This window comes from Lepisosteus oculatus, chromosome 14, assembly GCF_040954835.1.
Source record: "Lepisosteus oculatus isolate fLepOcu1 chromosome 14, fLepOcu1.hap2, whole genome shotgun sequence".
In the NCBI taxonomy this organism is placed as follows: Eukaryota; Metazoa; Chordata; class Actinopteri; order Semionotiformes; family Lepisosteidae; genus Lepisosteus; species Lepisosteus oculatus.
Genome location: NC_090709.1, coordinates 26,741,545 through 26,798,733, shown reverse-complemented (window position 1 = coordinate 26,798,733; position 57,189 = coordinate 26,741,545). Strand labels below are relative to the sequence as shown.

Here is a 57,189-nt window from a genome sequence, read left to right as displayed (position 1 = left end):
CGTCGGTGTGCTGATGGACTCTGAGGGAGGATGGGAAGAGAGAGACTGTCAGGAGAGAAACTACTTCATGTGTCTCAACAACACAGGTAAGAGGACAGTCCATCACTCCAGTGTCTCACTGACGTCTCTCTGCTCTGAATCAGAGAAACGCTTCACCACTGTCACTCGACACAGGTAAGAGGACAGTCCATCACACCAGTATCTCACTGACATTTTGACTCACTGATACATTTTCTTGTCTGCTCAGAGCGCAGTGACGTCACCCTGATTGAACTCAACCAGACCTGGACTGAAGCCCAGAGTCTCTGCAGACAGAAGCACACAGAGCTGGTCAGTGTGAGGAGCCAGAGTGAGAATGAGGAGGTTTGGAGGTCAGCGCGGGGTCACAGGGTGTGGATCGGCCTGTACAACGAGCCCTGGAAGTGTTCAGACCAGGGGGCGTCCAGCTTCAGGAACTGGGCAGGAGGGCAGCCTGGGTCAGCAGGTGGACAGAGATGTGCGCAGGTGGACCTGCAGGGCAGCCCGAGAGGCAGATGGACAGAGACAGACTGCAGTGAGATCAGACCCTTCTTCTGTCACTGGGGTGAGGACGGCTCCGTTTTCCACTTGGGTTCGTGTCCGGAAGGGGCGTCTGGGGACCCTACAGAGACACAGATTCAGAATTTGTATCTCTCTCTTCCAGACAGCAGAGAGCTCGTCCTGGTGAGAGAGGAGAAGTCCTGGGCTGAGGCCCTGGATCACTGTCAGACTCACCACACTGGCCTGGCGTATATCCAGTCACACCAGGAGCAGAGCTACGCTGCTGAAGAGGCCCAGTCTGCTGAGTCCACTCTGGTCTTGCTGGGCCTGAGGCAGAACCGAGTCTCGGGGTCCTGGTTCTGGGCGAACGAGGCTCCCCTGGTCTATCAGAATTGGGGCGCAGGGGGAGCCCCGGGCCGGCCTGCTTCCATCCCCTGTGGAGCCCTGGACAGAGACAGAGGGGGCTCTGGACTAACCGCAGCTGTGAGGAGCAGCTGAGTTTCCTCTGCTCCAGAGGTACTGAGGGCGACTCCCTGTTCTGCACATGTTTGACCAGCAGGTGGCGACAGCAGAGCCGTCTGCTCTCAGACCAGGCCTCTCGCTTGACCGCTGAGCGAGGAGAGATCTGCGCTCGATCTCACACTCCAGTGTAGAACCAGGAGACTGTCGGCCTTGTTAGTGACCCCACACCCCCCGACTGCAGGCCGGCCCCCCTCCTCTCCCCCTCTCACACCTGCATCAGGGGTGAACCAGTGGGCACGGCTGGTGAATACCAGTGTTGAGGGACTGCTCTGGACTGCAAGTCAAATGTGGTGGCAAACGTTGATTCAATTTTCAAACTGGGGCAACAGCGCTCATTCTCTGTCTCCCTCTCTCTCGGGTGTCTCTCTGTCCTGCAACGCCTGTCGCCCCAGATCCACAGAGGAGGACGGGGAAGAGGACCATCCTGAGGCTGAAGATCGCCGGGAGCAGACAGCAGATTCAGAACGACGCCGAGACGAAACACAGACTCCTGGAGCAGGTAGGCGGGAGCCCCTTCTGGGAGCTGAGTGTGTCTGGTGTGTGACTGGGGTTCCCCCAGGAAGGGAGCGTTTCAGACTCCGAGGAGGGCGTCCGCGACGAGCCAGACTGTTCCAGATGTCGACAGGTGGGCTATAAAGGGAACCTTCCTGTCCCTGATCCTCAGGGATTCAGATCAAGGGCTCAGCAGGAGAGACGGAGCAGATCTGCTCTGCGACACGATGTTTCACAGCTCGAACCCGTGTTGCTCGAATCCAGGGGTGTTAGCGCTGTGTCTGAGGCGCACGCTGCCGCTGTGTGAGCTGTCCTACAGTGCCGCATGCCTGAGTGTTGAGTCACTGCACACAGCTCAGTCCGTCTGTGTCTGCAGATGGATGACCTGTTGGCCCAGCAGGGTCTCCTGGGGAACCACACCCTGCGCTGGAGGGAGCAGCCGGACGGACGGGTTTTCTGCCCGGCAGAAGTGGGAGGAGGTGAGTCTGAGACCCTCCCGCCCGAGACAGGACCCTCCCGCCCGAGACAGGACCCGCTGCCCGAGACAGGACCCTCCTGCCCAAGACAGGACTCGCTGCCTGAGACGTGATCTGCTGCTTCTGACAGGACCTGTTGTCGCTGCCATGAGCTCCTGCACAGACCCCTGTGGCCTATATAGTGTGTGTGGTGTCCAGCTCCGTCAGTACAGTGTGCGTGTGGTGTCAGTACAGTGTATGTGTGTGTGTGTGTGTGTGGTGTCCAGCTCTGTCAGTCCAGTGTGTGTGTGTGTGTGGGTGTGGGTGTGTGTGGGTGTGGGTGATGTCCAGCTCTATCTCTGCTCTGAGTGTCTAACTCTGCTGTCGTGTGTTTTGTCCACAGACCAGTGTGTGTCCAGTTTAGACTCGGAGCCAGTCTGACAGCAGAGTGTCCAGTCCAGGCAGTGTGGGACTGCTCGGAGACTCTAGCCTTCTTCACACAACTCTGTGGGCTTCGAGTGATACTGCACCTGTCAAACATGGTCTTTCTTTTAGATCTCATTTGCTTTCATTATACTGCATTTAGAGAAACTACAGAAGTTCAGCAGCATGAACATGTTATTTCATCAACATCCTGATAAAACTGCTGTTGAACTGACTCACATTCTGTACTTCTGTACGGCACAGAATTCACTGCGCTTATAAAAAGATGTCAAGTTAAAAAGACGTCAAGTTAAAAAGATGTCAGGTTCCCTTCTTTCTAATAAAAGCGCCTGTCACACTGAGCGAGAGGACGTTCTGGGTGGTTTTCTGACTTGAAGCTTGTTAAAAGTCCAGCAGTGAAGTGTCTGGATGCCATTCCACTCGAGTTTGCATCTGTGGAAACGTGAGTGTTGGGGTGTGTTCAGCTGCAGGTTGTTCTCCAGCAGGGTTAATGGCTCTGCGGTGTTGTGAACTGACACGCAGCCCAGTGTCTCCCCCAGAGATGAATCCTGCAGCAGCACCAAGCGCCCTGGGAGAGTCACTCAGGTCAGAGGTCACAACCTCTGTTTGCCCTCTGCATTTCCTCCACAGACTGGGGGGACAGTGTGACACCTCCTGATGTGTTTTTTGTGCATTGTGTGTATTCTACAGTGTGATCTGGGTGTTTGTGGTGTGTTGCTGGTGCAGAACAATCACTATGAGTCTCCCAGGTGGGGTAACTGGTGCAGAATGATCACTGTGTGTCTCCCAGGTGGGGTTACTGGTGCAGAATGATCACTGTGCGTCTCCCAGGTGGGGCTGCTGGTGCAGAATGATCTCTGTGCGTCTCCCAGGGGGGGTTACTGGTGCAGACTCCACAGCGCCAGCAGTACCGCCTGCAGCCACCAGAGGGAGACATTCCTGTCCGCTCTCACAGCGGATCAGCTGTCACACTGCTCACAGTGTGTGTGTCCTGTGATGGACTGGTGTCCTGTCCAGGGTGTGTGTGTGTCCTGTGATGGACTGGTGTTCTGTCCAGGGTGTGTGAGTGTGTGTCTGTGTCTACACCTGTAGCGGCTGCACTGAAGCCACACCCACAGAAAACAAAAGCAGAGCAGCACCGAGCAGATTTTCACAACTGTAGGACCTGTTCAAGCGGATGAGCTGGTCTGAAGAGGCCGGATTCTCATTTCCGGAGAAACACGACACGGAAAGAACACGCCTGAGGACCTGTTGAAGTGCATAACACATTTCTTAAGAAAAAAACAGAGAAAGTACATAAGTAGTGATTTGCAAATAATAATAATTGCTTACACTTATATAGCGCTTTTCTGGACACTCCACTCAAAGCGCTGCACAGGGAATGGGGAATCCCACTACCGCCACCAATGTACAGCCCCCACCTGGATGATGCGACGGCAGCCATAGTGCGCCAGAACACTCCCCACACACCAGCTCTCAGTGGGGAGGAGAGCAGAGGGATGAAGCCAGTTCAGAGAGGGGGTTTATTAGGAGGCCATGATTGGTAAGGGCCAATGGGAAATTTGGCTAGGACGCCGGGGTAACACCCCTACTCTTTTCGAGAAACACCCCGGGATTGTTAATGACCACAGAGAGTCAGGACCTCGGTTTTACGTCTCATCCGAAGGACGGCGCCTCTTTACAGTCCAGTGTCCCCTGTCACTATACTGGGGCATCAGGACCCACACAGACTGCCCCCTGCTGGCCCCACTAACACCTCTTCCAGCAGCAGCCTTAGTTTTTCCCAGGAGTCTCCCCTCCAGGTACTGGCCAGGCTCACTCCTGCTGAGCTCTAGTGGGGGGGCTGCCAGCTGGGAGCTGCAGGGTGAGATGGCTGCCGGCTGTACATACAGGGAGCCGTCGTCAGCGTTGGGCCAGTGAGGCCAGTGTTGTCGTCGCTGTCCCCTCGAAGCAATTCAGACTTGAGATGAAAGCAGTGCAGAAAGAAGCACGTAGCGGTCAGTGTGTGTGTGTGCAGAGGGACAAACAGTTCTCTCCCAGTGAGACTCGGAGATAAACTCAGGAAACCGCAGTCACCGCTGTCGCAGCAGCCTGAGTGATGAAAAGGCCTCAGAGCTGAAGAGAGGACTTCGAACCCGCTGCAAGGCCGCAGGCCCTCCATCAGTTCCACTGGTGACTCTGGACGGCCATCCCTGTGGTAGGACGCAGGGAGCGCCGGGAGTCCGCAAAGGAAACTGCATTGCAAACAATACTTTACGCAGAGGGGGGTGGGGGTGGGGAACAAGCCGCCCAGTCCGTGTGGTTGAAGCCGATACCCTGGCTCCTCTCCAGACACAGCTGGGTGAGCTCCTCCAGTCAGGACAGGAGGCTCTACTGTACACAGAGGGGGGTGGGGGTGGGGAACAAGCTGCCCAGCCCTGTGGTTGAAGCCGATACCCCGGCTTCTCTCCAGACACAGCTGGGTGAGCTCCTCCAGTCAGGACAGGAGGCTCTACTGTACACAGAGGATGGCGGGGGTGTGGAACAACTCCTTTGTTCGGGGCCTTGGGGCATTCTTGTTGTGAAAGGCGCTTTATAAAAAAACTGAATTGAAATTGAATCATACAGGTTTGGGTTTTTCGGAGATCTTGTCAGAGATCTTGTCTGACGTGCCCGTTTCAAAAACGTAGCGACACTCCTCACGTCCGAGCGCCGACGGTCTGTGACGTAACGTATGCTTACACAACCATGACGGTTTCATCATGGACAACACGAAAGCCCGAAAAGTGGTTGACGTTTTAATTTGGCAACGCCACGATGGATCCCAGTTTTTTTTTTATTTTGGAGGCCAAAGAGGACAAAAAAGGAAATGTCCGGAGGTGGATCGATGGTCATCTCTGCGGTTGTTCTGATGTTCTGGAAAAAAACAAAACAAAAAAAAACGGCTCGCTTGCCCGGTCGTGTAGTGTTTCCACACCCCACGCAAATCAACTTCTCTTCGCCCCCTGGGGCTCGTCGCCCGCCGCACCCCTCTCACGTGATAGGGGCTTCCCCCGGCTGTGACGTACTTACCCCACCCCCTTCGGCCAACGTCATACCGAAGGTCGCGCTTCGGGCCGCGGCGATGTTGACGGACTGTCTTGTAGCGTGAGAAGGATTTAAATTTCGACTTAAGGAGTTGGCCATCGTTATATTTCGCGAGGTATAATACGGGGGGGGGGGGAAAGAACATTTATATTTATCAACCTATTAGTAATACTGGGTGGATGTCATGTTCCCCAAAGTTCAGTGCCTCTCTCTAATAAAGTAGAAACGCGACATTAAACTCCGTTCGAAACGGGAGAAATCACCAGGACACGATCCAACTGACGTCCGGAAAAGAAAAAAAGAACTCCTATTCCCATTTGTGATGACCCCGTCGTGTTTTTCCCGGTGTGCGCTTATCTTTCGGAGACCGTTTCTCTCTGGTGTTGTTTTGCTGTTGGAATAAATGCCGAGGTGACCCTTCTGTGTGGAGTCTGCGTGTTCTCTCCAGCGGGTCGTTTCCTCCACCGCAGGGGCTGGTCAAACCGGGGTCTTCCAGTCGTCACAGAAGTGTGTGTCGTTTTGGGTGGTGGGGGGGGTGCATCGGGGATACTGCGCCCCGAGAGGGTGGCCTCTCACCTTCCCGGACGATGGGAGAAGACCTGTACCTTCACGAGTCCGGGTTGTGAAAACTTCTTCTGGCAGTTCAAAACGTTTCTAAGAGACTACAGCGCTACCCTGTTTTCCATTTCTATCGTGTATTATTATACAGTCATAAGTATATGTACTGATCACAGAGTCCCCCTCTCACTGCCAGAACTGAAGCCCAGTGCAGCACGAATAATAATAATAATTAATAAGTCTGGACCCTCCCCTCAGAGCTCTTCCCAGGTCAGGGTGATCCCCTCCAGCCCCCCCAGTGTGCAGCCCCCACCTGGATGATGCTCCAGTCCGCTCAGCACACAGCAGCTCTCAGTGGGGAGGAGAGCAGAGGGATGGAGCCAGTTCAGAGAGGGGGGGTGATAAGGAGGCCATGATGGGTAAAGACCAGGGGGGGAATCAGGCCAGGACACTGGGGTAACACCCCTACTCTTCTCCAGAGACACCCCGGGATTGTTAATGAGCACAGAGAATCAGGACCTCGGTTTGACGTCTCATCCGAAGGACAGCGCCTGTTTACAGTCCAGTGTCCCCCTTCACTATACTGGGGCATCAGGACCCACACAGACCGCAGGGTGAGAGCACCCCCTGCTGGCCCCACTCACACCTCTCCCAGCAGCAACCCTGGGGGGGGGGGGGGGGAGGGAAAAAACCAAACGCTAAACAGATTTTTTTTTTTTTAATTTATTGATGCTTTACAAAAGTCCAGTCCAGTCTGGTGTCCCTCAGCTCCAGTCCAATCCAGTTTGGTGTCCCTCAGCTCCAGTCCAGTCCAGTCTGGGGCCCCTCAGCTCCAGTCCAGTCCAGTCTGGTGTCCCTCAGCTCCAGTCCAGTCCAGTCTGGGGCCCCTCAGCTCCAGTCCAGTCTGGTGTCCCTCAGCTCCAGTCCAATCCAGTCTGGTGTCCCTCAGCTCCAGTCCAGTCCAGTCTGGGGCCCCTCAGCTCCAGTACAGTCCAGACTGGGGTCCCTCAGCTTCGGTCCAGCACAGTCTCGGGTCCCTCAGGTTCGGTCCAGCACAGACTGGGGTCCCTCAGCTTCGGTCCAGTCCAGACTGGGGCCCCTCAGCTCCAGTCCAGTCCAGTCTGGGGCACCTTAGCTCCAGTCCAGTCCAGTCTGGTGTCCCTCAGCTTCGGTCCAGTCCAGTCTGGGGTCCCTCAGTTTCGGTCCAGCACAGTCTGGGGTCCCTCAGCTTCGGTCCAGCACAGACTGGTGTCCCTCAGCTTTGGTCCAGCACAGTCTGTTGTCCCTCAGCTTCGGTCCAGCACAGACTGGAGTCCCTCAGCTTCGGTCCAGCACAGACTGGGGTCCCTCAGCTTCGGTCCAGCACAGTCTGGGGTCCCTCAGCTTCAGTCCAGACTGGGGTCCCTCAGCTTCGGTCCAGCACAGTCTGGGGTCCCTCAGCTCCGGTCCAGTCCAGCCTATTGTCCCTAGGCTCCAGTCCCGTCGTCTGGTGTCCCTCAGCTCCGGTCCAGTCCAGTGCAGTCCAGTCCAGTCCAGTCCAGATCTTAGCAGGCACAGAACCAGGAAAGGAACCTGGAAAGAATATTGTTATTGCAGGTGTGAGGGACACAGACACAGACGTCACCATGACATCAAACAGCAAGAGGAGACTCTTCCTTGAATCACAGACACGACCGGGCGGCGCCCCCCTGTCTGCTCACCTGCACCTCCTCTTCCTCTTCTTGTCCTTCCCGGCATCCTGCTCCTCCTCTCCCTCGCTCTTCCTCTCCTGAGCTACGGTCTCCGCAGCCTCCATCGGCTCGTCCTGATCTTCTGTCTCCACTGACACGCAGCTCAGGGACTTCAAAAAGACGCAACAGCGCTTCTGAAGCAGAGACAGGAGAGTCACTTTAAGAGTTGGACTGGACACTCCAGGACATGAACACTGCACTGAGAGAGAGAGGGGTTCATACAGACACACTGACTAGACACTCCAGGACATGAACACTGCACTGAGAGAGAGAGGGGTTCATACAGACACCCTGACTGGACACTGACTGGACACTGGACAGGAGTAAAGAGAGGATCAGAGCATTACCCACCTTCTTTTTCTTCTGTCTCACAGGAGATGCTGATTGGACCTCCTCCAGCTGGAGTCCGAGGAGGGAGAGAGGGGGCAGGAGAGGGACAGCACAGGGAGAGAAAGAGAGAGACAGGTGAGTCAAGTGTCCCAAGAGCACAGAGACTCTGCTGAGATCACACTCGCAGTGAGTGAGCCTGGGTGTAGCCCACTAATACTGACCCACTGGACACCACAGGACAGAGAGGAGGAGGAGGAGAGAGACACACTGCCTGGACACCACAGGACAGAGAGGAGGAGGAGAGAGACACACTGAGGACAGAGAGGAGGAGGAGAGAGACACTGACAGACAGGCAGACAGCAGGCCGAGAGAGAGACACTGAGATCGAGGGACAGACAGACTGACAGACAGGGCTGAAAGAGAGAGACAGAGAGGCAGGGACAGACAGACAGCAGGGTGAGAGAGAGACAGAGATCGAGGGACAATAATTTGGTTTCGAAATTTATTCTGAAAATATACAATCATTCACTCCTGAAAAATATCGAGTTCAAATTATACATTATGTACAATATTGTAATCAACATATGGCTAATCATCACAAAAAAAAAACTGTACTGGGGGACACAGCTGGCTGTGCTGTTCTGGACAGAACACACTGAGGTCCAGTTTCCACCTCCTGCAGGATCAAACAGCACCTCCACTGGCTCTCCAGTGAACAGAGGGACAGACAGAGAGGCTTCAGGCTGCAGGGTGACAGTGTCTCTGTGAGCTAAAAGACAATCAGGACAGAGGATGATATAAGAACACACTCTGTCAAGAATATAGAGCCCTCTAGTGACCCTACTGTAGACCTGCTTACCACCCACAGTGACGATCACAGTGCTGATACTGCTTCCCTTAAGGTCCCTCACTGTGTAGTTGCCCTGATCAGCTGGAGTGAGGGAGCGGAGTGTCAGAGAGCTGTTCTGCACTGACACTCACTGTTCGTACCTGGGGCCAGGGAGCCCTGCGCTGCTCAGTAAGACTATACGAGATTGGACAGATCGTGCAGGATCAAACAGCACCTCCACTGGACCAGCAGTGTGGAGGGAGAGAGACAGAGAGGCACCAGGCTGCAGGCTATGGACTTCTGAGTGAGCTGAAAAGGGACAGGTAGAAACATGTTGAATATTTAGTTTTACAACAATACCTTGAGTTTGGACTGCGATCAGCTTCATTTTGTATTTCAGCTGTGAAAATGCAATTTCAAAAATGCACGCCCCAGTCATGTTAGGTTCAAGTTACAGTTGCATCACAACTCAATACATTTCCAATTCACTTCAAATGTTGTTTTTGTTTGATCCAGTCTGTCCTCACCTAAAGGAGATACTTACTTTTAACACCATTTATTTCTTCTGGGAGGTTAACTGGCTTCTGAGATAATTGTTCCTGGTGTTTGTGTTGTGTATGCCTTGCAATGGAGGGGTGAGAAGTAATGGACTTATTACATTATAATGAATAATAATTGCTTACACTTATATAGTGCTTTTCTGGACACTCCACTCAAAGCGCTTTGCAGGACATGGGGACTCCCCTCCACCACCACCAATGTGCAGCATCCACCTGGATGATGCGACGGCAGCCATAGTGCACCAGAACGCTCCCCACACACCAGCTATCAGTGGGGAGGAGAGCAGAGTAATGAAGCCAATTCATAAATGGGGGTTATTAGGAGGCCATGATTGGTAAGGGTCAATGGGAAATTTGGTCAGGACACTGGGGTAAAACCCCTACTCTTTTCGAGAAACACCCTGGGATTTTTAATGACCACAGAGAGTCAGGACCTCGGTTTTACGTCTCATCCGAAGGACGGCGCCAGTTTACAGTCCAGTGTCCCCATCACTAGACTGGGGCATTAGGACCCACACAGACCGCAGGGTGAGCACCCCCTGCTGGCCCCATTAACACCTCTTCCAGCAGCCACCTTAGTTATTATTGTCGAGAAGGAAAGAATATTAGGAACATGAAAAGGCTGAATGTCTTAAATGCATTTTTTATACTGAAACAGAGAGGCACACACACGTCATTACAAACGCACACCCGCACAGAGACGTCCTCAAGCGCCTTGTTCACAATTATGGGCTCCAACAGGAACAAAAAACGCCAGCCTGACAACTCGAGCATTCAAACCAAGAACCCAAACGTTGGCAGCCTGTGCAGAAAAGCATAAAGAACCACAAGCCTTCTCTTTTGGGAGGAAAAGCACACAGTCCCTCTCTCACACTCCTGATTTCCCTAATAGCTCATTCTTCATCTCTGGCTCCTACATACAGTAAAGCAGCGCTCCGTCTGCTTTGAATAAGCCATAAATCCAAGATTTGTTTTATCTGTTCCTCTTGTCTAGGCCTAGAGCTGCTTTTCATAAAAGAGCTGTTTGCATAAATAGCTAGGGTTACAGCTGAAGACACCAGCTTCATCCCCCAGTGTGTTATACGTCGGGAGCAAGAGAAGAGGGCCAGGCCGTGCCTTTTCATAGATTTTTCTTCTGAAAAGTCGGGTTCTCGGAGGCAGATTTAGCCCCTCATGCAGTGTAGAGAGATAGACACGCCCGCGCGCACAGTTAGAGCTGCACCCTCACACAGAGTCAGACCCGCACAGACACGTCCTCTTGTTTAAACAAATACACAAACCTGACGGCGCTCACAATGATCCAGACACACACACACACACACACACACACACACACACACACACGTGACATCAGCAGTCACTCTCGCACACTGGACCCCAGCTCAGTCCTCACCTCCAGCTCCTGCGAACCGCTTCGAACAAACTGTATTAAGAAAATTAGGTTGCGTTCCGGTAGCAGGCCATCCTGGGCACCAGTGTGAGTTACACACTCATTTGTAAAAGCCCTTCCGCATCGTCGGGCATGCTTCACAGTGCTGGACCTGGGGTGTGGGTGCTGTCTGTGTGGAGTTTGCATGTTCTCTCCCTTGTCTGTGGGGGTTTCCTCCAGGTGCTCCAGTTTCCACCCACAGTCCAGGGACAGGCTGCCACTTTCACTGGGCAGTGCACCGTCGCCGTGGCAGCATGGTGGGTCGGATCTGATTTCAGTCTTTATTTCCTTTTTTAGAGATCCTGTAACCAGGACCTGTTCACTGCCACGACGGACAGGGAAGCACGTCATCACTGGACATCCTCTTACCTCCTGTGGCAAAGGGCAGCTGATGAAGCTTTGTGCTCGCCAGATCATGGCAATCGCCACTCCACCCTGATCCTGGCTCAGCACAGGGCACCTGGGTTCACTCCCTTCAGACTAAAGAGACTCAGTTCCTCCGGCCTGTCAGACTAAAGAGACTCAGTTTCTTCAATCTGTCAGTGTGGGACGCCTACACCAGCTTCGAACGCCTGTACACAATACCGCGGACTGCCTGCCAGACCAAATTCTGGGCTTACAGCAAACCACCCATTACATACACTGGTGTCTTCCCCGGGCCAGAGGAATTCAGGAACTCACGTTTACTCCGTCATCTCAGGCGATTCTCGTCCTGGTCTGTCGGCACAGCCCAATTGCAAATGATCGGCTCCGCGTACAGAAGGAACGTGCGTTTGGTACAAGAGTGCATGAAGGCACCGGAAATACATTGGGAACAAATGACCGGTCGCTCAAGACCTCTGTGAAGTACAGGAGCGTGCAAAACGAGGCTGTTTCCGCCCGGTCTTGAACCGGGGACCTTTCGCGTGTTAGGCGAACGTGATAGCCGCTACACTACGGAAACCTGCAGGGACCGCTGCTGGTGTCTCGCTTGCGTTTCGGGCTGAGAAAGGGACGCGTCACTTTAGGCAGGGGGCGCTGGAGAAAGGAACAAAGGGTGCGATGAAACAAAACGCCGAAACCCGGGATCGAACCAGGGACCTTTAGATCTTCAGTCTAACGCTCTCCCAACTGAGCTTTTTCGGCTGTGCGCAAAGCCCGCCGCCACCTGCTCCAGCCTTTCTGTGTTGTGGCATGAGCGCACCAAGAGTAGCGGGAGAGTGTTGCAGGAACGTCACTCAGAAGGAAAGCCACCCAGCTGCGCCCTCTGAGCTCTGTCCAGCGCATCTTCCTCGCATGGACTCCTGCCTGCGACGGGCAGGAAACAATTAGCAAGAACAGAACAACACCCCATGGGTGCCTCATGACCACACCTTAGGTTGTGACACGTGCAGGTGTGAGGGGTTGCCGGGCTACTTTGGAGCAGAGCTTGGGCAGAGGGGGGGTGGGAAAGCAGACAAAGAGGTGACACCTCAAGGTCTGCACGATCACAGCTCTCCGCCGCCCCAGGCTTCCGCTCGATAAGCTACTGGACACACCCGCCCCTCCTCACACAGACCGTGGAAAAGCCCCCGAGTGGGAGGGCTCTCTCTTCCTCCCAGGAGCTCTTGGACACGATGCACAGACAGGGCGCGGGGAGCTGCCGCCTGCAAACACGGCTCCAGGCAGGACTCCACTCCGCAGGAGCCGCAGAGCAGAGGAGATGAGGGCAGCTTAGCTCCTGTGCAGAGACCTGAGCTGTTGTTGCTGCGGACGCTGTCTTTTCTGCACTCGGGGTAGGAGTGAATGTTGAGTTGCCCTTAGAAATGAAGCAGAGCACTTCAACGGCACGGGTGTGTGTGTGTGCGTGTGCCCTGGTGATTCTGGGAGACAGATCGAACCTGGGCTAAAAGAGAGGGGGCTTAGCCCTCTTCCATTTGCTAGTTCAAAGTTGTACAACCCATTTGTATCTGCTTAGCGGCGCAGTCGTCGTGCACAAAGAACGCTTTGAAAAGCGTCCAAAGCAAGTCATTCCGAGTTGGTCGTTTGTGTTTTCCGTTCAGACGCGATATGCTGAAATGATCTCTCGGCTCCTCGGTTGTCATTTCTGCTCCGTAAAGGGATCACAGCACGCGTCGGCTTCCAGCACGCTGGGTCGGGACACGATGCCGGGGGTCGGTGCGTGCGATGTCTTCCTTGTTAGTATAGTGGCAAGTATCCCCGCCTGTCACGCGGGAGACTGGGGTTTGATTCCCCGACAGGGAGTAGCTTTTCTTTCACCTCCTTAAAAAAAGGACTGCCTTTCACTTCTCTGTTTTCTTTCACAGCGTCGTGCACCTTTTCATTGCTCTCGCTTTCAGAGCCTCTGCACGGCACACGACTCGACATCAGGAAGCACATTGAAGTGAAAGCAGGAAGCGCTGCGACATGCACTGTGCAGATCCCGCCACACTAAGAGGTGAGTGGGTCTGTTCGATGCACAAAGAACGCTTTGATAAGCGTCAAAGGCAAGTCATTCCGAGTTGGTCGTTTGTGTTTTCCGTTCAGACGCGAAATGCTGAAATGATCTCTCGGCTCCTCGGTTGTCATTTCTGCTCCGTAAAGGAATCACAGCACGCGTCGGCTTCCAGCACGGTGGGTCGGGACACGATGCCGGGGGTCGGAGAGAGCGATGTCTTCCTCATTAGTATAGAACCTGTCACCTGTCCCCACCTGTCACGCGGGAGACCGGGGTACATCAGGACGCACATTGAAGTGAAAGCAGGATGCGCTGCGACATGCACTGTGCAGATCCCGCCACACTAAGAGGTGAGTGGGTCTGTTCGATCACAACGCTAGGCGAATCCCCAATCCCCTTTTGTGCCTGGCGACAAACGAAGTCTGTTTCCGCCCGCTTTCGAACCGGGGACTTTTCGCGTGTGAGGCGAACGTGATAACCACTACACTTCGGAAACGGTGGTAAGACGTGCCCAGCGGCCCAGCGCTGAGCTTCGCCAATGCGATTCAGCTGCTTCCAGTGCCTTTATTGGAGTGCGCTGATGGACCGTGCTCTCTCTCCAGAGACCAGCACGCCTGTCATGGACGGAGCAGGAAAGGCGGCGCCACATTCTACAGCCCTCTCCACGCAATCGACGAAATCGGGCTACTGAAGTGGAGAAAATCGCCTCTCCAGAAAGTGCAAATATCATCTTGGAGAGTATAAATCCTATTGCTGAAGGTCAGTCCTGTCTACCAGAGTAACCCTCCCACCTCCTGCAGCGATGATCAGCTCGTCTCACACGCGAGAAGTTTCGGCTGGAAAAAGCGCCCCCTCTTCTCGCACGTTTTGCACGTTCGAGTGGTTTTAATGCGGCTCCTTCGTACACGGTGCTGATCTTTTGGAAAGCAGGAGGCAAAACTGACACGTTCCCACACCGGGAGTCGAACCCGGGCCGCCTGGGTGAAAACCAGGAATCCTAACCGCTAGACCATATGGGAGCACACAACCCTGCTGTTCCCGGCATCATGCAAGCAAACTACATAAATATGAGAAAACAAGCAAGAGAGTTGTCACTCAGAGTGTCGAAGAGTCGATGTATACTGGGGCTCAGTTGAAATGCAACGTCAGGACTTTTCCGAATTATATCACACGAAGAGAGCACAGCCCTTTCCGCCCTGCCACGTGTGTATCGGTAGCTCGCCGTGATCGTATAGTGGTTAGTACTTTGCGTTGTGGCCGCAACAACCCCGTTTCGAATCCGGGTCACGGCAGAATAGGGGCGTCTGCTTTTACTACTTTCACGAATGAAGGCAAAAAAAAGCCAATCGGTGTGAACGAACGGCGCTTTACAGAGGAGTACTGCCTGACTGGATCGTTGATGAATGACAGAGGCCACTCCGACCTCTTCTCGGTTTTCTTCAATGACTTACTAAGGATCTTCTTCACATTCGCCCATGCAGATGAAGCCAGTTACACCAAAGCAAACGCAGGAAAGTGCATTTCAAGCAGAGACCAGGAGGGACTTGTTTACACCGAGAGTGGGCGGAGAATGGAACAATGCGCCCAGCCCTGTTGCTGGAGCCGATTCTTGATGAGATCTTGGGCTCACTAAGAAGCCCCCGCTGGATGCTAATCTTTCTGTTGTTCTTGCAGGTCCTGCGCTGCATTTGAGCCGACAGAGCTCGTCCTGGTCTGTCGGCACAGTCCAATTGCAAATGATCGGCTCCGCGTACAGAAGGAACGTGCGTTTGGTACAAGAGTGCATGAAGGCACCGGAAACACATTGGGAACAAATGACCGGTCGCTCAAGACCTCTGTGAAGTACAGGAGCGTGCAAAACGAGGCTGTTTCCACCCGGTCTCAAACCGGGAACATTTCGCGGGTTAGGCGAACGTGATAGCCGCTACACTACGGAAACCTGCAGGGACCGCTGCTGGTGTCTCGCTTGCGTTTCGGGTTGAGAAAGGGAAGCGTCACTTTAGGCAGGGGGCGCTGGAGAGAGGAACAAAGGGCGCGATGAAACAAAATGCCGAAACCCGGGATCGAACCAGGGACCTTTAGATCTTCAGTCTAACGCTCTCCCAACTGAGCTATTTCGGCAGTATGGAGAGCCCACAGCCACCTGCTCCAGCCTTCCTGTGTTGCGGCATGAGCGCACCAAGAGTAGCGGGAGAGTGTTGCAGGAACGTCATTCAGAAGGAAAGCCACCCAGCTGCGCCCTCTGAGCTCTGTCCAGCGCATCTTCCTCGCATGGACTCCTGCCTGCGACGGGCAGGAAACAATTAGCAAGAACAGAACAACACCCCATGGGTGTCTCATGACCGCACCTTAGGTTGTGACACGTGCAGGTGTGAGGGGTTGCCGGGCTACTTTGGAGCAGAGCTTGGGCGGAGGGGGGGCGGGAAAGCAGACAAAGAGGTGACACCTCAAGGTCTGCACGATCACAGCTCTCCGCCGCCCCAGGCTTCCGCTCGATAAGCTACTGGACACACCCGCCCCTCCTCACACAGACCGTGGAAAAGCCCCCGAGTGGGAGGGCTCTCTCTTCCTCCCAAGAGCTCTTGGACACGATGCACAGACAGAGCGCGGGGAGCCGCCGCCTGCAAACACGGCTCCAGGCAGGACTCCACTCCTGCAGAGGAGATGGGGGCAGCTTAGATCCAGTGCAGAGACCTGATCTGTTGTTGCTGTGTACGCTGTCCTTTCTGTTCTCGGGGTAGGACATCAGGAAGCACATTGAAGCGCTGCGACATGCACTGTACAGATCCCGCCACTACTGGGCCCGATTTCCCCGGATCGAAACCGGGCGGAAACAGGCCCGTTTCGTGTGTTGCCACGCACACTGTTTGGGGATTCGCCTAGCGCTGTGATCGAACAGACCCACTCACCTCTTAGTGTGGCGGGATCTGCACAGTGGATGTCACAGCGCATCCTGCTTTCACTTCAATGCATGTCCTGATGTACCCTGGTCTCCCGCGTGACAGGTGGGGATATTTGCCACTATACTAACGAGGAAGACATCGCTCTCTGCTTAGTGTGTAAAACACTTACTTGCAGCATTGTGGGTGCTGTGGTTTAAATGCTATTGGTTTGTGAACAGAATACCCCTATCCAAGTACATTGTGCCACATTAAATAAACACACGAGAAAAAGAGATTCAGAACGCAAAGCTGTGTCAGTGTTCTTTGTAAAAAATCGGTTTGAACATCATGGGAGCTGTTTTTAATAAGCTGCTGAGTAAAGAATATTTTAATCTTCCTGCTGTCAGTAGTATTGTGAATATAGTTGACTCTTACCCGAATGAAAACAGAACGTAAAGGAAGGATTTCAGAATTCAGACAAAGCTTTATTCCCGTGCTTACAGTCTGAGTAATTAGAGACTGCGCTATTCTGTTGCCTATGGTCATATACGGGTTTTTCACATGAAGCCATATTGAACAGTATTTCTCGCGTTGTGAACTTGTGCACACAGCGGTCCCCCGGGTTCCAGTTAGTGCGTAATTACGCATCGATGAAAAACCGGAGGTTTAAAAAAAGATAATTAGCTCACAATACTTTGATGTAGAGGCTGTGGAAATATCCACGTGTCGTGGTCTTTTAAATGCATTTGGTTTGAAGGCGTTCTGTGCTTCCGTTGCGAAGATATGGACAAAAGAATATTCGTGCTTGGTCAAACAAATGTCATATAAACGAAAAAGTAAAGGCTGAGAAAGCATTCACAATGTATTTTATACACAAAGCAAGTATTCTCGCGATTCTAAGAGGTATCGTGTAAACGCTACAGGCGTGCCAAAATCGTTTTCGAACTTCAAGCTAACTTTTCCCCGGTTCTGGAGACCAGACCTCTTCTCTGACGAGAAGAAAAGGTCAGGAGCCGCAGTATTTAATGTAAATAAGAGATTTCATTTTTTTTTCTGTGGCGCAGCTAGTACCAAACACTTAATCTCGGGGTTGTGAATTCGAGCTCCACGCTGGTAAGAAATCATATAGGTTATGATAAATGTACTTTTTTAAATAAAAAGTAATATTATAAAACTTTCTCGATACCAGTTTGCAGGTGACATGTTCTTTATAAAAATAATCTTTAGTATGGGATCAATAACCGCGCCTGAACAAATATCGGAAAGAATCGCCTGTCACTAAGGTATTTAAGTAAAGTAGAGATATAATCAGAAAACCTACATATAGGAAATGTTAGTTACTTTGTATGTGCTTTAGCGTTTTCTTTTATATACCGAAAAAAAGGTTCAAGGCGTTATAGTCGCTGTACTCCTCGTAGATAATCTCAACGAAATCACAATACAGTACAGGACACGCAGTGAGGAGCTCACACAACGAATAGTATTGAACATACCAAGCGTAAAGGCACACTGCACATCTGCGAAACATCACATCCTAGTTTAGTTACAGTGAGATTATAGACTGGAAGCTAGGAAGTCTCAGATCACTTTTTTATTAAATGTTCAAGCAAACCCAAATACCTTTGCAAGAGACATTTCAGAATCCCAGTCAAATCCAGTATGATTGCTGGATCCCTCGAATTCGACAATATCACAGATCTGCAGTCCACGTTGTGCAAGACATACCGCCCAGAGCATTTCTAAGACAGGAAATACATTTTCGTTACGAAAAGAGATATACTGTACGTAGAGTGAAATGGTCTGGTACGAGTCCTAAGTTTGAATAGTTCAAAATAGACGAAAAAGGGTAATTACAGACTCTTTCGAAATGTAAGAACATTAAAGCTGTGCGGACCTTATCTTGATTTACCTAGTTTAATCGTTTTCAGAAAGTGTAATTTTATTATTTTATGTACCCTTGACGATTCTACTGATGTTATAAGTGCTCTTGTTTATATTGAATTTATTTTGTTGTTCAAATAAAAAGTAAAAAAAAAACATTCCGGATGCGTCTGCTGTAGAAATAAAATGACATCAAAGGCGTTGTACTGTACGTAGAGTTCTGAAGCCTGTTCCACAGAAGAACTAGCTGAGATGAAACGTTCGATATTCTACTGACAGGGCTATTCCCATCAACTCAGTTTCTTTCTGAAACAACGTTTTCCAAGAAAAACTTACACTTTGCAAAATTTGAAATAAAATACTTGCTTAAAAGTGCAGATTATTTTTTTCCCAAAAACTGTAAAAGGAGAAAACCGACCCGTTGGAGTCTCTGTCGTACCATTGCTCAGTGCGGTCAGGTCGGGACTAAAACGATAGTAAGGTGCTGGTTCAAGCACATCTAGGCACGCCTTTCTCACTGTTCCATCGTGAACATCATCTAGAGAAAAAGTGGCATGTAATGTTTAATACATTATTGGCCTTATTAATAATTTGAGGGAATATAAATGCTTTGCATGTATCGAATTACAGCACGTAACAACTGAGTACCTGAGTCGATATCACCGGGCAATTTCCAATAACGACCAACATCAGAAAATTCAAGAAAAATAAGATTCCGTAATGTAGGGCGGGAGAATTCATTTATACTCCTGTTGCATCTTGAGCTAAACTTTTTTTTTAAAAATATGACGCAGATTTGCTCAAGATACTTGTAATCGCCTTAAAGAGAGTTTTCATGAAAACGTACATCGGCTAGCTCTCCACTGTTAATTGACAGAACTTTTGAAGAAACTGTTCTTATATAAGCAACATACAAATGACACATCTTAATGAACATGAAGGGAAATCTATGAAGTCCGTTTCCGCCAGGGAGTAAAAAAAAACGCGCTATGGTATCTCATTGTATGTCCTTTTTTACTTAAAAAAAAGGTCTTCTTTAGCTCAGCTGGCAAGACCTGGGTTCGAGCCAATGCAGTGAGGCACGAACTAGGGTGGGAGCGGCGAGGGCACAAGCCCTAGAACGCGAATCCGTTACGATAACAAAAGGGCAGACATTGAAATATGGGCTATTTCGAAGTCGCAAATGTGAGATATAAAGTAGGAATTCTGAGTTACTAAGTCGCAATTCTGAGTTGCTAAGTCGGAATTCTGAGATACCATAGCGGTTTTTTTTTTACTCCCTGGCGGAAACGGGCTTCCATAGAAATCCGGGTTGTGAATAACAACTGTCACTACACACGACTGAGTTCTTGAGGCTGGCACCTAAGACAACTCAGCCATCCTGACAAGCAGTGGAGGATGCCCGTTACTTTGTCAAAGGATTATTAACTACTTTTCTTTTCTTATTATTACAGAGATTTCTACATTGCAAGACAATTGACGATTTAGATAAAGGTATATCGTGGCACGCAAACCAGGCACGGACGGGGTTTGAACCCGCGCTCTTCGGTTTACGAAACCGATGCCTTACCACTTGGCCACCGCGCACACAGTTTAGCTTTTTTTCCCATCAAGGCTAATACATTTTGAAAAAAAAAATCTGTGCGCAAATTGCAATGGCAGGAGAAGTAACGAATATAGTTCTTCTGTGGAGCTGGCTTCAGACTCTGCTTATAGCGCCCGTCAAATAAAATAGATATTTTATTTTTACAGGAAGACGCATTCCGAAATGTATCTCTGCAGTTTTAGAAAAGTTTTGAATGGTATATTTTATACAACGCACAAACCGTATTCTAATTGCAGACTGCAGATCTGTGCAGCAATCGTACTACATTTCACTGTGATTCTGAAATACTTCTAGCAAACATATTCAGGTTTCCTTGAACTTTAATAAAAAACTACTTCGCTTTCAGTCTCTGGTGTTACTGTAAAATCGGACGTGATGTTCCGCAGATGTGCAGTGTGCCTTCTTGTCTTATTCAAGTTTACTTGATTTGTGAAACGAAAATACAAACTGGATAGTTTCAGACACATGAAGACTCATAAATGTCACTACAAATGACAAATTTGTAGTGTAAATCCGCCGGGCTGATTTACGTGTCTGACCATCTCTCTCCTCCCACTTCTGCAGTGAGCACTATTTTTTCATTTTCTTCCCTTGTAGTTTCCTCGCTCTTTTACTGTCCCTTTCTCCCACGGAGAGACGGAAAACATGCCGAAATCGTTTTCACCCTGTGTTTGTGCAACGTCAGTGTGTGAAGGGAAAGCAATCTACGTGGCTCCAGTGGCGCAATCGGTCAGCGCGCGGTACTTATACAGCAGTGCACAGCGGAGTCATGCCGAGGTTGTGAGTTCGAGCCTCACCTGGAGCAGTGTGGCCTGTCTTTAGCTACCGAAAGCAACCGTCCACTTTAGATACTGTTACTTATAGGTCGTCCTTAACACCTTATCTAACGGGATTGTAGCTTGTTAGGTGTTTGCTGGAGATCCAGTCTAAATTAACATTAAAGGAACAGGTAAAGGTTTATTCCACGTCACACCCGAAGAAGGGTCCACGTTGTGTTTCCTTCTCCTTTCAGCATGGAATAAACCTATACTTTTTTTATTAGTCCCTATACCTATACTTTTTCCTTTGCCGCTGACGCAGGTCACTACTTAAATTCCCATCAGCTGTGGACCCCCAGCTGATCTCTACACAGATAGATGAGAGATATCTTCTTAGACGAGAGGTCTACTGGGACTAAGGGAGCACGATGGGGTACCGAAGACTTGAAAAAGCTCTCGCATTAGATTCTGTTTTTGTTGTTTCCCAGATTTGTTTTTAATGTTCTTTTTGTTTTGAAGTTGTTCCTTTAAGTATTTGTTTATTTTATTTTCTGTAGTCGTTAGACTACTACAGTGATTTACCTAGGTTCCCGGAAGGCTTCTCACATCGTGGTTGTTGTGTTTTTGGGTTACAAGTATTTTTTTTCTATTGATAGGACCCCACGCATTACTGTGGGACTAGTTAACTTAAGTTCTTACATTGTACCTGAAATTACCACATAAACTACTTCTCTGTTTTTCTTTTTTTTAAATAAAGGCACAAATGATGTTTTTTTTTTTCTTGCAGCTGATTGGCAATGACCCTACAACGGGTCATTGCAACGAACGTGGCCGCTGAAATTTGTCAGCAGCTCCATACTAAACCTGTTCTCAATTGCAACAAACCTAAAATAACATATGCTGCCCATTAGATGTTACCGATGTAGGAGACTAACTTAAACCACCTCTTCACAGGGTTTATGTAATTCAGTAGAGGAACAGTTGATCGCATTTGAACTGTTCTGAATGTAGTGGAAATAATATAGTCACAAAGTAACGAACATACGCACCACTTGCTTGAAATATTTACTGTAGCTAAAATTGTTTTCTAGACACCACAACTATTCACAATGAATTTGATGAATACATGTCTTTATTAATAAAAGTGTAATTTATTAATAATTAAGATTAATGTATATCTTTATTAGTAGCTGTATTACCGGTAATGCATGTACAGTCCTTAATATGGGATAGTGAACTTTCAGGTATCCTGGGGAGGTAAGAAAACTGAAATGAAGGAAATACATATTTAAAGGGGGTGTAAGTCTTAAATGTGTTCTGTTACATCTGGGTGTTAACTGAATAGATTGTATTACTTATTGTGATTTGACACATGTCTGTCTCAGGAGACAGCAGAAAAATTGAGGAATTTGCAGGTACAGAAAATAACTTGAACTGAACAGGCAAATGTAAGGTTATGTTAAAGAAAAATAAACTTAGTCACCTTTTTCAACATGATTATTTAAGACAGTTTATCGGAACCGTATCTCTCCTCGATTCTGTGGCTGTGGTCCAACAGTAACGGTGGTGAAACAAGCAGAATGTGCGGAAAGAATTGGAGACGTAACGGGAGACTCATCCAGTCGATAGAAGGGTTGTGTACGCTGAGAAGTGTAGTTTAAAAGCTTAACGAGCCAGGGAGGAGTCAAACCTGCAATCTTCTGAGCCAAAGTCAAACACATTAATCATTGCACCACTGGCTCTGATACCCTAAAGCCACCACTGTGAGCTTTGTGCTACTATTAGTAATACTGTAGCACTCCGGTGTTCACAACAGCCCCCCACCACCAGGAACTCAAACCCAGGCTTCCTGCATCACTCAACAGGGACCTAGCCTGTTGAGCTAAAGAGCAATCTCCCTTCAGTCCTGCGGCTGTGGCCCTGCTATTACAGGGAAGGGCAGTGACATCACCGCTCTGGTAAGCCGGCTCTTACACACTCAATGGTGGCCGTATGCGTTACACTCTCCCCCGCTTAACTCACCAACCTCAGCAAAGGGCTATCCCATCCCACTGCTGACACCAATGTAACACTCCAGGGTTCACATGGGCATCCTCGCCACTGCCACATCAGGTCAGTCCCCCACCGTCAGGGACTCAAACCCAGACCTCTGGCATCACTCAACAGGGACCCAGCCTGTTGAACTAAAGGGAGACCGTCCCTAAGCTCAAGCGGCTGGGTCCCTGTTGAGCTATGGTGGCGGTCGCAGGTTTGAGTCCCCGACAGTGGGGGGCTGACTTAAGTGGCAATGGCAAGGGTGCCCACCTGAACCCCCAACCATTACAATACTATACATCGCTCCAGTCCAAATTTTCTCAATTAGATTCATGTGCTTTCTACTTGTATTTAGCTACTAGGTCTTTCGTTTGGTCTGTTTTAAAAATAGCATCTCAAACGATTTTATGTGTCATGCTGAAATTCACACACGGGGGATGTCACATGAAAGACAATCACAGATAAGATGTTGCATTTAAAAAGAAATCCAGAGTGGCAGTAGAAAACAAAGCCTTATACACGAGATGCAAGTGCTCTACCACTGAACTAAACTGATAGGCACTTTTGCCTGCAGCTCTTTAATTGAGTTAGGGAGAGTGAAGGGTCTACACAGTGTACAATTTAAAGGTCGAAGCAAGACAATCTGATGCGAGGAGAATTCACAAAAGGAGCCTCTGCTTTATCGTTTACTGAGCATTCAATGAACATCTAAGTGAAAGACATATTCACTATTTTCACTTTTTGTTTAAAGAACACTTTTATCACGTTCTGCACTCCCGGTGTTTAACGGTGTTCTTTTCTACACTCCTGATTTGAGGATACCCAGGTAAACAAAATTCCGATATATTGAATAGTATTTATGTTTACATTTATATTCACTCGTGCCAAAAGCTTGTGTTCTCTGCATATATCAGGATGTGGAAAGAGGCCCAATCACATCTGGAGTAGATAGTATTTAGGTCAAAGCTAATTCAAAGTGCATCTCTGGGTGTGTTTGAATTACCTACGTGTTTGACTGAAGGACAAGCTCACGGTGCCATAAAAATTGACACTCGTCATCTTTTCTTCTACATTCACAGGTTTTACGCTAAAGACAAAAAAAATTTTTTTGTCGTTTTCATGCCAGCTGGCACTAATTATTCTGCACTGACAGGGAAGATAAGTATTTTATCTATCACAATATGTGTGGAATTTGTTTTTAAAAAAGTTGTTCCAGAAATGAACACTTCCATTAAAGTTAAGGCAGACACCTGTTGCTGTCCACAACGACCAACTCTGCATGGCAAGAGAGGAAGAAAAGCACTGTGGTGATTTGGACCCAGAAACTTATTTACTAGACATGCACGTTAACCAGCTAAGCCACAGCACCAAAAGAACACTATCCTTTTACAGCCTCTTAGACACACCGCTCTGAGATACCTGCGTTCTGTGTGCGCTGAGCCTGCTCGCTGAGCAAGTGATGAGAAATGGCTTTTATCTGGTAATTTCAAGTCCAAGGAGCTCAATATGCTTTTTATGTTTGACATCTTCAAGGAAAATGGTGAAATCGCAGGTGGAAGAGGAAAATGATCCTTGAGTAGAGGAAATACGACCATCTTGAGCACTAACTCATGTCAGGAGGCTAACTTCTGGGATGAGGTGGTGGGGTGGTAAGGCGATGGACTACTAATCCATTGTGCTCTGCACATGTGGGTGTGAATCCCATCCTTGTGAAGTTCAGCAGTTGACAGATGTGCCTTTTTAAACTGGGTGTGCTTTCGTTTCGTCTTTCGCTCCTGTACTACAGCAGTAATATTTCTAGATGTGCATGAACATGGTATAGTAGGCTGACGGCAGGAACACGTGGCCCACAAGCAGTGACAGTATCAGAGGTGTCTGCAGTGTGTTGGTTTGTGAGCACTAATAAAATAACTTGCCGTGGAAGCACGTGTGCCTGCATTAATACAGCTCCATTGAGCAGAAAAAGCAACACAAACACCGACTTGTCAACAGGAAGTTTCCGTAGCTGAAAACACAGCCATTGTGCTCCAGGTGAAGCTTGTGTCGCAGGATGTGGGTCATTGAGGCAGAAACAGGCTGTGATTGATTAGGTTATGTTGAATTCCAGGATGGTGTCAATGTTGCCTCTCACTCAAGGGGGTGACTGCAGTTGTCCCAATTAATACAGGAACAGTCAGTAAAAACAGTCAAACCCAAGTCGTTCAGGGAGCAATTAGGTATCGAGACTTGGAGGTGTGAGGAGTCGCTGAGCCAGTTTTAGCCAGACCAAGGGGTGAACTGATAAGGTTCCATGACACCTAGCTCAGCACTCCCACACCTCTCAAACAACACAAGCTTCCTCCTGGAAAAATACTGGGCAGACCTGATTCTGACAGGGACAGTGGAAACCCCCCTGAAAGGGATTGGCTAAGGAGAGGGATAAAAAAGACCTGAGACAGAACAGAGGGGGCTCCCGATTCCCACTGGATCCTGGAGACGACACAGGCAGCACAAGGAAGCTGCAGGGTGCAAGACCCCGCTGCAGAGTGCAAGACCCCGGAGGAACTCCGCAGAGACTTCTAATACCTGGAGGCAAGGATCTACTGGTTCAGTAACTGACGACAACGAGAGACATTGGCATTGGAACAGAGGTACTGTACAGAGACTTTTAACACCTGAAGGTGAGGAACAAGGAAACTGGCACAGTTAGCCGATTCAAACTGAGAGGAATGTAATATAGTCGCAGAGGATTTCTATTGTTACCTGAACAGAGACTGGGGAAATAGGACTGGGCGATACCCCTCTCCTCAAAGTGGGCCATCAGAGACTACAGGTACTAAGCAGAGACGATCGAGTAACCTCTCTTATGTATTTTACAGAAAAGACTGCTGCCCCTCTGTATTCATTTTGACCCTGGGAAGGACCTTTTGCTGCTGTGAATTCTGTTTTCGTTGTGTTTTTGGGTGACAGTGAATGTGAATGTAGTTGGAAAATAAAAAGGGCACTTATACAATACAAATGCTTGTCGCTGGTCTGTGTGTGCATTGGTGATTCTGGGAGACAAACAAAGCCTGTGGTAATGTAGAGGGGCCCTAGCACCCCGTTTGTATTACTAGGTGGTGTAGATGTACACGAAGCAGGAACATCCCTCGCCCTTGGGTTCACTTTACTGTGACACCTTCTTCATCTATGTTTTTTGAGTGCACTGCAAATGATCTTAGTATCGAAATGCCGTCCCACATAATCGATCCAAACAAGCTGCTTTACAGAGGAGCACTGCCGGAGCTTATCGTTGGCAAACTGAAGACCAGGCCGACCTCTTCTGTGACTCTTGAACACTAAATCTCAAGGTTGTGAATTCAAGCTCCACGCTGGCGGGAAATTCCATAGGTAATGATCACATTTTCTTGCATGCTAATCAAAAGAAATATTAAGAAACTTTTCCCGATACCAGTTTTTTAGAAAAGTAAAGGCACACGGCACATGTGTGCCACATCACGTCCGAGTTTAGTGACAACTACCTCAGAGATTGTAAGCTGGGTAGTTTCAGATTAGATCACTTTTTTTTTATCAAAGGTTCAAGCAAACCTGAATACTTTTGCAAGTGACATTTCAGAATCCTAGTCAAATCCAGTACGATTGCTGGATCCTTCGAATTCGACTGAACTATAGCACAGATCTGCAGTCCACCATTAGAATACTGTGGGTGTGTTGTATAAGCCATACCGCCCAAAATAGTTCTAAAACGGGAGATGCATCCTCATTTAGGAATGTGGTATAAAGTGAAATGGTCTGGGAAGAGTCCTACGTTTGAACAGTTCAAAATAGACGTAAAGGGGTATATACGGACTCTTTCGAAATGTAAGAACAAGCTGTGCGGACCTTATCTTTATTAACGTCGTGTAAACGTTTTTCATAGAGTGTAATTGTATTATAGCATGTGCCCCTGAAGATTTTCTTGATACGTTATATGTGCTCTTGTTTGTATTGTATGTAGTTTTGTTGTTCAAATAAAACGTAAAAGACACAACTTTCCGGATGCGGCTGCTGTAAAAATAAAATGACATCAAGGGTGCTGTATGCAGAGGTCTGAAGCCTGTTTCATTTAAGAACTATATCCAGAGGTGTTAAAGAAGTCTAGATCTCACTACGAGAATGGCAGCATCTCAAAAAAAGCAGGTGCAGTTCGTTACACAGTCGTAATGCCACTAAGTCGGACCAGAAGAGCGAAAGCCACCTGGCTTTCTCTGAGCAAGTAATGTGACAAAGAGACACAGTACAGTGGTAACCGACCCTCTTCCAACTGACTTCAAAGGGGAGGGAGCTGCTTTTTGGCAGTCTCTCGAGAAACTAAGCAAAGTGTTTAAAGATACTTTGTCAGCTTGACATCAAGGCAGAAAACAAAAACTTTCTTGCGTCCACTCAAACCAAATGCGGTTTGCCACCTTTTGCGTTATGCAGGGAATGACGTCTGCCGAGATCACTTTTGAGTCAATGCAAATCGTAGTGTGCCCTCCATTTTAATGTTGGTTGTGCTAGTGCTGCTTCTGTCTGTGAAACTTTATGCAATCAAGGCATTTAATGTTTTTTTAATAATTGGAAAAAAATTTACTATTTTTTTTCTTAAATATTGATGGTTTAAAAACTTATTTAATGTGAAACGGTCATTGTGATTATAAAATGGTCAAAATGTTAGTGAAGAAATCAGTAATGTGAGGAAAGGTGAATTGTGGGAGCCTCTTGACTCCCCATGTCGTGCTGTGTTTCTCTCTCATTCTACTTGGAGTGGTGCCGTCGCTTCTGGATAAAGTCTGTCTTGGGTCATTCCGGACAAGTCAGGTATGACTGTGCTTCACCACAAGAAGAGACACCTCACTTGCGAGGATCCCAACAGTATATTTCCCCTTTCAGAGCCCATGGGAGTGAATTTCATACACAATTAAAAAAGCCTAATTTTATTTAGAGGCTTCAGACACTTTTTTAATTAAAAAAGTGACCTGAAATGCCTTAGCTTTCAGGTTTGCTAGAACCTGTAATAATAAAGTGGTCTCAAACTTTCATTGTCTGATGTAGCTGTCTCTAAAGTTGGACATGATGTTTTGGAGATGCTGAGATATTGAGAAGAACTCAACTACATGGTGAGAAGTCTGGGTTCAGCACCAGCAGATGGTGAAAAACTCTTAGCTGACCCCCACCTAATTTGAACGCGCAACTTTCTGAGCTAGAATCAACTACACTACCACTGTGCCACACCCTATAGTCTTCTTTAGCTCCCCAAAGGAGAAAAATCAGTGTCCCAAAAAAAGTGCTTCCCGAAATGTCTTTAACAGAAAGGAAAATTTAGACAGGCTTCCATTTCTGCATTAAGAACTGTTTGTGCTGTCCTGTAATTGAGGAAATTTACCACCTAAATCAGCAAAGAGTTCTACGTTTGAATAGTTCTAAATAGACGTAAATGGATATTTACAGACTCTTTCGAAATGTAGGAACATGAAAGCTGTGTGGACCTTGTTTTTATTTACTTTGTTTAATAGACTGTCACGATTATAGTCCCCCCTCCTTAAGGGTGCTCCAGCCCTTTCACTTGTCTTTATTCTGTGCACCTGCTCCCTATCCCCAGCCCACCTTAAAAGCCAGGTGCTGACGCTCATCCGGGCTCTGCTCTGATTTCCATATCATGCGAGTCTGGGACCAGGGAGCGCCTGGTCCCGTTAAGGTTTTAACCTCTGTTCCCGTTCCTGTTCCCCGTCCGCCGGTTCTGACCCGGCCTTCGTGGTTTTTAATCCTTCTTCTGATGGATCTCCTGGTTTTGGACTTACCCTTGTGTTTTGGATTTTCCCTAAGGAGTACTCTCGGATTGTTCGCCTCGGCCACACCTCCCCCGTGCACCAGCGCACCTTGGACACGCCCCCTTGTCTTCAGCCCCGTTTTCCTGCATGACGTTTCCCTAGTGTCTCCCCACTCCGTCGGACTGTCCTCCGCATAGGGTCCGGAAAGAACTGTTCGTTACATAGACATTCAAGGCATTCTAGTCGCTGTACTCTAAATGAAATCACAGTACAGTACAGGACATGCAGTGAGGAGCTCACGCAACGAATACTCTTGAACGCAACAAAAGTAATGGCACACGGCACATCACGTCCGAGTTTAGTGACAACTACCTCAGAGATTGAAAGCTGGGTAGTTTCAGATCACTTTCGATCTTAGTATCGAAGTGCCGTCTCCCACATAACCGATCCACAGAAGAACTGTATCCAGAGGTGTTAAAGAAGTCGAGATCTCACCATGAGAGGGGAAGCATCTCAGGAAAAGCAGGTGCACTCGGTTCCATAGTCATAGCGCCACTGTCGGACAAGAGCAAAACCCACCCGGCTTCCTCCGGGCAAGTAATGAGACAAAGAGACAGGACACAGTGGTTAGTGTGGCTGAGTGGTCTAAGGTGCTGGATTAAGGCTCCAGTCTTGTTGGAGGTGTGTGTTTGAATCCCACTGCTGCTAAGAGTTTTTGTGTTACAACCACCAAGTGGAGCAATGTGTTAAAAGCTACTTTATCAGCTTAACATCAAAGCAGGGAGAAAAAAGTGTTTCTTCTTCTCAACACAAATTCTTTTTTCCACCTTCAGCAGGGAAGTTTGTCTACCAAGATCACTTTTGAGTCAGTGCAAATCACAATGCGCCCTCAATTTGAATGTCGGTTGTGCTCCTTTTATCTGTGAAACGTTAATGTTCTGCATTTTCAAGTCGAGTCATCCTCAGGGGTAGAGCTGATTAAGTCTTTCCGCATAGCGCTCCATCAGAAATAACTTGTCTAAGTTCCAAAGAGATTGTGGGTTTCACTTCAAGCAATCATAAAGCATACCTCACATGTCAGATCTAAATGGGGAATTTGTTGGTTACAAAGCTGAACGTTTTTCCATGTTCTGCTAGAGTATCCACTGGCTTGCCTTTATCAGCTGTCTTGGAAAGATAAGCTGTGCTTCGTCTCAGGAAAAATCATTAGTACTGTCATTTTATTCTGTGCATATGGCCGATATTTAAAGTATATAAAAATCACGAGTTCATAGATTTATCCAAATATCAACGGCACCTTGTAAACCTGTGATAAGAATTCCTTCAATCCAATAGTTTCACTCCAGGGAAAAGGCAGGGAAACATAGAGAATTCTTATTTAAAGACAACATCCGTATTGGATTGCATGTCAGCAGGCATCACTCAGAATTCCTAATATGATTTTGAATTCAGTTTTGCAGTTCTTCAGTGTTTTACTACTTTCAGAGAGTCCTTTATTGAGCTTGCTGAAGCAGAGAAGCGACATAATCACAGATGTGACCAGTTTTTCTGCTGTTTCTGGTTAATAATGATTATTATTTTGTATTTTGATTAGTATTTTTCGTAGCGTTCTTCCTCAGCTTTTAAGTTATTTGGTGAGCAAGAACCACTGAGAACGAGTCTGAATCAATCAAGAACATATACGGTACTGCTGTCCTGTGTACAACTGCTTCGTCCTAATTGAGCTTTTCAGTGTTGAAGAAGATGTTTCCAATTTCGATTGCTTGTTTCAGAGGATGTGCTACAAGATCACAGATTCATTTGAAAAGATTTGGAGATGTATTGGCTGGGATTCAAAACTGGCTCAATTGCATGAAGGCACCTATACTCAGCAACAAGAGGAAAGGAGAAGGGGCCAGAGGTAGTGTGGCTGAATTGTCTAATATGCTGGATTTTAGGCTCCACTCTCTCAGGGGCGTGGGTTTAAATCCCACTACTGCCCAATGTTTTAAGACCTTACTTCCTGTGATTTGTAATATGGTCAGTAAAAGCACTTTATGTAAGTATTTCTTATGTCAGCGTTACAAGTCACTTACTGCTCCACAGGTCCGGGGTTCAATCCCTGGCATCTTCAGGTGTTTTATATTACTGTACTCACATCGCAATCTTCTGTTGAGTGAGAACTCTTTGCTCGTGTTCAAAGAGAGCCAGGTTTACACAATTAAATGCAGTTTACACAATTAAACTCGACGTGCTGCAGGGTTGCGCTGCTATTTTAAATGTACCTCTTTTAGTTCTGTTAAATCCTAAATTATTTGAACTAATAATTTAGTTCAAAGTCAGGAAATCCAGAGATTGCTTCACACTTGTCGTGGCTGTTGCAGAAAACACCTGTTGAATCTCACCCGGGATTTCTTGATTGATCATTCAGCGAGCGAATCCTCCTTCTGAACTCAGCACTAAACTGAAAGCTTCACGAACTCCTCACTCCGTGTCCTGTACTGCTCTCGTGTAGATGTGAAGCACAGCCGTAAACACCTTGAACTTTTTCCGTTTGTTAAGGAAAATGCAAAAGAGCATGACAAGTATTGATCATATAAAAAAATATCCATGGCACAACTCGAGAAAGTACTGAAGGACAACACATCGACTTTTGATGATTACAAGAGATTCAAGAAACACAATCGTCCGCACCTGGGTTTGGATCCTGAACGCTAGAGTTAAAAGAACATAAGCGACGGATATGACCTATAAACTCTCTTAATTGTCTTATAGTTTATGAAATAAAACAATTTCTAAATGAATTCTAACTGTTGATAGACGATTTATTGAATTTTAACAAAATCACAATTACAACCTTTTTCGGTTAAACTGTTATTCACATGCTCTAACGTAAATAAACGTTAGTGTCTTCCGGTGTGTGAGTCAATTTCTCCAAAAAAATATTTGTTAGTCTGGCGGGAGGCTGTGCAAGGTGTAAATAAATAGAATTTCTAAAAGACAGGCTCCCTAAGCTTAACATCAAGGCTGTTTTCTCTACAAAAATGCTCTTTAAATTTCAGCACTGTTGCAACTCCCTTTATAAAGGGTGTGCACACGTATACAACCAAGGCATTGAAAGTTTTTTTTTTAATTATTGTTCCAAAAAATGTTCCATTTGTTTTCTTTTTAATGTTGTTGATTAAAAGATTTTATTAAATGTGAAAAAAATCTGAATGTGAAAAAAGGTCAAAATGCTATTGAAAAAAATCAGTAATGTGAGGAAAGATGGACTGTGGGAGCCCCTTAACTACCCATGTCATGCTGTATTTCTCACTCATTCTACTGGGAATGGTACACGTGACTTGCGAGGATCCCGACAGTGTTGACTTTCTTTCAGAGCCCGGATAGCTCAGTCGGTAGAGCATCAGACTTTTAATCTGAGGGCCCAGGGTTCAAGTCCCTGTTCGGGCGGATGTGCTGTTCTTAAGTCTATTGTGAATGTCATTCTAAATAGTCTTTTATCTTTCACTCTTCTAGCTGTACTGTGGTTATTTTAAATGTCCATTACTTGTATTTACAGTAGTGTATTTAGTGTTTCATTTCACAAACCGAAAATATTCAAGTAGATCTTGTCACTCTACTCCACGTCATTATCTAAATTAAATCACAGTAGAGTACAGGACACACAGTGAGAGGCTCACACAGTGAGTACTCTTGAATACGACAAGAGGAAAGGCACACTGCACATCTGCAGAACATCACGTCCGAGTTTACAGTGACAGCAGAGGTTGGAAGCGAAGTAGTTTTTTATTACTCGCTCGCTGAACGATCTCTCAAGAAACCTCGGTTGAGATTTAACGGGTGTCTAATAATCACGTTCAAAAAGGTGACGATGTTTTTTTTTTTAACTAGGTAGCCTTAATGGCATCGCGGTGTGAGTAGATCTTAAAGCAGCTGCAGACAGAGTACCCGTAATGGCAACACGTTTCTGCTTTGAGTTCGGCTTTTCTTATTTCTTCTGCAGAACCAGTGGTATCGGAATATACTGATCCGCATAAGAAGCGCTTTCGGGTTCTGATCATTTTTATTGAGCGCTGCTCTAAACTTTACATTTGCTCGGGCTAGTTTTCCCCATGAAAAAAAGACATATCCCTAATTACATGATTTCACTTTTTTTCTTATCAACGAGTAGAAAGAAATAAAATATATACTTCATTATAAGTACCACAGGCAAGATGCCGTTGCGTTCAGGTCGCAGTTACCCCTGGAGACGTTTGTTAAAATCTCACTTCTAATAAAGAGGTCTTTCTCGTTAGAGTAGAAACGATAGAAGCCTTAAGCGGGGGAAAAAAACACAACATCTCGCATTTCACGTGTTTAATGTTAACTGTCTCAGTGGTTGCTTTGGTGATTGATGGCTCTTCTCCCTCGCAGGGTGACGGCAAACGTCCTCAGGGAGGGAGTCTCCCATGCACGGCTTGTCTTTATCAAGAGCTGAGACAACAGAAACAGACTTCCAACTGACATTAATTACTTCTTGAGCGTTTATGACCGTCTTTAAAAGTTGAGAGCAGGTGAAAAAGTCTTTGGAAATGAGGAAATGACTGCCGACAGTAAACAGAGCTGACGCTCAGCTGCAGACAAGCGCTCCTCGTTAGTACAGTATAGTGCTGAGTACCCCCGCTTGTTGCGCGGGAGACTGGGGTACGTTTCTGTGACAGGGCGCTGGTTTAATTTTTTAACAACCTGACTTCACTTAAAAAGTGTGTACTGTGTACTACGTTTCGGACTAGTTAGTGCGGTAGAATATGGAGATCATCTCCAGCTTTGAGCTCAACTGCAACAAGAAGTCATGCTAAATGTAGTTTAGTGAGTAGACATCGCGAGACAACAGAACGAGAGTAGAAAGCAGGAATATAAGGTGTAAGGGCATGATCTGTGTAGTTAACAAAATAGTTAAAATAATATTAAAACGTCTCTTTATTAAGATACACAACATTTATGGCGACGAGAGATGAGTGCTTGACGGACTCAAAGCGAGCAGAACACTGCAGATTTTAGTTCTCTTGCTGGTAGAAACGAACTTTTGAATTTTCTGACTGTTCGTTTAGCTTGCCCATTGGAAGATATGGCAGCCGCGCCGAGAAGCTTTGCTTATGCCCGGCTTTTTTCACCGCTTCTACTGAACCTCGTAGCTCCGGATTTGTATACGGAATACAAGATATGGATGGAGTCGTACAGATTTTTTTTAAATAGCCGGTGGATCTACAGAAGCTCAGGATGCCGTGAGACGTGCTACATTACTGCACTGTATCGGGGCTCCCGTGCAGCGGATTTTCGCCAATCTCCCTGGAGAAAAAGGTACATATGAACAGACTGTAGCTGCCTTAGACGCTTACTTTACACCGCGGAGAAATGTGGTTTTGGAACGGCATAAATTTAGGCAGAGAACTTAGTCTCAGGACGAATCTGTTGATGCTTTTGTGACTGCACTAAGAGAATTGGCTAAATCTTGTGACTTTGGAGTATTGGAAACTGACATGTTAAGAGATCAACTTGTGGAAAAATGTGCACATAAGAGACTATAAATTGCTGCAGGAGGAAGGGCTGACTATAGAAAGAGCTCTTACAGTCGCTAGAATTCATGAAGCAGCTCAAGCAGAATCAAGAATGCTTTCTGACCACAGTGACAAAGTGACACTGAACGGGGCGCTCGCTCAAACTTTACAAACAAAAGCCGAGCAGCAGGACACAGTCATGCTAGAGAAACAGAAGAAGAGGGGACGGCTAACATTACATGTTACAGGTGCGGACTAACAACGCACAAAGCAGATGAATGCGGAGCGTGAACAGCAAAATGTCTACACTGCAAGAAAACAGGACATTGTGCACATGTCTGCAGAACATCACGTCCGAGTTTAAGGACAAGTATACCTTTTATTGTTGTTGCTGCATCCAGGCGATGTAAACCAGATTCAGAAAAAAATAATTTGAACAACCTTATTCCCATGCTTACTCAAAGGCGCGTTGGCCAAGTGGTAAGGTGTTGGCCTCGTAAACTGAAGAGCGTGGGTTCAAGCCCCACCTGTGCCTGTTTCATTTGTCACCGCTTTCCGTTAGTTTCAAAGTCTTAAAAAAACTTGCAATGTAGGGATCTCAATAGTAAGAGAGCATAACTGTCGCCAGTGATTAGTATTCGTGCATATCCTGCCTTGTTTTTTAGTCGACAAAGCTTATCTCTCTTCACACCCATCTTCTGAATGATCGCCTCAGCATTGGGAAGGAACGTGCGCTTGGTACAGCCCCAGACTCCATGGTCTGATCACAAACAGATCTGGTGAGCTGTCAGTCCAGGTTGGAAGTAACGTTCGAAAGCACTAAAAATCTGACTTAGGAACGAGAAGACCATGTTTTTTTATACGAGTAAACGATAAAATAATATACTGCCTGCAAGACTATGTCAAGTTCAAGTTCAAATTCAAGTTAAAAGTTCAAGTTTATTGTCATTATACTCATACGCAGGTATATGGAATAACGAAATGGTATTTAGCTAGCTCTCGGACATAAGTAGTACAAAGAAAAAATCACAACAACAATACAATTGTATAACAAAAGAAAGAGACAACAGCCGATGTGCAAAAAACAACAACAGGCAGTGTGCAAAACAACAAAAAGGTAACAGGTTATGTGCAAAAATATGCATCAAAAGAATGAAATAAAGGGATAGAAATGATGGGGAGTGAGCTTTTGACATGTATGGTAGAGGTAGATTTTCAATGTGTGTTTGGGTTTTTGGTAAGAAAGAAGGCACCGTGAGGTTCAGATCATACGTGAGAGGTGAGGAGAGAGTGAGAGAGGCTGGGAGTTTAATAGTTTGATAGTGCGGGGGTAAAAACTGTTTCTGAGTCTGGTAGTCCGGACCCGAATGCTCCGGTACCATTTTCCATGTCATGCTAAACGCCATAAATTGTGTTCGTCCAGTCATATCAATCGTTCTAAAGTTACGGAAAATCGGATGTGACTGGTACAATCAGCACACATTTTTCAGGATAGCCAAGCGGTTTAAAACAGCAAATTCACAGCTTCGTGTCTTTTAAGCTTTGTGTTTCGCTCTCCAAATAGAGGCACGGGTTCAAATCCCACTCCCGACAGTCAGGCGTTTTACCCTGACTTTTTTATCTGTCTTTACACTGTTTCAGTGTTGTTGTGCTCGCTCACAATCACAGTACGAGGAAAATGGAGAAACTGCTTAGCAAAAACATAACGGACAGAAAAAAGCTTCGTAAACATGTGAATGTGATTAGCAGCAGTAAGGTATGCATTCAAATGTTTAAGGCTGATTTAAAAAAGCAGCAGAAGAAAGGTGCAGCACAATGCAACACAATTTGTGAGAATTCGCGGGTTTTTATGCTGCTTGGACTTCTTTCAAGCCTATGAGGTGACCCCCGTTTTATTTTCATTTTCAAACTTCAGAACCGAAAAACAAAAAGGTTTCATGTGTGACAGCATTCCGTTGCAAATACCGTTTCCACGATGTATTCAGCGACGGGAATGAAATATTTTAGTGCTGGCTCTGCTTTAAAAAAAACACTATTGTTCCAACCCCCAAAAAGACAAAAGTGGCATGCCTGAATAATTACCGCCCAGTAGCATTAACATCTGTGGTGATAAAATGCCTGGAGAAGCTGGTGTTGTCACACATCAACTCCTCCATCACAGAGTCCCTGGACCCCCTGCAGTTCGCCTACCAGAGCAACAGATCAGTGGATGATGCTGTCTCCCTGGCTCTGCATACAGCCTTGGAACACCTGGACACTAAGAACACGTATGTGAGAATGCTGTTTTTGGACTACAGTGCAGCATTCAATTCCATCATACCCAGTCAACTGGTGACAAAGCTCAGGGGATTAGGTCTGTGCAACTCTGTCTGCAACTGGCTGCTGGACTTTCTTATCGAGAGACCACAGGTGGTGCGGATAGGCAATAAAACATCAACACCACTCACCCTGAGCACTGGAACCCCACAAGGCTGCTGTCTGAGTCCAAGGTTGTACTCCCTATTTACTCACGACTGCACAGCAAGACACAGCAACAACCACATCATTAAGTTTGCCGATGACACCACTATAATAGGACTGATCAGTGATGATGACGAGTCCACTTACAGGGATGAAGTTGTACAGCTGCTTCGGTGGTGTCATAGCAATAACCTGGACTTGAACATAAAGAAAACGAAAGAGCTAATAGTGGACTTTCGGAGACACAGGCCACACACTCACAGCCCACTCAGTATTGATGGAACGGAAGTGGAAACAGTCACCAGCTTTAGGTTTTTGGGAATTCACATCTCTAAAGATCTAACCTGGACTGTGAACACTGACTCTATCATGAAGAAGGCTCAGCAGCTCCTTTATTTCTTGAGGTGCCTCAAGCGATGGGGGATGCCAATACATGTGTTGGTGAACTTCTACCGCTGCACTATCGAGAGCGTCCTCACCAACGGGATCAACGTGTGGTATGGCAACACCTCTTCGCGAGAAAGAAAGGCACTGCAGAGAATGGTAAATATGGCCCAGAAGATCATCGGCTGCGGTCTCACCAAGATTAAACAGCTCTATGAGGACGGCTGCCGTGGTAGAATTCTGGCCATCACAGAGGACAGTCACCACCCCGGGCATGAGCTCTTCACCCCACTGCCCTCAGGCAAGAGATATAAGAGCATACGGACACTTACCACTAGATTCTTCAATAGCTTTTATCCACAAGCAGTGAGACTGGCGAACACATTTAGCCATCCCCCTCGGACCACACCTACACCATCACCATCTACCTCATTTTAATTTATTTATTGTACGTCTCCAGTCATTGTTTACACGTCTGTATTGTTTATATTCAAACTGTCTGCATGTTTACTTGCACATTGTCTATTGTTTGTTTGTACATTGTCTTGATGCACTGTTTGCACTTTGTTTTGTTTTTTTTACACTTGTTTTACAATCGAGAGACTTTCTGTAAGTAAGAATTCCATTGTACCAGCACCGGTTACATATGGCAATAAAGTTCAAGTCAAGTCAAATGCGAGGAATTTCAGAAAAATCTGGAAAAGCAACGCTTGCAGTAAATTACAAATTTAAAGCGTGTAGTCAGCATGAACAGAACAATGCAATGCTCTGGAAAATATGATCTGAAGCTGCAATTACTCTTTTATCTCGGGCAGTTCATTCCGATACGATGTTTCCGCAGAATAAATGAAATGCCGAACTCCAAACATGTTCTTGCCATTATTATTACTCCTGCTACTGTAGTTTTAAGCTTTAATCAGTGGGTATGTAATGTTGTAAAGGGGCTGGACTACTTTGTTCCGTCAAAATTCCATTATGTGAATTTATGCTTTTTTAATATAAGCATTAACAATACAATGCATGCTCAAAAACCGTTACTTATTAGCTTAAGAAGCTGCAGTGTTTTGACAAAGTGCGGTATTCAAACAGTAAATGCTGAAGTGTTTAATACTTGATTGAGAGCAGATCTCCCTCGATTTAGACAAACTTTTGTTCGGCCGATGATTTCAGATCAAAATCTGAATCAAGTGGAAAGAAAGCTGAATTACGCTGGGTACTGGGTATCACTGTTACACCATCAGGTCATGCTAGGAGGATTTGGGGGATCAAACTGACACAGAGGGACCCAATGTGTGGACTGAACCCACAGTTCTGAGATTAAGAGATTCATGCTCTATCAACTGCACCTATAACTCTTGTGCTACAGCAGTAATGTTTCTGGGTGTGGATGAACATGACATAATAGACTGACAGCAGGAACACATGGCCCACAGGCAGTGACAGTATCGCTATCACATTTGGCTGCAGTATATTGTGTTGAGAGCAGCAATAACTTTCCTGCAGAGATGGGAGTGCCTTTCATACAGCTCTTTCAATCGGACAGAGTAACAGGAACCGACCTAAAGTTTCGGCTGTGGATCCATCTCCGCATGGGGGAAAGAGACAGTAAAATAGCAATGAAGAAACAGAAAGAATTGTGCTCGCTGCAAAGTAGGAAAGAGGTGGTCAGATACATAAAACAGCTTGGTGATAATTTGCAGCGACAGTTTTATGTTATTTAGTACACGGATTTCTCTTCATGTTCCTTAAGATGTGTAATTTGTATGTTGGTTGTATGAGAACAGTTTCTTCTCAAGTCCTGTCAATTGACAGTGGAGAGCTAGCTGGTGCACATCTTCAAGAAGACTCTCTTTAAGGCAATTACAAGTTTCTCAAACAAATCTGTGTCATATTTTTAAAATAATTTAGCTAATGAGCAACGAGAGTATAAATTAATTCTCCCAATCTCCATACAAAGATAAAACTCCATGTGTGAGTCTAAGTTTCTTTGAGGCTACTGATGTACGTCATTATTGGACATTCCCAGTGATATTGACTAAGGAGCTCAATTTTTACATGTTGTAGTTCAACATGTGCAAAACATTCGTATCCCCTGCAAATATCGGCAAGGTCAGTGATATTCTCAACAATACGTGACATTGCAATTCGTGCCATATTTTTTCCCGATGTATTCTGACATGCCAAGATCAGAGGGTCATATTTAAAAAACTGGTGCATTAAAATTGTTTGTACTTCAGGATTTTGATAGTCTGTTACATTGTCTTTCACACATCAGTGTCAGAACTGTGAGACATTTTCATAATCAGGGGGGAGGCCGTAGAAATAAGCAGAAAGTGCAATCACTTTTTCCCAGTGTAAGTCCGTGTTATGGTGAGTTTTTAAAATTGGTTTGCGATTTTCTGAAATATATTCCATACAAAAATATAGTTTGGACAGTCGCTATTTGGATATTCCCTTTCAGTGAAGATGTCTACAGTTTTCCAGCCGGATTAGTACTGATCGAAGAGAGCCATCTACAGGCGAAAGGCGACATAACATCACAGCAGCAGCATTTAAGGTGGAACGAAAAACAAGCATAAGAAGCTGGCGAATAAGAAGCCAACTTCAGCCTCGTAGCAGACCCTGGGAGGCACGCTCAAAATAATCATCTTTCCCAGTACTTCAGAGTCTTATTTAGATCGCTTCACTGCAATTTTATTTGATTGATTGGAGATGTGAAGCCATCGAGCCTGAACTGCGCTTCACATTGAAATTGAAGCCATTTCTCATGTTCTCTCAGTGTCGAGGAAGCAATTGAGTGTAAAGGAGGCGACTTGAAAATGAAACGTGTAATCACCTTACAGAGGGTCTTCACGACGGGGTGCGTCAGCTAGTTCTCCATTATTGTCAATTTACTGGACTTCTGAAGAAACCTATCTACAACGAAAATACAAACTGCACAGTTCAAGGCACATGAAGAGAAATCAGTGTGCCGATTGACTCAAAAATGTCGCTACAAACAATCTACCAGGCTGATTTACTTGTCCGACCACCTCCCTCCGTCCCCCTTTGCTGTTAGCACAATTCTTTCAGTTTCTTTTCTTGTATTCTCCTTGCTATTTCAGTGTTCCCCATGTATAGATGGATCCACAACCGAAACCGTTTTCACCCTGTGTTTCTGCAGCGTCAGTCTGTATGAGGAGCACACTTTGCACAGCTCCAGTGGCGCAATCGGTCAGCGCGCGGTACTTATACAGCAGTGCACAGCGAAGTTATGCCGAGGTTGTGAGTTCGAGCCTCACCTGGAGCAGCGTCTTTAGCTACTGAAAGCAACTGTCAAGTTTAGATATTATTAGGTATCTGATGGAGATAAATTAACATCAAACGAAGAAGTAAAGGTTTACTTCGAGTCACAATCAAATAAGGCTCCACAGCTGAAACATTGTGTTTCCTTCTCTTTTCAGCATGGAATAAACCTTGACTTTTTCCTTTGAAGCCCATGCATTCTGACGCAGCTCCCTACTTAAATTACCATCAGCTGTGTACCTCCAGCTGACCTGTACACAAATATATGAGAGAGGTCTACTGAGACGAGAGGAGCACTGAAGACTTGAAAAAGCTCTCGAATTAGACTCTGTGTTTTTGTTGTTCCCCAGATTTGTTTTTAATGTTCTTTTTCTTTTGAAGTTGTTGCATTTGTTTTTTTTTTTTTGTAGTTGTTAGACTACTACAGGGATTTACCTAGGTTCCTGGAAGACTTCTTGTTTTGTGTTTGTTGTGTTTTCGGGTTAAAATTGTTTTTTTCTATTTATAGGACCCCACGCATTACTATGGGAGTAGATAACTTTAGTTCTTACATTGTACCTGAAATTACCACATAAACTACTACTCTGTTTCCCTTTTTTTAAAAGGCACAAGTGAAGTTTGTTTTTCCTTGCTGCTGATTGGTAGCTACAATGGGTCAATTGCAATAAACTTATATACAATAAACTCCACTGAAATTTGTCAGCAGTTCTGTACTAAACCTGTTCTCAATTGCAACAAACCTAAAATAACAGCTGCTGCCCGTTAGATGTTACTGCATTAGGAGTCTAGCTTAAACCACCTCTTCATAGGTTTTAAGCTACTCAGTAGCGGACTAAGCAGAACAATCGATCACATTAGAACTGTCTTGAATGTAATGGAAATAATGTACTCATTAAGTAACAAGCTTATGCACCACTTGCTTGAAAATTATTATTATATTTAACTAAAATTGCTTTCCAGACACCACAAATATTCACAATGAATGTTATCATTACACGTATTTACTAATAAAAGTGTTATTTATTAATAATTATGTATATGTTCCATGTATATTTTTATTAGTAGCTGTATTACAAGTAATGCATATACAGTCTTTATTATAGTTAGTTTTCAGTTATCCTGGGGAGGGAAGAGAATGGAAATTAAGGAAATAAAAATTTAAAGGGCTTTTAAGTCTTCAATGTGTTCTGTCATAGCTGTGTGTTGTCACATCTGGGTGTTAGTTTAGTATATTTGTTGTATTATTTATTGTGATTTAACACTACACTTGTGTTTCTCAGGAGAAAGCAGTAAGATTTTGTTTTATTTGAGGGTACAGAAAATTGTATTGTACGCCCAAATGTAAGGTTACGTTAAGAAAACATTATTGTTACCTTTTGCAACGTTATTTATTTAAGACGGTTCTTCAGAATAGTGTCCCTTACGTATCTGTGACTGTGGTCCAACAATAATGGTGCTGAAATAGCCGGAATGTGTGGGAAGAAGATGGAGATGGAACAGGAGGCTTATTCAGTCGATAGAAAGGTTGTGTAGGACTGAACACACTACGGTTATGGTACTGGGTTTAAGAGCATTATGATCCTAAAGTCTCCTGATCCATAATCAGATGCGTTATCCAATACGCCACTGGCCCTTGTACCGCATTCCTCAAGTGCACCACTGTGAGCTTGCGCCGCTACAATAATACATCACCCCAGTCCAAATTTTCTCAATTAGGTGCACGTTTTCTATGTGTATTTAGTTAATAAGTCTTTCATTTTGTCTGTTTTAAAAATTGCATCTCTTTAAAACAGACAAACGAGTTTATGTGTTGTGCTGAAATTCACACATGAGGGCATTCAAACGAAAGAAATCACAGAAAAGATATCACGCTTAAAAAGAAATCAGAGTGGAGACGCTGGTGATAGAAAACAGAGCTTCATACGATGCATGAGATGCTTTACCTCTGAACTAAACTTGGCTCTTTAATCGTGTTAGGAAGAGTGTATAGTCAACAGTGTACATTTTAAAAATCAAAGCAAGATAATGAGACACGAATTGAATTTGGAACACGAGCCTCTCCTTCATTGTTTAATGAGCTTTTGATGAACATCTAAGTGAAAGACAAATTCACTATTTTCACTTTGTGATTAAAAAACACTTTTATCACACGTTAAGCACTCCTGATGGTGTCGAATAGTTCTCTTTTCTACCCTCATCATTTTTGAGGATCCCCAGCTAAAATATCTTTTTAAACTACAACAAAATTGCAATATTTTAAATACTATTTAAGTTTACATAGTCACATTCCCAGTGATATTGACTTAGGCGCTCAACTATTAACTTCTTGTAGTTTGACTTTAGCCAAAAGTTTGAAATCTCTGCAACTATCAGGATGCTTAAGGACATCCAAAGAAACCCCATCACATTTAGGGGAGACGGTGTTGAGGTCCGATTAATTTGAAATGCGTCTCTGGGGACTTTTGATTTACCAACGTTATGTTTAACTGAAGGATATGCAGACTGACCGTGCCATAAAAACTAACGCACATCACCTTTTTTCTACATTCACAGGTTTTTGGCTAAAGACAAAAAAATCGTTTTTGTTTCCTTGCCAGCTGGCAGTAATTCCTCTGCACTGACAAAACAGATGAGTATTTTATCTTTCGCAATTTGTATGGATTTTTTTAAAAACAAGTTGTTCCAAAAATTAAATGAACACTTCCATTAAATTAAATGTAGAAGCATGTTGCTTTCCATAATGATAAACTGTGTGGCAAGACAGGCACCACTGAGACTCAACCCCAGGATCTCCTGTTTACTAGGCAGGCACTTTAACCAACTAAGCCACAGCATTCTCTCATCCTAGTGTTAATCCCGCATCAGCAGGGTCAGCTTGTCAGCACGCCTGTCTCCATTTGGTGGTTTGAGCTGACGTTGCCATGACGTTGCCATTAAATGCGACCGAGAATACTCCAACCGGCGCGCCGCTACGCCTGCCGTCGGAGAACTAAGCCATGGCACTGGCATCAGATATCCCTTTTACAGCCACTTGGACACATCTCAATTGCTCTGAGACACCTGCATTCAGTGTGCGCTGAGCCTGCTCGCTGAGCAAGTGACGAGAAATGGCTTATGTCCAAGGAATTCAATATGCTTTTTATGTTCAATGGGGTGTCCACTACAGCTAACACTGAAGTGCAGCACAGGCTCTGTGGTTTGACATCTCACAAGGTAAATGTTGAAATTGTAGGTGGAAGAGGAAAATTACCCTTGAGTATGGGGAAAGAGGCAACTCATGTCCGGAGGGGGCTGAAGTGTGTATGGAGGTGGCCTAGTGGTTAAGGCAATCTCCTCTTAATACATGATACTCTGCACAAGTAGGTTTGAACCCCATTCTCCTCGAGGAAGGGCTTTGACACATTCTGACCTTTTTAAACTTGGTGTGCTTTCGTTTTGTTTCTTCGCTCCTGTACTACAGCAGTAATATTTCTATAGGTGTATGATCATGGTAGGCTGACAGCAGGAACACGTGGCCCACAAGCAGTGACAATATCAGAGGTGTCTGCAGTGTGTTGGTTTGTAAGCAACGATAAAATAACTTGACATGGAAGCAGGTGTGCCTGCATTAATACAGCTCCATCGAGAGGAAAAAGTAACACAAGAACCGACATAAATTCAACAGCACGTTTCTGCAGCTGAAAACGGAACCTACTCCACGTGATGATTGAGCTCACAACCTCGGTATAACTCCACTATAAAAGCACCACAACCTGACCAATTGCGCTACTGGAGCAGCACAGCACAGTAGCACATTTTCCTCAGTGCACTCAAACAGTGCTTCTTCCCTAGCCTACCAGCTTCAAGACTTTTTTAAATTGATCAAAGATTCATTGGAAAAGGTTTGTTGATGGGTCAGGTGGGAATCACACCCAGATTCACTGCTTGCAAGGCAGCTATGTTCATCATTATACCCAGGACTGGCACCAGGGGAATGATCTGTAGGGGGGGTCTGAAATCCTGAGGGGGGTAGTGATATTTCGGTTTAAACGGAGCCATTGCAACCATCCAAGTGAATTCTCGCAAGCATGCCACTGATTAGTATTTCATGTTAGAAGATAACGACAAGCAATCTGGTATTTAGTGATGAAGAACAGTTCCACGTTCATCAGAACTCACGTGATTATTTTTGCCTGGAGCATCAACCATATGTGTTCATTTTTGCAACAACATCAACGGTAACGAGGTTCTGAATCATTAAGAAATCATTGTAAAACCAACAGAAAGTACAAACTTCTATAACTACAGTCCTAGTTATATAACGATTGTAAGTATAAGGATAAACTACTGCAAGGCATTGGTCCACCTGAGCAAATAAGGTCATAATAATGTTGACACCCCAAAACATAGACACTATGTAACGTGCTGTTCCTGGACAGATAGCCCTCCTGCACATCAAACAGTCTGATGTAGTAACTGTGAATTCGGGGTTAGTGTAGTTATCTGACCATTGACAAAGTACAACTATTTTTTACGGCTCAAGTTAAGTAAGTGAAAGTGTTCAAAAACTTTTTATCCAAACCTTTTATCCAAAACTGAGGGGGGTGGGACTGTTCAGTTGAGGGGGCAATTTTGGCATGCCAGTAACATTTTGACAAAACGTCCAAGAGTTACGAAAACACTTACTTTGTGTATAAAGTATATTGTGTACACACTGTAAGTTCAGAACGTGAGAAATACTGCTCAATATGGGATCCTGTCCAGGAATATCAGGGCTGTAAGGGGGTCAGATCTATAGATGTAGTAAACACATTAGTGGAGACAGTGTGTCTGCTCTCTGTGTGAGAGCCGGACAGGAAAAATAATCTGTGGTCTGGGAAGAAGAGACCCTCGTTGGAAGAGCGGCGCTTCTCACAGGAGAGAATGAAAAAAAAATATTTTTCTCCTTGGGGGAATTAAAAGCACTTATGGGGAGTGGTGTGATGGTAGTGCATCTGATACCACATCAAAAGGTTGTGTGTTCAAATCATGTTGAGATCGGATGATGTATGTTCAGGTTCAGCTGGTGCCGAACCCAGGAATTAGACCTTGCAGTTTGGTTTTATCTGTACACCACATAGATAATCTAAATGAAATAACAGAGCAGTACAGGACACGCATTCAGGAAATTACACAGCAAGTCATTTTGAACATGACAAGAGAAAAGGCACACTGCACATCCGTGAAACATCACGTCCGACTTTAGAGACAGTTACATCACAGAATGGAAGTTTCAGGCCCCTTTTTCATTACAGGTTCAAACTAACCTGAAAGTTACAGAGTTTTAGGTCACTTTTGTATTAAAATGTGTCTGAAGCCTATAAATATAATTTGCCCTTTTTTAAATTGTGGATGAAATCCAATCCCATGTACCAAGACCTTACAGTATATTCATGTTAATTAAAATGACTAATGCTAATTGGACATTAGCTGGTGCTTTTGTAACGATTTACTATTTCATGCTGGAAAGAAGGAAACCCGACCAACGTTTGCTTTCAGGTGCGGTTCATTCACATAATGGACATCTATTTCTGAGTAGCCTGATTTAAAAACACACGAACCCGGTAGAAGTAGAAGTCGAACCTCCAATCTCATGATGCAAAATCAGACGCGTTATCCATGAAACCACTGGCCAATCATGTAACTGAATTTCACCATGGTGAGTTCAGCACTGCAACTAGTAATTACTAGTAATAGTAATAATCCCATCCTAAATTTCTAAGTGAGAAACGTGTTTTCTACATTTTTATCAGTTTTAAAATATCATCTCTTTAATACAGACAAAGGGTTTGTGTGTCACTTTGAAATTCTGATTGATTTAGAATTCAAAGAAAAAGATGTTTTCTTGAACAACGCAGTGAAATTATGACATCTTTCACTCTACTTCTCTCTTGTAGTAAAGCAGACCTTGCAGTGTGAGCATTTACTCCAGTAAATTAGGTCATGTATCATGTTAAATCACTTCTTCAAAACAAAACATTTCCTGGTGCAGGTTTTCTCCATGAAAAAAAATACATTTTTCCCTTACATGATTTCTTGTTTTTTTTATTGCCAGGACCTACCTTTAGCACTCAATAGCGATATTAATGGAGTAGAAATGTAAGGTGATCTGAGCCAAAATAGTCCTTACACGCCTCCTGGAACAGTGTTTGTATTCATAGCAAGTTATATTCTTTTTCAACCCCAAACGTTGCTATTGCATTAAGCTTTGTGTGACCATTAGAGGTTTCGGTAGCTTCTGGAGAGCGCACTTTTCCAAACTGAAACCTATAAGAACATTATTCAAGACGCACCATGTCCCAGAATCATTCATCGGGACTAGGATTAATATCAATGGAAAGTACTTCAAAATAAAAGATTTAACTGAAATATTAAAAGAGTAGGAAAGCATTTAAAGTAGAAAAAAATCAGTTCAGATTATATTTAATTTTTTGAGAAATGGGCACATACATCAGCTCAGTGAGCAGTGCGAGGTGCTCTTCTGGAGATTATGTTAAATTAGTTAAAATCATGTGATAGTTAAAAAAGCTTAATACTTAGTTAAACAGCCAGCACAAATGGTTGCGTTTGTGATTATGTCACTTCTCTACTACAGCAACGTCGGTAAAAGACCCTCTGAAAGCAGTAAAGCTCTGCACAACTGAATTCGTTGCTATTTGGAGAAATCCACAAACTCGTGTTTTTCATGTGCTTTAAAAGACAGCCATACTCACCGACAAAATAAAGACACTGCTGCTGGTTTTTTCCGAAGCACAGTTGACCTTTCTGAGCCAATTGATGAAGCTCACCCAATGAATACTATAGCAGAAGGTGGAGGAAAGTGCAACTTTGTAACTATCGCAACCACAGGAACAACTGCAAGAAGTAGAATCAATTTCCCATCGAATGGTGGTGTTGTTTGAGGTACGCGATGTGAACGTGTGCAGAGAATCCCACAATCTCTTCAAAACTTGGACAAAGTATTTCTGATAGAGCGCTGTGCGCAAAGATTGAATAAGCTTTGCTCCTGCCAATGATTCTGCGTGAAAAAGCACAGCATTCAAGTTTCACAGACAAATGCACCATGCCTACTGTAGCGGCGAGGCTTATTAATAAGAAAGAATTAAGTGTTCTGAGCCTTCCCAAATGAGGCCCCATTTCTCTGTTCATCTCTGTGGTGCAGCCACAGAGAAACTATTCATGCAGGCTGATTTAAGGTTCCTGATAAGGACAGCTCCCAAAGGGGGATGCACTTAGCTAAGCCTGGCTATCATGATCAATGGTCATCCATTGGTGCCTATCTGTCTAGGGAGTGCCAGTTGGACATCTGGACTGCATTCCTAAGTGTCAGGAGTAAGTGACTCATATCTCACCTTGATCAACCAATCAGGGGCTGGTAGGGCCGAGTAACCCACATGGGACTCTGATGCCCATGGAACTTTCAGCCAATCAACGAGCTGAAGTTCCTCCAGGTAAAAACAGGCAACACAGAGATTCAGGGAGATTCAGTGAGATCAGTAAGATTCTGGAGAGGATTCTGTGGACTGTTCTAAAGGGAATTCAAAGGAGAATTCCAGGGCAGGACGGCCCAGGAGCAGAAGGCTCCCAAGGGCAGGACATTCTCGCAGCGTGCCTCCTGACCATCCTGAGACTCAGCCCGGACAACCACGGAACGGCCAGTGTGTCCGAGTGCCAGAACTTTCCTTTGTTCTTAGAGTCTAGAGTGGAGGTTGCCAGAGAGTAACCAGCAGCAGGCCTCGTGAACAGGTCGGAACTGTGGACAGCTGAATCACTATTCAGAACTAGCTCTTCATCAGGAATGAACCGGTCCTCTTCCTGACTTTCTGGGACCCACAGTCATCTTTTCTCCTGTGCACAAACTTTGCTAGTTAAAGCCAACAGTGAGCATCAGCAGTGCACCGTCACAAGCCGCACAGCACAGCCTGGCACCGAGCCAGAGAGCGCGGATTGGACAGCAACAGCCTGCAACTGTTTCTTTGTGCCCGCAGAAGATCTGAATCCCCAGAAATTGGATGAGTATTCAACTTCACTGCATTACAGCTTGAGAATTCAATTGTTATCCAAACCAGTTGATATCAATTTAATTCCTAAGAGTTATGTACTTGTTTTGAGTATCTAATGTAGAAGTTGTAACCAAGTTCACTTTACGAAACAGTCTTAATGAATGATATACTGAACGTATGTCCTCTTGATATGTGTAACACTTTGTAACTGATTGAATATATATCTTTTGTATTTTGATAACCCTCTCGATAAGATCTGTTAGGTTTACATGCATATTCTATGTATTAATAAATGTATCCTCGTGTATTAGCACCTGTGTGTGTGCGTTGTTTGAGTTATGTCGCATGGTTGGACTCTAAAGCCATCAAAAGAATCAACTTTGTGATTTACTGCTACAATTAATAATTGTCTCAGTAAATGCCCAAACCCTACAGAACTGGTGCCTTCAGAGAGCCACTACAGTTACATATTTGGTGTCCCTGAACGGCCGGTTTTTCTTACACTACAGAACCAATTTTAAAAACAATTGCGGCACACTACGATTCACACTGACTCAAAAGTGATCACGGCAGATGTTGTTCCCTGCACAATGCTGAAGGGACCAAAGAGCATTGCTGATGCTTTTTTATGCCTTGATGTTAAGCTGACAAAGACTATCTTGAAACACCTAGTTCAGTCTCTCGACAGACTGCCAAGCAAAGCTTTTACCCATTGACGTCGCAATAGAAGGAAGGTCTTAACCCACCAACACTTAGCAGCGGCAAGATTCAAACCTAACCCAGTGAAGAAAATGGAGCACAAACCCAGCACTTAGACCACCCAGCCACACTCCTTACACCTTACTCTTTTGGAGAAAGTCGGGTGGGTTCAGCTCTTGTTGTGCGACGCGTGGAAATGACTGCATCTTCGTTTTCCGAGATGTTTCCTATCACATCTTTGTCAGCTCTGAATATAGTGCTTCTTTGGAGCAGGCTTCAGACCTTTTATTTTATTTATAAAGGAGGGCCATTCAGAAACATGTAATTCCTGTTTTAGAAATGCTTTGGGCGGTGTGTTTTATATAATGCACAAACAGTATTCTGATTGTATACTGTAGACCTGTGTAGCAATCATACTGGACGTGACTGGGATTCTGAAATGTTTCTTGAAAAGGTATTCAGGGCTGCTTGAATCTATAATATAAAAGTGACCCGAAACTTCCAACCTTCCAATCACTGATGTCGCTCTCCCTAAACCTGTACGGGATGTTTTGCTGATGTGCAATGTGCCTTTACTCCTGTATTAAAAACGACCTCTGTTGTTGGGCGGAGTTGAAGGAGAACTAACTGCACAGAAAAAGTACGTAACGATAAAATATTTCTGCGCGTGAAACACATCAATCGTTCAGCATTTCTAAAATGTTTAATTGAATTGACAAAGAAATCCTCTCCTTAAACTTCGAAAAGGATTATCTGTTGAGCCAGCAGGCGTAACACTGCAGTTGCCCGTTTCTCACAGGTGTTTGAAGTTGTGGATAACATTTAGCAGGTTTGGCACCATGGCTTAGCTGGTTAAGCCGCCTCACTAAAAACCAGGAGACCCTGGGTGTGAATCCCAGTGGTATCTATTCGTAGACAACAGGCCACTCATTGTCAATATTTATGGAGCTTAATTTAAAGACAACGGGAGAAGCATGAGTTACAGCTTTCTGTAGCTGTTTTATATAGCGCTGTATTGGTTGGCTCTGTGGCGCAATGGAGAGCGCATTGGACTTCTAGGCTTTGATAGAATGAAGTCATTCAAAGGTTGTGGGTTTGAGTCCCACCAGAGTCATGTATCATTTTGATTCAACCTTTCAAAATCCTCTAGGGATTAGTGTTGATCAAGTCAAATAAAGGACTTCTTAAGAGTCCACAGTTGAAAATGAACCAGCAGCCACAAGAAAGAAATTAGCACTGGACTGTGATCACATTACTCCTGTCCTGGACTCCTTGCACTGGCTTCCTGTCAACTTCAAAATCCTCATGCTCACCTATAAGGCTCTCCATGGCTTGACACCACAGTACCTGTCTGGGTTATCGCCCTACTCCCCACCTCACAACCTTGCTCTTCTAATTCTGGTCTCCTATCTGTCCCCCAGTCCATCTACACTCTATGGGTGACAGGGCCTTCTCCTGTTTTGCACCAAAGCTCTGGATCTTTATTCCCAAGGATATCAGAGAGTCACCTTCTCTAAACTCCTTCAAATCCAGACTCAAAACCCTCTTCTTTAGAAGAGCCTTTAATGAACTATTCTTTACCCCTCTGTTCCTACTGTATTTAATACCACCATCTATTGTCTCCTCTAACTGTGTATTCTCATCCTGCTTATCTTGTGTATTTTTTTACTTTATTGGTTTCATTCTGTAAAGCACTTTGAAAAGCCACCTTTAAAGGCACTATATAATGTATAGATTATTATTATTAATAATAATAATGAACAGCGCATTTAACACTGAGCACATGCGGTCCTTCTTTGCAAAGGATTGCAAAGGTTGGGAATTAGCCTTTCACTCGTGTTGTTGAAGACCGTATCCTGGCTTTGTTGCAGGAAATGTCTGGATGCCATCACCGGATCAAGGAGAGGATCAGGGTTTTGGGAAGTCTTTTTGATGCCTGACACTGTGTGTTTCCTGGTTGTAACGGGTGTCATTCTGGACCTAAACAACAGAGAACACCGTTGAAATAGCTGAACTGCCTAGCGGACACTTTGTCGCCTTCTTCTGACCTGTATTTAATGCGATTCTCTGAAAACTTGGCACATTATATCTGTGCTACCTTTATGGAGGGCACACTCATAAGAATCATAGATTCGATCACAAGCATCTAAAAATGAGCATGAGAAAATGACATCACGCTATGAGGCTGAATGGCACAAATTCTCCTGTTACTTCTGCAGCAAATGTGTGTTTTTTGCTTCTTAACACTGAGATAGTTGGAGATATTTGGCAGCAGTGGGATTCCAACTCACACCCCCAAAGAGACTAGAGCTTTAATCCACCTCTAAATTAAAAACTAGGTGACTTGTAATGGCTGGTAGGAGAGGAAAGGTATAAATGCTTCTTTTTTGGACAAAGTCTTTATCTTTTTTTTCACCAGTTGTTTTGATCAAATTATTGTAACGCAGTACCATATTAAGGTATAATATGTACATGAACGTCATGTCTGAGTCGATGATGGCAGCTGAGTTTCGCTGGAGGACAGTTCATCATGAGTGGGTAAGCCTGCATAATGAGGGAGAAGAGATCGGCCTCTCTGACGCAGTGTCCAGTGACACTAACCTTCTGTCCTACTGTTCTCTGCTAATGTAGATGGTGAATGTTTATTTAGGTGAATGTAAGGTTTCATTCTTGTAAAATATTTCCGAGCACTTTTTTTGTTGCTGAAAATTAATCCTGTGCATTTGAATGAATTCCGATATTGTCACCTAATTCCATACATTGTTTCATCAAACTAGAACATTTAGAGGAGGTCAATTGCATTTATGAATTGCATAGTGATAGTATTTCTTTCCATTTAAATACTTCAGTCAAAAATGTAGAGAAGGTGCTCCTGTTTTCACCATTATAAGAACTGTGATGCACCAGTAATATTTACTCTCATAAAAGTATTGTAATTGTATTGTTCTGTTCTGTAACAATCTTGAGTGACACAAACCTTCTGTTTTACTGCACTACACTTCTCCAGAGGCCAGTTCAGCACACAAGGATCCTCAGTCAAACAAACACTGCAATCGCTTGATAAACGCTATTTCTCATCCTTTCTCTTAGTGTCGGTGCTACTATTGTATGCAAAGGAGGCGACTTGACAATGAAATCTTAAAGAGAGTCTTCATGAAGGTGTGTGTCGGCAAGCTCTCCACCTGGCAATTGACTGGGCTTGTGAAGAAATCAATCTCATTCAACAACCATACAAATTGCACAGCTTAAGGCACATGAAGCGAAATCTGTGAGCTGATTGACACAAAACAATGTCACTTCACATTATCTGCAAAGTTGTTTTGCTTGTCTGACCACCTCTTCCTACTTTACAGTGAGCACATATATTTCAGTTTCTTTCCCCCATGTGGAGATGTATCCACTGCCAAAACTGCTGTCTGATTATTTAAATTATCTGTAAAACTGTTACATGACTTCATCTAATTGTAAATTTATAAGACGGTCTGTGAGACATTTGTGAGAGTAGCTGAATCCCAGGGCTGGTATGGAATCACACAGACAGGTCTTCTGTGTGATCTGAGTCCCACTGCTCAGAGCTACAGACTGGTCAAATGGTCACTATTGTAGACACGACCATCGGACCATCGGCTACAAATAATCAATATACCGATCATAGTGTCACTACTGGTGTTTATTACATAAATACTGTATATAAATAATAAGATAATTCCACACTCATAAAACATTTATAAACATTTTGGGAGGCTGACATACAGTAAAGAAAGTAATACTGAAGGGCTGGAAGTCCTGGAAAGCGTTAATAGATCCTTCTTGCTTTCGACCTGGAACAGAGCCCACAACTGCCAGATCAGTGACCCCTGAGCCCAGTTCACAGAGAGGAGAACCAGGAGCTCTTTTATGTCTCTAAGAGGGCTGGGAGGAAGGATAAAAGGGGGAAATGTGACATGAGTCCAGGCTGTTCTGTCTGATATTGTTCATGTAGCAGCACTGATTGTCTGAATATCTTCTGGTTCTGGATTGTGAGGATAGAGAGCAGTACGGAGTTGAGATCCTGTCTGAGTGTGAGTCTGAGCTGTGAATCTGACTGAGAAGAGAATAATGATTTTTTATTCTGCCTGAGAATTTTCCTGAGAATTTTTTTCTTTTCCAAGTGGTGTTACATCCCCTTCAGATACTCTACACAGACTGCCAGAGAGAAGAGGATAGAGAGATGGACAGATAAGAGCACACACAGCAAGAGACACCGACATCTTGATTTACTTTGAAGCAAGTGTTAATTTCTTTTCTGGAACAAGTTGTTTCTGAACTTCAAGAAATTCATACAACTTCTGAAAGATAAAATACAAATCTTGCTTCTCAGGACAGAAGAAATTATTCCAAAAAATGCCAGTGATTTTTTTCTCCTTTTAACGAAAAGTGGAGAAAAACAACAGCAGTGCAACTCCGTCGGCTTGATTTAGCTTAATACAAGTATTCACTTCCTTTTCTGTAGATTACAGCCTGCGAAAGATGAAATGAAGTTCTTGGTTACTCTTGGTCAGTGCAGAAGAAATACTGCCAGCTGGCAGGAAAATGACAGTATTTTATTTTCTTTAACTACAAACATGTGAGTTGTGAAAAGCAACGGGAATGTGTCCCTGTGCAGCTGTTAAACAAAGGGCTGGTGGGTCAAACGTACTCAGGGACGTGCTTCAGATTGTGATGATGTAAACAAAATCTCCGCTAAAAATTGAAGGGATTTCTTCGCAAACCCTCTTGAATGTGGCAGGAAATCTTCGTGTTTTACTCGTGTGCAACTACAACAAGTAAACAAATAAGTACCTAAGTCAATGTCCAAGAAAACCATCTTCACGTGTGGAATTTTTCTTTAACTGGCTGTTGGGAGAATTCATTTATACACCAGTTGTATCCTTAGCAAAAATATTTTAAAATTAGAACACAGATTTGTTGGAGAACTTGACAATCCTTGACAATCATTATTAAATGAGCATTATACAAATGTGCGTTGATATTTTTAATATGTACCTTAATTGTAATATATATATATACATAATTGCTTTGATATGGATGTTCATTTGAAGGAATTGAGGAAACTATGAAGGATCGCAGAACAACCAAAGATACATTTGGGCATCTGCTATTGGTAAAGATGAAAGAGTACCTTAAGTGTGAAGCTTTCATACACACGAGAGAAAAAAACAGTTTTAATGCACTTCATTAAACTGATGGTATGCTTATCAATCGTGCATAAAGTGTACATAGCAGAGGATGGTTTCGATCCATCAACCTCTGGGTTATGGGCCCAGCACGCTTCCGCTGCGCCACTCTGCTGACAGCTGTTATAATGTGATTCAACACAACTGCTCTATCTTTGCTTTCTAAAAGTGCGCCCGAGATGAAAAGTCTAAACGGTAAACGCAGACGTCACTTTGAGCACTTGGTCTTTTATAGCACAAATCATCACCTGCTGCTCTACATGGGCGTGTCTTCAATATCGTTGAGAACCAAACCTTCTGCTTTCCGAGGCAACTGATTCTTTCGTCGTTAATTCCCAAATCTTCAATGAGAATCAGTGAAACGAAAATCAAACACATGTACACACTCGCGTCCTAACCTGAAAGAAAAATCTACACCCACTTTATAATACTGAAAATGATTCAGGAAGTACAGCAAAGTTCTAAAACCAGCGAATGCATCTGCATACAGTACATAAAATGTCAATTTTTCAAAAGTAAAATCTTCAGCTTTGAAAGATTACCATCCATATATTTTCGTTTTTCTCTTTTTTTACATAACACGCTTTCGAGAAACAAACTCTTTTAATTAAGGTTTCATTAGAAAATGTGTATCTTGGTTTGCCAAGTTAAAATCGGCACATCCCAGTGGGCAAAAGATGTAGAATATACAACTATTGAACGCATACCAGACGTGTAACTGTGCTCCGTAACTGGTCTAGAATGAAATTCTAATATACGTATATCGTTATACGTCAATTAGACATCTATGATTATATGTTTATTATACATAAATGGTTGTAGTTCTATTATACGGATAAATTTAGAAGACTACTATACATATATAGTTAAAGGTCTATTATACATCAAAGAAAGATTTTTATAGGTGTAGAAACTAGTAAATAAAGCCAATGATTTATTTTAGAAATTTATTCTTAAAATATACAATTATTCACACCTGAAAAATATGTAGTTCAAATTATACATTATATACAATATTGTAATCAACAAATGTCTAACCATCATAAAAAAAACACAACTAGTAAACTTCAGTTACAAATTCTAGTAACATGGCAATATATATATATAGTAATGACAAACACAAACTAATTACATGAACACGCTAATATTTAACTCAAAACCACATTTCGAAACTTCTTTATTTCCACGAAAATATTATTAATGTAGCACAAACGCTACTTTCTAATAAAGACAGAAAGAAACTGTTTGTTTTGTGTCTCATGGTGATCCTCCTCTCGATACTAATGAAATGTTTAATATGATCCCTCGAGAAAAAAAAGGAGTCAATTTCCGCCTGGAATGATTGATGCCCCATCAAACATTTTGTAATATCCCTGGAAGTTTATACAGTAGAATCCTGGTTCGTGGCTTAAATTCAAGGTAAACAAGACTAAGGAAACGAGTTGGAAAATTGATGTCGAAGTGGGATTTAAATCACCCGGAACATTTCACTCCATTGGACAGTATGTGCCAGAGAGCCTACCGCCATCCCTTCGATAGTTCAGTTGGTCGAGAGGAGGAGTGTAGGAGAATTAGCAGGGAGTCCTTAGGTCGCTGGTTCGATTCCAGCTCGAAGGAAGGTGCTTTTTGTGTACTTTAATCAAAGAGTTAAAAAAGCGAATCTGTTTCATTCAGACATTTATCAAAAGTTCAATAAACGACGAAGTAGAGGTTCCTGTTCCGAATTCAGCCCACGTCTGATTGTCTTGTTTTGGCCAAGATCCGATCTTTGAATTAAGGGACTACACTGTCTGCTTTGTAATTCAAAAATACATACAAATGTCAAGTTTTTTGTAGATATAAAGGTGTTCTCTGTTTTCAAAGGATAGGTACTTAATTGGCATAATGATTTGGTATTGATTTTGTATCGTTGTATTATGAAGTTTGTGCTTTCTGTGTTTTTATCGTATTGTGAACTTATTTTTTAAACAAATGCTTACAAAGGCAAACACATCTGATATTTTAATAATTATTATTTTAATAATTTGATCAAATTGAGGCCCAGGATCCAAATCTTCAGTTCTGATTTTTTCAAGTGATATCTTTCCTTCCTGTCGTGGAAGTCACACGATGTGAGCAATTGTTTTTTTTACGTTGCGATCCAAAGATCCTCAGGCGCACTGTAACCAAACCAGGATGGATTCTGCTCGGAGCCGGACTGAGCTCATTCTCACTCCCTGTGCTAAAAACAGAATTAGCTCTTCCCCGAACATCGTCTACAGCTGCTGGATGGTGCTCTGCGTCTTACTGCTCCGGCAATTACTTTGACGAAAGACAGATCACTTGTGCGCTTTTAAGCTTCTCGCAGCTACAGCTATAGCCCTGAAAAAAGCATTAGCTTTATCAGTTTTTATATTAATCTATTTTGAATCAAAGTTTGATATTTTTTTATTTTTTATTGCATTTTACATTACAATAATAATAATAATAATAATTATTATTATTATTATTGCGCACACTTATATAGCGCTGTTCTGGATACTCCACTCAATGCGCTTTACAGGTAATGGGGACTCCCCTCCACCACCACCATTCTCCTGAATGATCACAGAGGGCCTCGGTTTTACGTCTCAGCCGAAGGACGGCACCTGTTTACCGTTTAGGGTCCCCTTCATTGTACTGGGGTATTAGGACCCGCATGGACCGCAGGGTGTGCGCCCAGCGACAAAAAACAGACGTGTGTCGGGCTCGGCTGCGAGCAGGACAATGACATCACAGGGACAAAGCAAAGGAAATCAAAACAGTTCTATAAAAGACCTGTGTAAGCTGTTGGTTTGCAGTCTGGACTCTAAATCCTCCGATCCGATTTTAAATCTCTCTAATACCTGAGCTGCGGCTTCTTCCGATTATTTATTCGTATACTTATTATGTGTAAGTGTATAGATGAAACCTTTCATATATTGTTCAGTTTAAATCAAAATGCTTTACTAATACAAGAGAGAAGTATAGTATGAAGGATGTGACAAATCTATGATTTCTTGGAACAAAACGGTTTTTATTTGCATTCGAAATGAAGCGGAATTTTAGCGCGACACACAAACCCTTTGTCTTTTTTAGAGTTTTTAGAGTGAACAGACATAAATGTAGAAAACGTGTTTTTTTAGCACTACAATAGCAGGGTCAGTGGCATAATGAATAACGCGTCAGGCCTCGCGTCAGAAAATTAGAGGTTCGACTGCCGTCTGGCTTGTTGCGTTTATACCACTTACGTTCTTTTATATAAATGAACTCCACCTGAAAGCTATAGAAAACACTTTGGGTAAGTTGTCTGCAGCCTCATGCGAATT

At 44.6% G+C, this 57,189-nt stretch overlaps 1 long non-coding RNA gene and 9 other non-coding genes across 10 annotated transcripts; 5 read left to right on the top strand and 5 right to left on the bottom strand.

Annotated features, from left to right (window-relative positions):
- The first annotated feature begins 493 nt into the window (after positions 1 to 493).
- LOC138243033 (uncharacterized) lies at positions 494 to 1,619 on the top strand. Its single transcript, XR_011191894.1, has 3 exons — positions 494 to 583; positions 683 to 1,035; positions 1,434 to 1,619. It is a non-coding gene; the product is annotated as an uncharacterized lncRNA (long non-coding RNA).
- Positions 1,620 to 11,804: 10,185 nt separating this feature from the next.
- On the bottom strand, positions 11,805 to 11,877 carry trnav-aac (transfer RNA valine (anticodon AAC)). Its single transcript has one exon. It is a non-coding gene; the product is annotated as a tRNA-Val (tRNA).
- A 109-nt stretch (positions 11,878 to 11,986) lies between these two features.
- On the bottom strand, positions 11,987 to 12,059 carry trnaf-gaa (transfer RNA phenylalanine (anticodon GAA)). The gene has a single exon. It is a non-coding gene; the product is annotated as a tRNA-Phe (tRNA).
- Positions 12,060 to 14,297: 2,238 nt separating this feature from the next.
- trnae-uuc (transfer RNA glutamic acid (anticodon UUC)) lies at positions 14,298 to 14,369 on the bottom strand. Its single transcript has one exon. It is a non-coding gene; the product is annotated as a tRNA-Glu (tRNA).
- Positions 14,370 to 15,398: 1,029 nt separating this feature from the next.
- Positions 15,399 to 15,471, bottom strand: trnaf-gaa (transfer RNA phenylalanine (anticodon GAA)). The gene has a single exon. It is a non-coding gene; the product is annotated as a tRNA-Phe (tRNA).
- Positions 15,472 to 19,628: 4,157 nt separating this feature from the next.
- On the bottom strand, positions 19,629 to 19,700 carry trnat-cgu (transfer RNA threonine (anticodon CGU)). The gene has a single exon. It is a non-coding gene; the product is annotated as a tRNA-Thr (tRNA).
- Positions 19,701 to 20,430: 730 nt separating this feature from the next.
- Positions 20,431 to 20,524, top strand: trnai-uau (transfer RNA isoleucine (anticodon UAU)). The gene is made up of 2 exons: positions 20,431 to 20,468; positions 20,489 to 20,524. It is a non-coding gene; the product is annotated as a tRNA-Ile (tRNA).
- An 11,114-nt stretch (positions 20,525 to 31,638) lies between these two features.
- On the top strand, positions 31,639 to 31,711 carry trnak-uuu (transfer RNA lysine (anticodon UUU)). Its single transcript has one exon. It is a non-coding gene; the product is annotated as a tRNA-Lys (tRNA).
- An 8,126-nt stretch (positions 31,712 to 39,837) lies between these two features.
- Positions 39,838 to 39,931, top strand: trnai-uau (transfer RNA isoleucine (anticodon UAU)). The gene is made up of 2 exons: positions 39,838 to 39,875; positions 39,896 to 39,931. It is a non-coding gene; the product is annotated as a tRNA-Ile (tRNA).
- Positions 39,932 to 49,668: 9,737 nt separating this feature from the next.
- trnar-ucu (transfer RNA arginine (anticodon UCU)) lies at positions 49,669 to 49,761 on the top strand. Its single transcript has 2 exons — positions 49,669 to 49,705; positions 49,726 to 49,761. It is a non-coding gene; the product is annotated as a tRNA-Arg (tRNA).
- The last annotated feature ends 7,428 nt before the right edge of the window (positions 49,762 to 57,189 follow it).